The 72089-nt window shown below is 34.4% G+C and overlaps 1 long non-coding RNA gene across 1 annotated transcript; it reads left to right on the top strand.

The window, feature by feature from the left end:
- Positions 1–15876: 15876 nt before the first annotated feature.
- Positions 15877–41714, top strand: LOC149805596 (uncharacterized). Its single transcript, XR_016414925.1, has 3 exons — positions 15877–16252; positions 39729–39866; positions 40395–41714. It is a non-coding gene; the product is annotated as an uncharacterized LOC149805596 (long non-coding RNA).
- Positions 41715–72089: the final 30375 nt, after the last annotated feature.

Raw genomic sequence — 72089 nt, forward strand, 5'->3', positions numbered from 1 at the left:
GATATAAGAAAATATGCTGGTTTAACATGGAGGACTTATAACCAGATTGATAGTTACCTTCATAAAAGGTGCTTCTCCTTTGTTTTCCTGGATCTCTATTTTAAGGCGTCTTAAAGAAGACAAAAACAAAACAAGCATATCCCCCTTTCTGGAAAGGCATCATATGTTATATCATTAAATGTTGACATAAGCGCCATACTAAATATGACTGGACACCTGTTTATTAGTACAAATAACGGCATCGAATTTACCTCAGAACAACTAATGTGTTGTTTTATCGATTGCTTGAAACGTCATTTTCTTCTCACAAGGAACGCGTGGTTATCACGAAGAGAAAGACGTACGAGTTGGAAACACCAAAAGGTCACTTTTCTAATTGGATAAGCAAACTGAATCGGTTGTGGTCCTCCCATATATAAACTGGAAGATATGAATACGTGAAGTATACAAAAATATATTTACGTGCACATATGACCTTTTTTCATCATGGATTGTCACTTCGCATGCCATCGAATTTAAAAAGTAATTAACCATTAAGCCCTTAAAACTGTATTTACTTTTCTTTCCCTTTAATTAATAGGAAGGCATCCCCTGTGGATGTGGTGTCGAAAACGTGTCCCTGAAATTCAAATAGAATTTTCATCTGTTCCTCCACGTCCGCATACCACATCGAAGAGATTTTTCCCACTACATCAGAGCTGTAGGCATACACAGCCGTGCATTTGCCAGTCTGGCCACCCATCGTAGTTTTTTATGAACTAGTACATTTCGGATAAATAATGCAAACACGCACTGACTCACGCGCACCATACAATCGTGGAAAAGTATATTTGATTTGGCAGCAGTTTGAATTATCGGCGAACCTAAAATTCATTATGTATCTTATAATCCGTTTCTAACTCTTAATATAAACAAATCGTGTTATTTATGAATGATTTATTAATCAATACTTAAAAAAAAATACATGATGAACAAATTCAATCAAATGCTCATAACATGTTTAGAGGCAATGCTATATACGTGTAATACAAAACATTGGCATATGACCAAACATGTAATTATGTTTTTTATTACTACAGAGTCCTGATTAGGCATGATACAATAAAAAAAGACGTATTTGCTGTTATTCCTTTTTTCAACACGCTAATCACGAAAACGTATTGTACAAAACCGTTCATAACAAAATATAAATACGTATGTACTATGCAGAATATACTTAATGTTTGCTTTATATATTTACATACAAGATACGTCAAAATCATATATAAAACGAGTACGTGTTGCTATATGAGGCATATACACAATAGTTTCAGGTATTAGAGTTTCTACTACATATAACAGCGAAACAGATATCAAAGTGTTGTCCGTATTTTTTGTAGAGACAAATGCAACTGAAGCTGCACAGAGAGAAAGATAGAGTGATAGACAGACAGACAGACAGACAGACAGACAAAGGGAGAGAAAACATAAGATAGTTTATTTCAAATCCAATATGAAAAAGAAGAGACAGAAATACAGAGAGAAAAGCAAAAAATAGGATTTTCAATTAAAATAATTACGAGCTGACAGTTGGAAAGCAAATTAAAGCTTCTATATTTAAAAAAAATATATCAGGTTAGAGCCAATCTTTAAAGAAAAATAACTAGATAGTGTCCTCATTTTTATAAAGTAAAGAAAATTGGATTTAATCACGACAGCACAGGGGAGCAGATGACGTTGTTATTACAAAGGGCAACATTTGGCAAAGCTCTTCACATCCACACTTTCCTTTCAGTACAGCAACGTGGAGGTAATAATATGTTTGGAGAATGCATCTTGAAGGAATGTGAGTTGGTACATACGGACTAACGACAAAACAAAATGTGTTTGAGTTATATAAAAACAAACTGGACAGACCCATGTCGCATTTGCATGAGGAAAACAAATTAAGTATGTCTTGAGTTGTGCTTAGTGAAGAAAGTAAATCAATATTACGAATTGCCCAGAAAACCAACATTACTTGAAGAGTTCAATGTATGTGTCCATAGTGACGTTAAGACTTAGCTTTACTAAAACAAGTTCGAAGCTTTAGACAACGCTGCTAGTACAGATGACGAGCATTACTTAGCTCATAAAGTTTCATTTGTCAGCATGTTGTCAGTACGTTGTCTACTCAGCAGTCTTCTGATTAAAACCTAGTTTAGTCTAATACGAGCACTTCCAAATTTCAAACCGCTTTTAATGACCAAAAAAATTGAAATGATCTTTTGTAAACATTGTAAATCTTGTCATGCTTGTCAATCGAAAACAAATGCAAATAATCAGAAGATACCCGAGGCTCATCTACAACATATACCTGCATTTGACGAGACAATTTAACATAATAATTGTGCAAAGCAATAACTTGGTTTTGTCTTAAAACTATTCGACTATTTCTCGTTGTACATGCGTACAACGTTATTTAGGGTGAATGAGTTTTTCCAGGTAAGCGACTGTATTAACATGTACCTAGCCACGGAGATTACCTGTGACGAGGTAACATGACTAACATGATATGCACGGGTATTCTACCATGAATTGTACCCACTCTCCTATGGATTTAAGCAAGACCAATTTATAAAACCACACTGGTTGTTTTTGGATCACGTCAAGGAGTATACACTCTCCATTGTTCTATAGCCATAGGGGTAAGTGTTAAATTTATATTTTCATTTGATATGCGAAGTTTATTCGGTTTGTAATGTTATATCGCGTAATAATGCATTTAATGCAACGCAAATTTAAAGTATTGAATTACAAGTCACTGTTAGAGCATAAAGTATTATCATATATCTAGAGATTATACATGAACTATTATTATGACCAAGTTGGTGTTATTGTAGCTGACTGTGTTCGTAGCTGACTGTGCTTGCAGCTGATTCTGACTGTTATTGTAGCTGACTGGTATTGTAACTGATGGTAACTGTCGCTGTGATTGTGTCTATGAAGTGTGATTGTCAATGTGACTGAATATGACTAGAGCGGTCTGAAGCTGTCCGAAGCCGTATACAGTTGCTTAGACCTATCTGGAGTTTCCAGAACATTTAATGCTACGTGCTGTCGATACGTATGTATGTACGTATGGCTGTGCCATGGACGTCGACGTAGCAAAATTGAAAAAAAGTGCTGTATGCTGTCTGTACATGTAACGTATGACTGTATTCGTGGTGGATTCATACAGGGTGCAAGCGGTCGATAAGAGTGTGGACCAACCCTAGGAATCGTGCGACTGTACAAGGGGTCTAGAAGCATAAGTTTTGGATCAATTGTGGTTCCATTGCATTTTTTATATCCATAAGATTATTTTGAATCATCGTTATGTTCGTTAGAATATTTTGAATAATACAATTCATATTAGAGATTATGTGAATCTCTCTTATAGTGTAAAATACTGTTTGAAGCGTATCTGCAGTCCATGAGGTTTATTGGATCGTATTTCATATTGATGTAATATTTTTGGTTTATTTTCGATGTGTGAATATGTTGTAGAGTGATTTGAGTAAATCGTATGTTGAGAGCGTGAACATATCATCGTAATGTTACATCATATATTTATCTTTATTAATTCATTTATAAATTTCAATCTTTCCCACATTGTGTTCGTATTATTCATTTAGTCCAAAGACCCACTCGGTTTCTATTCTACGACATTGTGTTGGTCTCTGAATCAAGTTTCTCGTCCAGGTTATTCATAGCTTCTGAATTCCGATGATTCTTAGAAAAGTGTTTGTTATTTTTGCTGTATGTGATCGTTTTGGAAGTTGGTTTCGTTTTGATGTACGTATGGTGAGTGAGTAGTATGTGGTTGCTGCATTGCACGTGCCTAATATGCACCCGCAGATTTATATTAACAAGTTCCCTGTTCCTATGTTCCCTGCACAACGACATGGTGCTTATGTGCATTTGTTAGCCCACTTGCCACCAAAGGACACTGATGGATCCTCGGTCTTACCGACGTGAAAAAATAATCCAAGCAACAAAATAGATGTGAGATGAAATTTCCAAGAGAACCGCGTTTATCATAAAATACAGAAGTTCGTAGTTGGTTTATACTGCTATTTGTGGCTTGTTTTGGTGACAAATTTTAGTTTTGCTGTGTCTGGAAACACGAAAACATTCGCCATTGTATTTCACCCGTTGGACTTGTTGTTGGAGCTATGTCGTTAGTAGTCGATGTCACTGGTATTGCTACGAAATTTAGTTTGATGGGACTGCATTCACGAGAAGCCCCTCTTCCAGATAGTTGGAAGCCGCAATCTCAATAAATTCAGCAAACTGTATTCAGTGGCAATCGAACATAACTTAATAAATGCGGTTGAGCTTGAGATCATGATGGCTGAAATAAAAAATCCTGGACAATTACTACTAAGAAAAGGAACATATTTAGAAAAATGTAAGCGGCACATAAATATATAAAAGACACTTCACACTGGAGACTAGTCATCGATCGAAACAACATCTGGCATTCTGAGTTGCTTGTGCAGTATGAATCGTTACCGTGTGCAAACTGTAGTATACAATTGGTATTTAGCCCACTTTAGAAAAACTCAGTATTACTCGCATCCTAAATAATGGGTTAAATAAATCATGAGGAGAAGAACCTAGGACCGACAGGGACATAATATGCCAAACTTCCTCTTTTATTCAATTTTATTTGTTATGCATCAACATTTAATTGACTAGTACGTGAAAAGTAATCGTTGATCTATCATTTCAAACCTCTTTGTTTACGACAGCTAAATGTGAAATTACTATGTCTTAGACGATCTCTATTTGTTCTAGGTTTCCAAAGACATTTCGAATAACAACGGAATATAAAAATAAGTTGTATCTTTATTGCGGAGAAAAGAGTGCGCGTGTATTTTTGTAGCAATAGGAACGAGACAGGAGCTGATCCGTTTTCATCAATGAAAGTTGCATACTCTCTTGTTCTATAAACATATTAAGTCCAGAGATTTAAATTCCAGAAGCATCCTACTTTTTGGGAGAACCTTTCGTTGATATTGCTTAGGGTGATTCATATATTTATTATTATTATTATTATTATTATTATTATTATTATTATTATTATTATTATTATTATTGTTGTTGTTGGTGTTGTTGTTGTTGTTGTTTAAACTGCAATCAATCGATTTGGGCAAAGCTAATAATCATGCTAAATAAAGAGAAATTTATTTTAGCACATGTTATTCTTCATTAACAAAACTTAATTTTGACCATGTGCGAATAAAACATACCATAGATAAAGAGTATACTGCTTTCCTGACAAAACAGCAAAGCAAAACCGCACATATGTTATAGAGCATAAGATGTCAAAGATAATTTACCATACACACACACATACACACACACACACACACACACACACACACACACATATATATATATTATATATATATATATATATATATATATATATATATATATATATATATATATATATATATATATATATATATATATATATATATACCGCTGTGTTTGTTTTTATCAAGATTTGCTTCATTTGTCAATTCCCTATAATGTTGTAGTTGTATTGGATGGAAGTATCAGGGATTCATTTACGTGTTTGACGTTACTCTGTATGTGAGAATTTATGTTGAGATCACATGCTGAGCATATATGTTTTTTGCGTGATAAAACTAGCTACTTTTGAATTTATGTTCAGCTTGGGACATATGCTTATTGAGATGGAATTCAATAACTGTTGATTCAGATTCGTTGCATTAAATTCTTCAGTTAGATCAGATGCACGGCAAACAAGTACATCACCATTATCATTTGTGTGATTCCTTTTCAGAAAATAACCTTCGTCCTGCAATAAAACTGAGCTGGAAAGAAGTGTAAGTTATAATGAATGGTAATATAAACAAACAATATACTTGAAATCAGATCTCTGCTGTCCTATGTGAACGGCTGACGACGACCGCTACAAGGCCAACTTCTAGTTTGCGTTGAATTAACCAATGAATATTTCAGCTTTCAAAAATCTGGAAGTGAATCAAATCTTTCGTTCCACTGTCATTATCTTCATCCAGACTGGTAAGTCAACAAACACGAATATGTAATAGTTCATGTGACTGGTTGATAACATTAGGGATTTTGGTAATACCATAGGTTGCGATAATATCAGCCGTAAAAGGTTGTTGTTTGATCCTCATGTATAACATTAGAGATCTGATTATAATCAAATTGTGTGAACAAATCAACGATGTCATCATGTAAAACATGCAAACTGCCATCAAATATTTTTCTCTCTCGCTATTTGTGTATGTATGTATGTATCTATATATATATATATATATATATATATATATATATAAGCAGAGGTTCCGTTTTTAGTGCCGTTTTCATGATATTTGTGATTGTTGTCTGTTTTCATCTTCGTTATTGTGTTCATTATGTATTGGCTGTTAAATTCGTATATGTTTATTCATCTCCTTGTTTTGGAAACGAGAATAATTAGACTTTTTGCTCAGCTGTCTTGCTCCACTGCTTTGGAACAAACCGCCATCACGTGATACTCGCCTGTTAACCCGTTTATGCTACGATGGATCCTCTTTAATTACTTTGAATGATCACTCCTTGACTCTGAACACTACATTGTGCTCTAGACTAAACGAACTGGGACTAAGTTTATCATTACCTAAATGTAAACAGAAGCGATAAAAGAAACGTTGTTTCAAAGCTGGTTTGCGTAGAACAGGAATAAGAACTTCAGTTATCTGCCTTATTTCGGCACAACCATCAGAAATGATTCGACCGTTATTTAGATAACCTAATTCAAATCCCAATTAATTCGTCAACTTTTGTGTCAACTATCCAAGAAATACATATGCGTATTGCAATGTTCCATGCCCAGCCAGTAGGACCACCGGAAAAGCGCACATACATAGTTAATGTTATCAACGACCAGAATGTTGACATATTTTTCTTGACAGAAACATGGCTAAGAATATCAGGCGATGAGCCCACGTGTGCGGATCTAACACTCACTGGTTACTACATCAAGTCGATCCCCGTAATTCTCGTGGAGGTGGAATTGCTGTCATCACAAAGAACGACATGATAAAACGTCTTAACTACAACACCACATTCAATTTCGACCACACATCGTTTGAACTAGTCCAAACCACACTGACATTGGAGCAAAGGTCAGACCATTTTTTCTGCCTATACCACTCTCCTCCTAGTAGAAAAAAAAAAAAAAAAACTGGGAGACTCTCTTTTTTTGGAGCAGTTTCCGAATCTCCTGGTTTATGAACATTCGATAGGTGGCACCTGATTATGCTTGGAGATTTCAACTTTCACTTTGACTGTCCCGGAATCTCAAATACATGAAAACTCCTAGATTCGATTAATGTTTTCAACCTCAAACAGTCATTTCACCAACCCACCCGTAAACATGGTCACATTTTAGTCTGCATTCTTCATAAACCTGACGATAACATTCTACGGACCTCCCTGGTTTCCCATGACCTTGCTTCAGATCACCTTTGCATTATATGCCATCTTGACGTATCAGTCCCTAACCCTCCACCTGTATCTGCTACTAAGAGAAACCTCCGTATGATAAATAGAACCAAACTAATGCACGACAACCAAGCAAACCTAACAACTTACGTACCTCCTACCGCATAACAACTATATAACTGTCTGCGTTAATTACTTGACATACATGCCCCAACTACCAAGTGCAGAGTATCAATTCGATATGGATCAACTTAAAAGAGACCGCCGTAAAGCTGAGAGGCTCTGTCTTTCCACCAGACCCACTATTCATAAGCAAATGTATGAAGTCGCTAAGCAAAATATCACAAATATAGTCCATGCAGCGAAATCAGCCCACTACACTACTAAATTATATAAAGCTCCAGCTGCAAAGAGCTCTTTGCTACTACTAACAAGCTAATGTCAAGGAACAAATCAACACCACTTCCAAATACATTATCTCCAGTCGACTTTCCGGACATGTTTGCAAATTTCTTCCGTGACAAAGTAAAAACCGTTAGAGATAAGCGTGACACCACAGTTTCAATTGATTCGTCGTCACCATACAGTTGGGATACAAGATTTAAGCGGAAGCCATTATCAGCATTTTAACCTGTCTCTATGGATTTCGTACATACAGTTGTGATGAAGAGTGCACCAAAGTCATGTGAACTTGATCCAAGTCCAACATCACTGATGCTTGAGTGCTTATATCCAGTGTTGCCTTCTCCAACTGATGTTATTAATACCTCTCTCTCATCTGGGAAATTTCCATCATTTTTCAAATCAACACTAGACCATAACAATTTAAAGAACTACCGTCCGGTTTCTAATCTCCCATTCATATAAAAAATCTTAAAAAAATGATGTTCTATACCAGCTTGTATCTCATCTAAATTCAAACAGTCTATTTAGCAATGTACAATCTGCATATCAACCTTGCCACAGTACTGAAACTACTTTTTTTTAAAAGTAGTTAATGACATTCTCTCTTCGTTGGATAGCGGAACGAGTACAGTCATATCTCTCCATGACCTGTCTGCAGCATTTGACACAATATACCCTGATATATTACTTCACAGACTCCAGCATTCATGATACAGCCTTACCTTGATTCAAGTCCTACTTGGTCAACAGGACACAAATTATATCTGCAAATGGAATACACTCCAGCCCAGTTGATATATGTTGTAGTGTTCCACATGGGTCTGTTTTTGGGCCTGTTCTATTCATTCTGTACACTAAGTCGCTCTCAAGTGTCATAGATCATAATTCAGTGTCTCACCAACTGTACGCTGGTGACACCGAAATATATATCTAGCCAGCCAAATGATGTTGATGCTACCATCTAAGGTGCAGAGAGGTGCATTTCTGATGTGAAATCATAGATGACTTGTAACAAGCTGTAAATGAATGATGATAAAACTGAGGCCATTCTGATCACAACACAAAGACTTTCTCATTCACATCCTTTACCTCAAACAATGAATATCAGCAACGCCAGCATTAAATTCACAAAGTCAGTACGAAACCTAGGTGTTAGTCTGGACAGTACTCTCACATTGCACCAACATGTCATGAACATATGCAAGGCTGCATATCTTGAGCTGAGACGCATCGGTTCAATTCCCAAATATCTTTCAGTTGATGCCACTAAAACACTTGTGTGTTCATTAGTACTTTCAAGGCTGGATTACTGTAACTCAGTTATGTCTGGTTCATCTCAATATCTACTCCAGAATCTTCAAAAAGTTCAAAACACAGCTGCTCGGATCATACTTAGAGTACCACGACCAGAGCACACCTCCCCGCTGCCCTGTACCCTACACTGGCTATCCATTCTATCCAGAATCAAGCACATCATTTCTTCTCTGAGCTACGTTTCACTGTCGGACTCTAGTCCAACATACCTATCTGACCTCACCCAAGTGTACACACCATCATAGTACTTTCGCTCCCCTTCTGACAATCGTATACTCATTATTCCCACTATGAAAACACAGTCTTATGGACACCGTTCTATTGTATACCAGGGACCAACAACGTGGAATGAATTGTCCACTGAACATAGACACAAATAGACAGTGATCACATTCAGGAGGGCTCTCAAAACTCACTTATTTCGACTGCAAGAACAAACTTAAAGTCCTAATAACGTTTCCTACCTGAAATATTCTCAGCATTTTTAAACTTTTTTAACATTTTTATATTTCCATGGTGTTTGTCTCTGTAATAATATTAGTATATTTTTATCTTATAGGTGATGTCTAATGTTGTAAAGCTCTTACAGCTTCAAAAGAGTAGGCGCTATACAAAGTCCTCATTTTTATTTGTAGTATAATTATATACATGTTTGAATGGTTGTGTGTGTGTGTGTGTGTGTGTGTGTGTGTCTTGTGTCCGGGTATGTGCATGTGTGGACTAATGCTTTACAGATACGTATAAAAAACTGACAAATATTTGAACACTGAACTACTTCTATTACATCTTCAGACAACTTTCATTTGTATAAATCCATGATCTGAAAAACAATGTTGATAAGCCAATTGCTTGTATTATCATGTGCAACTGTCAAAATACTAGGATAATCCTGCACTACGGCTGTTCTGAGGGAAATCATATTATCCAAGAATGTGACATGGAATACGGATTGCGTTAATTTCAATATAGTCTAAAAATGACAAGAAACCAAGTGTCAAAATATCATATTTCTGGTCGTTTTACAAACAAGAGGCTCTCTCTCCCAATTTATCTACTATGTGAATGATCGGTTAAGAGCGGAGTGGTTAAGCTGGGGTAGGTTGAGAGGGGTTATGCATTACATGGAAGAAGTAAACACCCTTGCTAACTGTATGAGCAATTTGGTCCCTTTAACAAAATGGTATATTGCTAGTTCTTGCTCAGCCTGTGTATATTTCACCTGTACTGAATAAGCAGCATTCTTTAAAGTACATATCAACAAGATTTAAAACACATAATCCATGAAGTATTTTGAATTATGTTGTATACAAAATAAATCATCTTATAGTACTGTAACGATTTAAAGCACATTTGTAAGTCTTACTTGTTTTCAAGAAAAAGAAAGTCAACGTGATTGTATATGAACTAATTACGAAAACCCTGTTCAGTCAGCTCGTACCTTTTTAGAAGTCTCGAGTACACATCCAGCGCTTTAACTTTTAATAAAGCACTGAGATGCAGTGCCTAGTCATTTCGACTCCACTTCTGGTTCTCCGCATACCGCTCAAACCGATGAAGATAACTATCCATGTTACCTTTCTCATCGTCAAAGGGGGGTAGTTTGGGCCCCTTTAATATACTAGAGGCAGAATCGTGTTCTCGTTTTCTAGCTGTTGCTAACTCTACCTTACGTTCATGATCTCGTTGCTTTAATCTTTATTCTACCTCCATAGCTTCTAACCTTGCTTGTTTTTCTAACCCCATCTTCTCCCTCTCAGCTTCCTTTTCCCATTTCATCCTTTCCCTTTCGGCCTGTTTTTGTAGTTCTATATTTACCTTCTCTAATTCTGCCCGCCTTTCCTCTGTTTCCCTTTTTTCCCTTTCAAGCTGTTTTTCTGACTCCATCTGTTCCGTCTCTAATTCTCTCGCCCTTACCCTTTCATCCCTATCCCTGGCTTGTTCTTCCTTAATAAATTCCCTTATTCTTTCACCCTCATACTCAAGTTCTTTGCCTAAGGCGACCAAGCCCTTAAGGGATGACATTATTAATATTAACAAAAATTTAATTTAGCAAAATAAACTATTCCTCATGAAAGCAACCGAAAACAAAATGTATATATATATCTTTATCATAGACCCACAGACCTAGAACTACTAAACAAAATAAACACCTACTTGATTCTCTTTTCGAGAAGGTCACACACGAATATAAACAATAAGAGTTTACTTTCGCAAACAATGTGATGACGATTCGCTTAATCCAAATATCCCACTTCTGACACCATTTTCGCATAATTGCAACCGAGTGGGTTTTTGGGCCAAATGAACAAGACAAACAGAATGTGGGAAAGATGGAAATGTATGAATGAATTAATAATGATAAATATATGATGTATATATGATGTAACGATACAATCGAAAATAAACAAAACAAATATTAAATACAAATGAGGTGCAGATCCAATAACCCTCATGGACTGCACATAAACCTCAAACATTATTTTACTCAACAATAGATTTACATAATCTCGAACAAAAATATGTTAAGATTCAAAAATAATCTTAACACAATATTCAAAATACTCTTGACTCCACTAAGGTTCGACATAATCTTGACACCACTAAGGTTCAAAATAATCCTGACAAAACTTAAGATTCAAAATAATCTTGACACAACTTAAGATTCACGATAATCTTATCACAACTAAGATTCACAATAATCTTATCACAATTAAGATTCACGATAATCTTATCGCAACAGACAGCATTGTTCTGGAAGCTCCAGATGACCCCAAGAAACTTCAGACGGCTTCGTACAGCTTCGGATCGCTCTAGGCATATTCACAATCACATTTCATAGACAATCACGGCTCCAAACACGGTCAGGTACCAAAACAGTCTTCCACTATAACAGTCAGCTACACACAGTCAGCTACGAACAAAGTCAGAATCATCTCTGAACACAGTCAGAAACATCTTCAAACACAGTCAGAATCAGCTACAATAAAACGAAATTGGACATAATAGTTTTTGTATAATCTCTAGATATATAATAATACTTTAAATCTGCCTTGTAAAAAACACATTACGCGATAACACAGTACAAACCGAAGAAGCTTCGCTATCAAATAAAACTAATGCAAATTTAACACTTACCCCTATGGCTGGAGAACAAATGAGAGTGTATACTCCTTGACGTGATCCAAAAACGACCAGTGTGGTTTTTAGAGATTCGTCTTACTTAAATCCATCTGAGATTGAGTACAAGTCGGGGTAGAATACCCGTCCATATCATGTTAGTCATGTCACAAGAAATCTGTGGCTAGGTACATGTTAATACAGTCGCTTACCTGAAAAAACCACACTCACCCTAGATAACATTGTACGCATGTACAACGTGGAATAGTCTAATTGTCTTTAAGACAAAACCAAGTTAGTTCTTTACCTAATTATGTGACATCGATATATATATATATATATATATATATATATATATATATATATATATATATATATATATATATATATATATATATATATATATATATATATATATATATATATATATATATATATATATATATGCAATAAACTGACAAGGTTTAATGTGGCAAGAAAAAATAGCTCAGCACACGACAAATAGTTGCAAATTCAGAATTGTCTGTCTGCCTCGTAATGGTAAGACGCTAGAGCATAGTATTTTTTAGGAAGATGTGGGCAATAAATTTGGAACAAAACAATGCATGACTTATTTTGACTTATTGGCAGACCATAATTTCTACCGACATAGCTTTAAATCGGCTTCATTTGTTATTCACACGGTGAGAAGGTCAGACGTTTTTCTATGTACCTGATACCTATACTGCCTGCCTTGAATTAGTAACAAAATAATTCGTCCTTCGTTCGAACTGATGTCATTGGCGAACCAATAATTGTCAACGCTTTAGCTTAGTATCGGCTTCAGATTTTATTAAAACAGTGAGTAGATATGACGTGTTCATATGAACTCTTTCAGCTCTACATACCATAAAACTAATGAACGAACACTCGTACAATTTGTTATCAATGGAAAGGGTGTCGGTCGTATTGCAATGTGCAACACTGTATGTTTCAATTTAATATTTTGTGAGAACTTTACATCTGCGTTTCGAAAGAAGGACATTAGTAGACTACGTCTCTAGTAAACTCTTATGATATTTTATAACACTGGTGGATTTTTTTCCTCTCATAGAAATGTTTTTTATTTTTTTTTTTTTTTTTTTTTTTTTTTTTTTTTTATTTTTTTAAATGAAATGTTTGTATTTGAAATTCGTGGGAATATATACCATGCACGTTGAAGTGTCTTGACATTTTTTAAAAGAATGAACGTATTATTCCTCCCTCTCTCTCTCTCTGTCTCAATCACACAATGAAAAATTTAGTTTTTTGGAAAAAATATTTGGAAAGAAATAATATTGTTATATTTTCCCAATAGTTTAGCTATTTTGAGTTTAGTTATTTTGTGAATTTCAGAAAGCTTTGTGCATGGGTTATTAATTATATTGTATCGCATGGATAATATAAAATATATTGAGTTTTGATATGGTTATGAATGTCAGATATTTAAGGTTTTGGAATGAGCAGTCCTCTTTCGTCGCTGCAAAATGTCACGGGAAACAAAATCTAGCTTTAATTATACCCTTTGCCGAGTAAGAACCTATCAACACTCTTAAACACAGACCCTCTGCTTTAAAGTGTACGAATAACCTGATCATGCCTTGCACGAATATGGGCTCTCATTCAATAGCCAAAGCAGGAGTTTAGTGAAATATTTAAGATGATTGCCCCTAATTTCTGTCAGTGATTATACGACTGCATTAGAACAAGTCTTTTAGTGCTGTTTTTCCCTTCGTTGGTATAGGGAACTGTGCACAATTGTAGCCACAAAACGTTTCCTGCAAACATGACATCTTTTAAATTTGTGAGAGATATATATATATATAAGAGATGTTAATGAAGTTTTTCGACAACAAACAGCATACTGTCATTTTATGAAAGTGGTCAATAGAATATTTCTAACATACAATTTATAGTTGTTTTCAGACACTCGTAAAAAGGTAACGTCATTGTAATCTTCTTTTTTCTTATAATGACAAATAAATGAAAATAATACATCATAATATCCTGTATTGTACAAATATCTCCCTCTATGGCGTAATGTTTATTATTTTTTCTTCCCCTACCGTTTAATTTTTATTCTCTCTCTCTCTTTCGTTCTATAATTATCTCTCTCTGTCTCTCTATATCTGTCTGTTTGTCTCTCTGTCTCTCCCTCTCTCAAAACACTCGTCTCCAGACTTGTATTTTTATCATCTCTCAGTACACTTGCGACTTCATGTATGTGCATGGCAAAATACCATGTTAAACCAACAGTCGTCCAATACAGTAGCGTTTATGTAAGTCAAAATGTTCAAGTGCTAATAAATCGTTAATTTCAAAACGATAACGGATTTCTAGTATTTAGTACGTTGTGAAAATTCTTATATTATAATAAATCTTCATCTTGACAATATATATGGAACATAATATACTGTTTTCCCTGTCTAAGTCAAACGTACCAATGTATCAAGACCTACGTTTAGAAAATTGATTTCAAACTGCCGATCATATGTCACTTCAGTGTTTTGGAGGTTCCGTAAAATGTTGTTATATCTAAATCACAGCAAATTACTGACGAACGCACATATATATGTATGCCTCTCAAATATATTTGTACATCATTATTGTGCAGCATGTGAAACTAAGTGTTTCGATAATGGGTTAGTTTTTAAAAAGATATGACAGCATGTAAAGTATGTCTGTGCGTGAATTGAGATTTCAAAGTAGCTTTAACAGTGTTTGCGTCTTATCACTACGATGACTGCTTGTGGCAGTTTGTACTGTCTAGCACTTGGACGTCATGCCACAGTCTTATATCATCATGTCATACCAAGTCACATTATCTCGACGACACTCAGATCGGTCCTAACACTACCCAGTTAACGCTGAGAGCATGGCTAGGCAGCTTCTAGTACAATTTGCTTGTAACCTGTCATGCGGTATACCTCAGGAATTGTGTAACAGTGCATACCAGTTTAAGAACCATGCTGTGAGCCATAGCAAAACACTCTATGTGCCGCGAACTAAAAAGATTGGGGCCCTAAAACCGCAGTGTAGTAACGACCTTACCTTACGAAATGAAGTGATTTATTAAAGTAACGCTCGTCATTGTTGTGCAATACATGCATGTCATATATCACTACTTTGTTACCTTTGCAGTCACTGTTGCATTTAAACAAACACTCATACAATAACACAGGTTTGTCAATGTCACATAAAATCCCCCCCCCCCAAAAAAAAAGAAGCGGAAATATACCAGGAAAATATTTATTTATTCTTGCTACTGATTTTCCTTCTCAGAATATAACTGTTTCCTTAGGACTAAATATTTAATCGTGCTCAATCATCCTATGTTTTCTTAGAATGTTAAAGGCGATGTTTAAAATGAACTTGATTTCTGCTTCATTTTTCAAAAGCAAATATCCTATAAATAAACCCGATTCCATAATATATTGATGTTGCTCTGGGTGATATGATTTGTTACTTTACTTACCAAAATATTAGTGGTGTATAACCCCCTTTGTACCTCTCTAGAAGAATGACCCAGCACAGATTAAATGGGAAATTCAAGGTAAAATATCCAGGTCCGTGGTTATATGTGCTAGCCGCACTATTACCTTGATACATCTTGTTATTGTTTTGGATACGAGTAAACATTATAATTTGTCCAGCATAATTTGTTTAAGGTAAAACATCTAGACCATTTTAGAATTTACGTTCCTTTTTTTTTAAATTAATCTGAATTGGATATGTGAACGAATAGGACCAAGCAGCATTTTGTGTTTACCTTAATCACGTTTACTCAGCCGTTTTCTGACGCAATCTACAATATGAATGGGAAAAGTGCCAAATTGCCACTCCTCCCTATTCTCAGCGAGCTTCTCTGCACCTTCTATGAGGCTCTGACTACGTTGGAACTGAAATGGTAAGACAGTTATTTTATTTTTCAGTCTCGATCTCTCCTTCAGTACGTTTAGAGGTTAATGGACTGTGTCTATATAAACGAAGATTCTTCCTTTGTTCGTGTATTGGTCTTAATCAGGAATAATGCGCTATACGCCGTTTAAAAAAAAAAAAAACGAACACCTTAATACACTAATTAGAAGCATGGACTCCGAGAACAATATAGTCTAAATAGAGGTTTTATGAATAATGGGTACATAGTTCATGCGTGTGTGTGTGTTCAGGTGTGTGTGTGTGTGTGTGTGTGTGTGTTTGTGTGTGTGTGTGTGCGGTAAAACACTATGACAAGCATATGGTTCGCTTCAACATAACGAGTGGTACACTTTGAAATGAATCTCAAATTGAGCATGCATTTGAAATAATTAAGGAACGTCTCATATATTCCGAAAGTACAAAGTACAATTATCTGAATTTTTGACTTTAGGTTTTTCGTAACTGGATTTCCCACTGGCAATTGTCAAAATAATTTGTTTGCACAATCGTTAGGATCAACTTGCATGAGTCGTGTATGTATGTATGTGTGTATGTATGTATGTATGTATGTATGTATGTATGTATGTATGTATGTATGTATGTATAATAAAATCAATCAACTGTGTGGGTTAGAAATATTGTTTATTGAAATGATTCATAATCAGATCTATCTGTGAGCTACTAAATTCATCCAAAAATATTGGTATCTGTCCAATTGTCCCTGGAAACGAAATATGCTTTTTATGAACTTGCTTCCTTAATTTCAAAGTAAAACACACCCACGTGCATACTCACCTAATGCGCTTGCCTCTAAAACACTGTTTCATGTAAATGAAAGATGTTCGCTTCACAATTGCTTCCTTAATTTCCAGGCAACACATATTCACCCAGGAAATACAACCACTGACTCAACTAAACTATAAGCCTTAGTAAAATTTAAATGTGGCTTGAAACACGAGAATTTGTTTTGCTTTCCTTTCCCAAAACTTGAATGCACTTCTCAAATTTAAAAATGTTCACCTGAAAATACAGTTTGTTTTAGTTCAAAATATGTGTCTTCTCGTTCACGGAAGCAATGCTATCAACATGCAGTAATGCGGATTTATTCGCACGGCATATCATTTCTTACGTTATACCGGTGGTCGAAGAAGAAAAGGAAAAATGTATGCGCTGGCTTTGCCTGAAGGTTACATTGTTTGTATATATATATATATATATATATATATATATATATATATATATATATATATATATATATATATATATATATATATATATATATATATATATATATATATATATATATATATATATATATATATATATACATATAAATATATATATATATATATATATATATATATATATATATATATATATATATATATATATATATATAGTTACGAGTATATGCTCTTGCAAAACGTTACATTAAAGAGTGACGACAACACGCTGTAAAAACTTGTAAAGTCATTTATTTATGTCAAATATAAAATGAAAAATGAGAAATAAAAGAAAGTACGGTTTTACGATTCAAATCCAACATAATTCGAGAATTAAACATTACATGCACTAAGAGTAAAAGGTCCTGAATGAAACTGAGGCATTAAGGATAAGCAGAGTGATGCAGTGTCAAAAATATTATTCACGTTTTTATGTTCTCTATTTAATTATATAAAGGTCTGTGTCAAGGAAATAGCTTCGAGCACTATCATTTCCAGGGAAAACAATCACAAAAGAAACTCAATAAAGTGAAGAAATTAAATAATTGAATCCAATTGGATACAACGTAAAACAGCTCGACTTTTAAAGTGTTAAGACACGAATGACAATTCTTTCTCAATAAACATTAATAACTGTAACTAAGACACATGTCAGATTCCCGGGTAATGGTTAACCTTCTAAAAGTTTGTAACAATTGATAATGTATATTTGCCATATAATCCATGTATAGCCTTTAATTAACATAATAATTCTTACTCTGACAATGAATACACATATTAAATAGGTGTTTCCTAAAGATGTCACTGGTTCTGAATCAAGGTCAGAATCTATATACTGTATTTCCTTTAGTATGTGTGAACGGATAAAATTTAAAATAAAAAAAAGCATGTTAAGGAGATACCAACTTCATTCTAACAAACCCAAGTCTAATAAAATATATTACCTTCCTATAGCATTTAATGTACTAAAATTAAACAAAATAAAACTAACAAACAATTAAATTAAATAAGATCTACATAACACTTTCCCCATTAAAGGAAAATAAGGATTTATGTAATACATTTTTAGTTTTACCATATGTTAATTCTACCAAACAAATAGCTTAAACCCTTTTGATTGATACCAGGCATACAATAAATAATATGTACATACACGGGAGAGTGCATCAGCTATTAAACTGTGTTTTCTCTTATGCCTGACGTCAATACCATATTCTTGTAACAAAGATTTTCACCTTAACACTATCTGATTTTTCTTGTTTCATCTTGCCGATGAAAGTAAGTGGGACTTGATCGCTAAACACAATAAATGAAGGTGCTGAACTAATGTAAACTTCAAACTGTTTCAATTCCAGTAACAATGCCTAATATTCCTTCTTGATTGCTGAATAATTTATATGATGCTTATTTGTAAGCTCTTAGAACAGTAGCACAATGGATGATCAACACCATTTTTATCTTCTTGAATAACTACTGCTCCACCTACAACATCACTTGCAGCAACAGCCAGTTTGAAGGATTGACTTGAATTTAGGAGCTGTTAAAACTGGTGTGCTCTTAGGTATGGGGTTACTTGCTCAATATATTTGTCGAAGGTTCAGTAATTATGGAAAAATTGGAATGGAATTTCCGACAGTGTCTAGCCATACCTAACAATCGCATTAGTTGATTTTTACTAACAACAAGAGGGAATTCAGAGATATAATTAGCATATACAGGTTTAACTTATCAATTCATCACGATTTGTCCTAGAAATGTTATACAACACGGCATAACTCACATTTTAGAAAAGTTAATTGTCAAATTTTTATCAGTAAATTTGTCAAAGAATATCTTAAATGTTATTTACAGGTGTCGTTGTAGATGATGCCAACATATACGAATTACAGTCACAATTATGAAGATCAGAGGTAATTGTATTCATTAGACATTGAAAAGCACTTCGTGAACATTTGATTGCAAACGGCGTCACTTTATATTAATAAGGACCATGTGGAGTCATGAATGCAGACATTTCCTTTGCTCTTTACGTCAGTGGAATTTGCAAATATCCTTTCACAGGGTCAAACTTGGTGACATACTTGGTATTTCCAATTTGATAAATACAGTCATATTTTCTTGGTGATGAAACTGAATTTGGAAGAATAAAAAAGAGATACAGAACTATAGTACCAGACTCAAAGGTTATCTCTATTATAATTCTGTAAATGATCTACTTTCTAATCCAAAAAGGCATCTTAGTTTCAAGTGGATTAACCACAACAATGTCTGTAACTAGGCCGTTGCCTAGTAATAAATGAATGACCTCAATGGGTAAATCATGCACTGTTCCGACTGCAATGGGTTATGAGACTAAGTCTGATGACAAATTTGCACAATGGAAAGGGACATAAACAAAGCCGCACCCTAATCTCTGAACAGGAACTCTCTCATTATCAAAATGTTTCTCAGATACAGACAAAGTATCTCATAATAAAATGCATTGAGAAGCTCCTGTGTCAATTAAAATGTTAATAGGGACAGTATTGGGTGAATCACCTGAGAGTGATATAGAACCCTTCAACATTGACACTCCTCCATAATAAAGTCAGACTGTTCTTTATTAAACCTTACAAATGTATTGCTTTCAATACATGACCATGACCTTGACCTCTTACAAATAAGATCATTTCGAATAGGTCTGTCTTGTTTTGATGATTATTTTTTTAATGTATAGATATAATAAAGTAACGTGTATTTTCTTATACAATAGGTACACGTAAGAATAAGGAATTCTGATGATTCATATTAGAAACTTGATTTCTAAAATGTATACCAGATTTTAATTTAGATGGTCTTATATGAAGCTGAGTGGAAGGCTTTTCATTGCAAAGGAAAGTTTATGAGCAAAGTAATACAAATCAGCAGCAATTTCGAAGGTTTCGTGATGAGTCCTAATGTCATTATGTACAGTTATTGAACTATCCACGTAATACAAAATTATCTGATGTTTTCATTATTTTGATAAACTGTCTTGGCTAAGCACCACATATCAAACAACTGCTGTTTTACTCTTGCAAATTCGACATGAGTTTGTCCAGCTTCGTTTTTATAGTTCCTGAATTTTAGTCGATAAGTCTCTGTGACTAAATAATAGCACTTTATGATGCATCCCTTAAGCACATCATAGTCGGCACTCTGCTGTACTGTCAGAGATGCATATAGATCTCGGACTTTTTCCAAAACGACCACACTGTAATAATTGAGTCAACTGTTCCTTGACCATTTCAATTTTTTAGCAACGTTTTCAAAATAAGGAAACTATTTGTGCGGTACCTTTTCTCTGAAAAGAGGCACTAACCAAAAAATCTTAGTAACATCAAAACTTGAATTTGTATGCAAAGTGGGAACGTACATTTTGCTTGCCAGCTCTAATCATGCTATTCTAAATTGCTATTGTCTTTCTTCCTTCTCTTTTTGCATTTACATTAGTGTCCCCTCCTCTTTCCCCAGCATCTATCGTTTTTCGTTTTTCTGCAATTGAAAACGTTCTTTCCGCAAAAGCATTTGTTCTTTATCTAACTGCATTGGTATCTCACTCTCTATCATTGTTCTCCAAATATAAATTATTTGCATCTTATCTCTTCCCTTTGAAGCTCAAGCTTTCTTAACTCTATCTTGTATTTGAACTTTAATTCCTTTGCATTTTTGCAGGAGTCTGAAGCATACTTGTTAATCGAAACCAAAATACTTGTATCCAACACAACCACAATATTGAACCAAACTATTTTATATTTCTTGCTTCGTTTAAGAAGCCTTTGCCTCGGAAATATATTTTCTGGCAAGTTGAAGCAATTCACTGATTTTCTGAATAGGATTTTAAAGTATAATCTCAACGTTTGATGACACTGTAAAACAGCCTAATGATTTTACGCAAGATGTATTAAATGATAAAGAATATTTAAGGTATACAAAATCAGAAACTAGGGTAACTTACATTAGAGAGACAATGTGTTCTGATAAACTGAAGCCAACACTGGTATCCCGGACGAGCCACCAAATTTATGTTAAGAATGTGTGCCCTTAAACATGTAGCAGAAAAGTTTGAAAACAACAATGTTTGAGAAATTTCACAAGTACTTTATTTTCCTAGAATAACAAAATGAAAACATCCGATAAAAGGAATTTACAGTTTTAACAATTAAATCCAAAAGTAATCAATGAATTACAAATTAGAAGTACATATAATACAATGTCCTGAATGAAACTGAATTCGAGTCCCGATGAAATCCAAAATGGAAGGTTCTGCTGGAACGTGCAAAGTATAGATGTGTTAACAGTTTTTTGTTGAATCACCTAAAATATTAATCCAATTGTGTTAACAGTCTCTTGTTGGATCACCGAACATATTATTCCAGTTTTGAATTCATTATAACTTCAAAAAATTGTCTCAGAATTCTGATGGAGCACTTATATATTTCAATGGAAAATAATCACTTGAAACTCATTATTTTGAAGAAAATGAAAACTCAACCCAACCTGGAAATAACATAGAGCAACTTGACGTCTCAAACGGTGAGGCACAACTGATGGAAGTAATATCATAACATCAGTTATGCGACTAACTGAAACGCAAAACAGATTCCCTGATGATTTCCAGTCTTCTAGAAGATATACAGATTTGTATTAATAAACACTTGCTTTTTTTCACGTAGGCACGGTATGGCCTTTACTCAATAATTCTTAATCTGAGAAAGAAGAAAAATAATTAAAAACATACATTACGATGTTGTTTCTCCCGTAAACTTAGTACTTAGTGTTCCTTGTAATGTTCCGAGTGTTGTTTGTAACAAGATAACCGGGTGGGATTTTCAGATTCACAACAGAACACTGTTGATGGTGATATAAATTCGATGTTTAATAATGGATGACTTGAATTAGCAATTAATTATGAATATGTTCATGTATATATAATCAAAATATTGGATTTAATTAACATAAGAACGCACAGACGTAATGATGAAAACTTGATATAAATTAATTGAGCAAATACAAAGCCAAGGTGTGAATGGTTCACAACGATTTGACAATGAAACGATATATATTGTTTATTCAGGTAGTAAGCAATGTTCAGTTCACTCATGTAATGACATTATGGTGATAATAAAAGGGACAGATATAAAACTTATCTTAAAAGTCCGAAAGATGCAAAGGTTTTTTTTTTACGAACCCCAAAATTAGCCCACGGCAAACAAATAGCATATAAGGAGATACACTCTGTCATCAGTAAACTTTATTTCAGCATCACAGCTGTAAATCTCTGTTGTTGGCTTTACAGCTTGTACCACGTCGACTCACACTATCCTAGCTTGGCGCTTGGCATTAAAAGGTTAGCGTTAGGACTGGTCGGCCCGGTGTCAGGATAATGTGACTGGGTGGAACATCATGCTACATGTCTGCAGCATGAGGCCCCAGTGCTAGACATCACTATAAACTGCCACACGGCAAACATCGTAGCGATATGACTGCAACGTTGTTAAAGCTACGCTAAAATCAAAATCACATCACATCACACTTAACGCGCTTTAGCATACTGTGTATTAAGATAGGGTTGACATTCTCCATCACGCGGACGTGACCGAAACATTCAGATACAATTTTATTATATGTTATATTGGTATTAGCGTTATTTGCAATTAACTTAAGTCTTGTTATTTATCAGTTAAATTGCTTTAATCTAAAATGATTATTTATTAATTGATAGCATTTCCAGTAGCTCTTATAAATATATTGTTTTTTTTTTTTTAATTAGATTATCTTGTAATGGTTGTTTTGATCTTATGGTTTTGTTGTTGTTGTTGTTGTTGTCGTAGGGTTTAACCATTTTTTAGCACACGAAAGGCTATACATGGCGGCCAGTATTAATGGTGGTGGAAGAACCCGGGAAAACCCCAGAAAGAACCACCAACCCACGAGAAGCTACTGGCAAGCTTTCTCACATACCCACATTAGCCGAATCCTAGACTCGAACTCACGCAGACAGAGGTGAGATGGCAGTAATCCGTTACGGAGAGCGCTTTAGACCATTATGTTTTTGTATCTGCAGTTCCTTATCACTTCTTATGTAAAAGGATTGAAATTCACCATCACGCTGACGTGATGGAAACCATCCTTTTCGTAATCTTAATATGTTGTGTTTAGTATTGCTTCAAGCATCATGGTGCTTCATTTGAAAGTGGATTGAAATTTGTCATCACACGGACGTGAAGGAAACCATTATGTCGGATTGAATGTATAGCTATACGAATACATGTTGTTGGATTACATCATTTATCTGCGTACGTTTCAAGTATGTATTTAAACAGTATCGGACACAGTTTTGTTGTTCAGCTCAGTGGGATGCGGTGGTTGATACGTCTATGTGTTCCTGAGGACATGACAATTAGTTTTAAGGGGTCATCGTTTGCCCATGTTAACTGTTTCTTGTTAAATTAGCCAGAATTATTTCTTCAGTACGACACATGAAAGCGGCAACAGAAGATTGTCAATTTGTTTGTATGCGTCCTTATTAAAGTTTTGTTTAATTTGAAATATATTCAAAGAGAAAATGTTAAAATATAAAATAGTTATTTAAACGTTCGGTATGGTACCTTATTATCCATATTTGTTAAAAAGGGGCTTTATTGTTTCAGCGTGTTTCTTTTTGTACATTATGTTTTTTGGTGTTTTAGTCACAAGGCCGTCCTTGGACCTACTCTTTATAGTGCCTACATATTGTGGCCTGAATCCTCGATTGCCTGTGACTATATATGTTTAAACAAGGATCATACTGCAAACATAATTCGTGAGGCGGCGTCCAAAGTAATACTAGTTTATAAAAAAATTAGACCCTCTCAATGAATTCTCTTACAAGTGCTCACTGTGTGGCCTTTCCCATGATATGGTCTTTACGTGATGTTGCTATTAATCTATATTGCTTCTGGTTTGCGCCGGATTGACATTTACAATCACGCGGAAATCGCGTGTAATATAAAATGAATTATTGTATTATATAGTATTTTATATGTTATCATCTTTGTGTAAAATAAGTCAGGTTCTTCATAATATGGTATATAAGTATGTATAATGTGCATTTTATTTGTGTACATTCTTCCTTTAAATATTTCAGGGGTTTTACAGTTTTCGCAATCAGTTTAATGAGTTGTGTTCGTTATTATTCCAACCCCCGCTTTTTGAATTAGTATAGTATTTTTGTATTATGAATATAACATTTAAGTTTATTTTCAATATAGTTTAATTTCTGGGATTGAATATCGTGTACTTCCTGTAAACATATAATATCATAATTCCTTGTATGTTTGATAAGTTTTGTTTTACTTTTGTGATATCTAGACCGTTTACCTGACTATTTTCAAACTTTCCTTTCGCATAATCCAAACAAGTGTTTCTTTGTTTTCCATTTTAGTTCGATTTTTGGGGGTTATACTTTAAAAGGGCATTGGCCTAAATCTTAATTTGTGCTGTTTTACATGTTGTTGCCACTGTTTTTGTTGATGTTGTTGTTGTTGTTGTTGTTAGTGTCGTTTTGGGTTGTGTTCTGTGCATTTTGTTTTGTGTGTTTGTGTGTGTTTGTGTTTGGGATCGATTCCTTGGGTCCGTCCCTAATGTTTTGTTTCTTCGGACTTGTAGGTGTTGTTCTGTAAAATTCGGATGTGCAGTTGTGCTCATTCCATAGTGATGTTCTTGTTGCCGTTGTTGCAGTTGGTTGTTGTGATTTATTGTTTATGTCATTGTTTTTTTCTTGAATTGATTTGATTATTGTTGTATTTGGTGTCGTCTCTCTCAGCATGGTCATACTTTTCTTTGTTCCTCTTGTGTGTGGTGTTTTTGTTATTTATATTGTCGTGATTGGTGTTGATGTATCTTATTCTGTGGTGTGTCGTTTGTTGTTTTCATTTTGTTTAGTGAGCTGACTTTCCTTTCGTTCTTCATTTTCTTTGTCAATGTATGTTGCGTTTGTGTGCTTGTGGCAGTCTCCATGTCAATAATGGTTGGTATTTGTTCTTGTGGTTCTTTGTCTCCCTGTGTGTTTATTGTTTCCTGTTCTTGTTCTGCTTCTTTGTCTTTTGGGAGTGTTGTGGGAGATTATGTATGTCTTGTGCCAGCTGTTGCTTGTGCATCAGTTGTATTTACGTTGTTTTATGTTTCTTCATTTAGATCTAGATCTAATTCTAATCATTGTATTGCTGTTTTTTTTTTTTTTTTTTTTTTTTGTTTTTTTTTGTTTTTTTTTTGTCATTAATGTAACGCCATCTATCGTTGCCTGCTTTCCCATAAACGTCACATGGAGTTATCATGTGGCAGTTGCATAACCATTGTATAGGGAGGCCAAAAACGTTTCAAATTTCTGTGATTTTGGGTGCATATGGCATTTATATTTTGACAATTATTTCTCCTGTGCAAAGTCCTGGCATCGTTGTATAGGTGTCATATTTTACGTTATGTACTTTGACGCCTGTGAGCTTTCAAAACCTTCTTGGGAAATGTTTAAGCTATTTCCTTGGGGAACATGTACACATATGTCCGTAATTATTTTCTGAATTAATCTGATGATTGGGGGAAGGTGTTACCTTGACGGCCCTCTCACATAGGTCAATATTACCCTGTGGGAGTAAAAACTCCTTTTTGGAGGTATTATAATGAATACCCCTATTCCTACGTTGGAGAGAGTGTCCATATTGTGGGCATTAATGCCCCTAGCAGCCAGTGCTGCTATTATTTCTATCGTACATGGTCTCTCTTGTGCGGGGAGTTCTGAAAAGTCTATGGCATGTGATCTTCATTCACGGTAGGCCTTGAGCAAACGTCCCTGCTCTATTTCTTCCTCTCCAGTTTGGAAGTATTGTTTTAAAAAGTCTTCACTGTTAATGTTGGACGAAGAGTTAGTTGCCATGTTTCTATTCAGGTTTTTGGCTCTTATAAGGGCTTTTATAATATAAAACTTTGGCTAAATTACGGTTGCAGTTGATACTATTTGTATGCTTCGTCAGGTGTGAAATACTAATTGTTGTTTGCGTGATTGTTAGTATAGAAGGTAAATACTTCTCCTTGGGTGTATAGTAATCTTGCGATCTTCAAATCTGTAAAACGTGCTCCCTGAAGCCTTCCTGGGTGACATTTTCTACTGTATGCGCAAAAAATGAATCAAGTCCTGTAAGCAGACTGCTGGCTGACAAGACCTTTCCGCATTGTAAAGATATTTACGTACGGTGAGATATTTATACACAGAAATAGTCTATGCATTGTATGCATTCGGTTCGTCCCATCAAGAGCACTTCGCATGTGAGGCATGGGATGAACCGAACTCACTATTTCGAAATAGGAACCGAACTCACTATTGCGAAATAAGACACAATATGCATACTTCACCATCAAAGGCTCACACAAAATTATATTTTTCTTATGCTGCATTTCACACACTTACCTGCATGTGCCCGCGTGTTATTTTTCAACGCGGTTTCACCTAGCCAATTTGTACCTGACGGTTCTGCAGTGAACAAAATATAATCTCATGATAATCAATACTACCAACATTGTACAATTTTTGCGTGATCGACTTTTACGCGACACGCAAATATTCACTGTCACTGTTCTATCATCATCCGGTATTATCTAAATTGTGCAGTCCTGCTGCTCAACATGATAATGATATGGTTTAAATGGGACAAACTCTATTTATTAGTGCTAAATGTGGATGACCAACCATACTATCCTATTCTTAAGGAATGCAGCGAATCGGCAGCTTGTTTGTTGAAACACATACTTCGCTACATATTCATCAGAATCAGTGTTTCGGTAACATGGACATACACTAGTTTAACAACTTATGTACACATGCTCAAAAACCCTTAATGGATACGTGCACTGATTGTACACGATACAGTAACACGTTATCGAACTGTTATCCATACAATTATGTAATAAAGATATACATTTTACTGTATAATGAACCAACACAATATTAAAGAGAGTATCTATGAGATCGAATAATTATGCAAGATGGTCTTGTGGTTCAACTCGATATTTAAAAAAGCAATGATGATTTTGAGATGGATACATCAGCGAGGTCATACACTAGCAGCATAATCAAGATTTATCAAATTACTACTGTGTGGAATGGAACTGTCATTGGATGATTTGCACGAACAACATCTGATAGCTAAATGTGTTCCACTGGTAATCGCCATTGATAAAATGAGAAAGAGTTGTCTCCGGAATATATAAATCGTGCTGCTTGAAATGCACGTGCGAGAAAGCTAACAACACTTGTGCTCGAATCCGTCAATTTGGAATATCAATGTCATCTGTACCAAAACGTAACCCAATAATTAACGACGAAAAAGTTATATTTTTATTGATATCAACTATATTATGTGTCTTAGTTTCACGTTGCGCTGTCTATGGCGGGGTATTTCACGGCCTGTCACGCACATACAAACTAACCGTTAATTCTGCCGCACGCATGTCCAATAAAATGGCATATTTTTCGGTTAGACGGAGATGTATTCGTGACAACGACTGATTATGACATCGTACATAAACACGCAAAGACACAACCGAATGACGTGGTGGGACCTCCGGAGAAAAGCTGTAAAGATCATATCAATGTTGCGTTTGCCCTCGGACTATGTGCCAGGACGAAGTATTGCTACCGCCGACTGCTTCACAGACTATATATACATACATCATAGGCGTGATATTAACAATATCAGGCAATAAATGACGAACACCACCCCGTGTATCGTTGTTATGTCGAATAATACATTTAACGCTCCTTAATTTTTAACATATCGCATAAATTGTTGGAACATGTTCGTCTGTCATGTAAAATATATCATGTTTCTTTTCGTTTCTATCCAATCCGTGTGTTTCGAACGTGCGCAATTGGTGTTCCGTAAACTTAAAATAATCAAGAAAAAAACTTTAAATTATCGGGATCTTCAATAGCTCATTCAACAAATCTAACTGCAAGATGTGAAACATTAGATGTAAGACGCATCGGTTGTCATTTGTGTGAACGATTTTATTTCCAAGATCATCATTCGGATACTCAATTACCTACTGCTGTAGTAGAGTCCATCCTAGCTCGGTTCTGATGGACGAATTTATTATGTTAACGGCGCAATTGTATTCCATGGAATACACTACTGCTATTTCAATGGCGGCGTTGTTGGAATGGTAGCTACTTCCAAGACATCTGCCATTCCAAAAGCGGCGGCTTTATGCGAAAACACCAATGCATTGTTACCGTCTAATCCATCAAACGATTTTTCTCTGATATTTGGGAAAGTATAATACAATCATAATTGTGTCATTGCCAACTCAAGTGACAGACCGTCGGGGTCTTTTTTTAAAGCTGGAAAAAAATATCGAATTCCGGCTGCGTTGCCGTTCCTGATTTCATTGTGGTCGTAAACGGGTTGTCTTAGCGATAATATGTTCCAGTCGTATGGTAATTTATGCGGCCATTATTATTTATACGGCAGATTTTAAACTGGTGCTGGCAACATCGGCAATGGTATATTTGCGTTATTGTGATGTCGATAATAAATAAATTCAATATATGAAAGTATATAGTTGTTTAACCCCGTTGACTTTATCGATGATATATTTATATCCGCATACTTTGCCCAGCACGTTATTTATGGGTGCTTCTACAACATTTTACTGGCACTTATAGAAACTATTAAGGACAGCAGCAACGCCGACAAAAGCACCGACAACGATTTCAACCACGGTCGATATAACGTGCGTAGCTGATAACGTACCAATTAACATCATTGTTGCAGCAACCAGAGAAGAGCCAGCATATTCATTATTGTCCATGATAATGATTCATCTGCGATAATGTTTGTGTTTTGTCATGTGCTAGTCGTTGATTTCTTGCAGCACCGCATTCCACGTACACGCTTGATTATGTGCAAGACTGAGTGGGATTGATTGATCGTCGCCATAAATATGGTGTTAAGTCATTAATTACAGTGTTTGTGCGACGAACTCCAAACTCCAATAATCTCTTGCTTCGCTTAATTTTGTATCTTCTGCTTCCAGTAGAACATGTCAACAGCACTTTGTTTTAAGCGAACTGACACGGGTCTGGAAAATCAGGAGAATAACGCCTTGGATATGTCGTAAATGTATTAAATTTTGCAGGTCAAAGCACTGTCAGTGTTCACCCACGGTGACCTCAGCGACATATTTGATGGAGCTGTTTTGTTGTAACCATGTTGCATAAGAAGACATTACTCTGTATATCGCATTGATTCGTTCGGTCGTATGAAATACACATGCGTTAATCTTTTTTTTTTTTTTTTTTTTTGTCTTTGTTGTCATTGAGTCCTGTGCATATTTCAGAAAACCTAATTTCGATCACTTTTGTAACTCTAAACAAATCATTAACTGTTCATTTTATGAATCTGCGACAATTCGTAAACGCGATTACATTATTATTATATTCAGATCTGAATATGGTCAATCTATCAATGATTGTCATTAAGTAGGTCCTTCTCGTGGCATCGTTGATGTCCACTTATTTCTTCGTTACAGCGTCATCGTCGGATTCCTGTTCTTTCAAATTAGCAATTGTTTGTCCGCACATGCTGAGTTCACCAGTCATTTGATCACTGGCTTTAGCAACACGTTTAATGATCTCTCCGACTGGTACGATTGACTGTTTTTTGTTTGTTTTTTTTTTTTTTTTTTTTTTTTTTTCCGCCATCAATTATTACCACGATCTTATCGTTGTTCACAGCTGATACTTGCAGGAGTGTCTACCCACCTGCTATTGTTTGGCTTTAGCCGTCAATATTCATCCAGAAAAACAACATACGTATCCGCATCAACCGCGATGAGACGCATACAATTAGCAAGTTCATCTCGTGTCGGACACACTGACAGATCGATGTCAACAGGGAACATGGTTTTAGCAGCTCTTCCGTAAATATATACCGTTATAAATTATCCACCTGTTTGAAAGATACTAGTTTACGCGGCGTCGCTGATGACATAAACACAGAGTTAAGTACGGCAAGTACGTCTGGTCTACATATTAGTGGAGCCGTTATTGCATGTCCTGCTAATGATGTTGTTAATGATGAATACAAGATCGGAGCGCAATACCACTGACATGTTTAAAAAATTTTCTCGGCGTAGCAGATAATTATGTACAACTAGTTTCCCATTTAATGCATCCTTCTTCAGGCATACAATCTTATTAAAGTAACGGATGATGTCTTCAATTTTAAAATGACAATTACTTCTGTACGTATATATGACAGGATCTCAAAGATAAACGAGTCTCTAATAAATCCTGAATCAATGCAATACTATAAAAAAGAGATAAACAGTCATACATATGCTTATATTGTTATAAAAATTATACAATTTATCAATTTAAACAACAACAAAAAAAACAAGAAAAAGGTAAACAATTCTATATGGTTAATTGGTATTAAGGTCATTAGGATAAAAAAGTATATAAGTTATTAACCAAATACGTTTCTTAATTCAAGTATCCATGCACAATAAACATTGGTATGAAAGAAAACTAGAGTAGAGAATGATAATTGGTATTAAATTGTGTTGAAATATTTGAAGAAAACGGATGATCTCTAAAAAAGTGTATGAAAGGAATGATTATTCAATCTCTTATAAACTTGTTGAAGTGTGTGCCCAACATATTGCGTGTTACATTTTTGCAGGTTATCATATACATTAATACGCAGTTAGAGTTATAATGTAGAGAAAATACCTTTTATATTAGGTCTAGTGATTTAAGTACTTTCTGTTATGTTTACACATTGAGATCACCGGTGTCTATTACATTTAAGTGACGACTATGGTCTTTGCATTTTCTGCCTGTTTAGTTCTAATTAGAAAATCTTGCAAATTATTGGGTCTTCTATAAGCAAGAATTGATTTATTGTTGTAAAGATATGTTACACTGCTTTTATTTGATAAATTTAGGAGACTCCAATATTTATTAATTATAAGGCCAATATTAGGTAAAAAAAGAATATACTGTATTGTGAAAGGAATTATATTATACATTTTGCTGTGTTTAAAGCATCATGTTAGGTAAAATTATGGTCTTTGTTCAAAGCAGAATCAATTATATGCGTAGGATAATTTCTGTTTTAGAAGTTAGTTTTGAATTAATTCAATGAATTATGCAACTGACAATCGTTTCAAATAATGCGTCCGTATATGTTGGCGTGACTATATGGTATACCGTTTGTACATGACATGGGATGATATGAAGAATATGTCACATATTGGTGGATATTAGTTTCCGTGACATGAATATGTTTAGAGATCGTGTTATCAATATTTGTATTACTTTAACATCTAAACATGAAGCATGCGTACTAGATGCAGTATAATACATAAAAACGTCAATTGAAAGTTTAGCCGATCAATTAACCTTTTCAATTCTTCAGTTGAATGGTTCCAGATCATACATATATCATCTGACAATCTAAACCGATCAGATTGATTAAACGTTTCGTTTTGAAGTAAATCTTTTATATATTTTACCCATGAAAAGGGAAGCGAATGAAGGAGCCATTGGACTACCCATTGTTATACACCTTATTCGTATGTAATTTCTTTTATCAAATTGAAAGTAATTATTTTCCAAGATCAGCATTATTATTTTTACAAATATCGTCACTAGATAGTATGCTAATATTAGGATTGTTTCAAGACATTATTTATACGTTTCAATACCATCTATATGCGGAATGTTTTTATATAGGGATGTTACATCTAATTATGCCAGGATTGAGCTATCATATAACTGTGGAATAGACTTTAATTGTTTAATCAAATCAGTAGCATCTTTAATGTACGAAGGAAGTGGTCTCATTACAAGGTTGTAAAACACTATCAACAAATTTGGATAGGTTTTCAGCATGTGAATTCCAACCTGATATAATGGGTCATCCTGGATATATTAAAGATAAATTACGGTCAGGATTTTAATGAGTTTTGGGTAATATGTGGAATTGAAGTGTACGTGCTTTAAAAGGGAGCGTAACCAATTCCTCATACACGGAATTATTATTTTTAGCGATCTCATTACTGCATGTTGAAATCTTTTAGTTAATTTCTATTGACGGATCTTCAATAATATGTTTGTAGTAATTTGCTATCTACGTATTCTTTGACAATATATTTACCTGCCATCACACGATGGGTCACGATCAAACACTAGTTTGAACTACGATAATCTCTGACACAGTCGTATTCATTAATATTAGATGAAATGCAAATTGTTTTACGAGGAACTTGTTATATGTATAACAATAAAACAGTATACAGGCCTGATCGGCGCTCAAGGAAAAAAAATATCCTCAAGGCAGATTGGTTTATACTCCGTAAAGCATTATCATGTACGTAGCCCGTGATATATACTGTGCAGTTGCCTTATCGGTCGGTCTGTTGCATTTATGATAAACTTGTTGCATCGAACATATGGACGAATTTAATCTGCACTAGCAGGCAAGTGAAATTTGCTCTTTACTTCTCAAATGGAACAAAGGTTGTTGGTCAGTGTGTGGTCACAGGTTATATTATATTCCTACTGAATAAACTATACTTCCAAGCAAATTTCAGGGCAAATTACACAAAGTTATTCAATACATTCAGTTTTATAAATAAAGCTAATTAATTTACCATATATTCAAACGCTTTATATTTATATATTAATTGAATTTAAAATACATGAATTGATCAAAAAAGTGATACTTTCATTTTGCAAAAATTAGAATTTTAGATGATTTACCTTGTAGAATATATATTGTGGACTAAACATAGGGTACATTTGTTTCCATGTATGGATCATTTCTAAGCATGCCTTGAGTTTTGATATGACTCCTTGAATCTTTCTTACTTTTTCTGATTTTTACACTTTTAATTCAAGAGTTTTAAGCATCAAAGTACGTGCTCTCTCTCTCTCTCTCTCTCTCTCTCTCTCTCTCTCTCTCTCTCTCGCTCATGCTTGATGTCACTTTGCAATTTGAAGTTATGGTGGTGCCACTACTGGTGACGATGTTCGGAAATCAACATTGTGGATACTTGGTCGAATCCATCAAAATGACCAAATAATCCGCCGTTATCATGTTTGGAAACTCATCAAAACTGTTGTTTCTTATGCACTGCGAAAGCGAAACACTGCTCATGGAAATTTCTCCTCGCAAATAAGTATCTCGGGCTGAAGATCAAACCACTGGTGTTATGATTTTCAACTGGCCATAAAGTTTATCTGAGATAAAACAGCCATCAAGAATAAGTCTAAGACGTTTACCTAACTTAAGAAGCACACAATTCGCGCGTGCGTATATCACAAGCCGTGCTCGTACATAGGCAGGCATCACGTTGACCCAGGTCGGCCGCTTTCCCGGCACAGCACTCGTCCGTTGGACCCATTTGTTATTTTTCGTTGGAACACCTGAAGTTGATGAGAGATTCCGTTGTCGATAAGTATTCATGCACTTAATACGGATCTAGCTGGTCCCTACCGACACTTCAATCTACAGGCGCGTTGCTGTGATCTTTGGCTATACGTTTGTTTTGTTGCAGTGGTCGCATGAGTGTCTTTGACGCGCCTATAGAAAACCAATGGTAATTATCCACGCTAAGATTTCAAATAAATGTGTCTTATCACTTGCTAAGGTTGACATGAGCACAGTTAACTAGATAATAGTGTCTGCTTTGCTTACAATGCAAATATTGATGCTGTACTTTACCGCCTCGTGATTGCGGCGTACTCACGTTATATCAGCGTTGCGTCAATGCATGTAATGTGTATACCACTCATGGACCAGGACAGTGGAATTTGGTGTCATGTATGTGCTTGTTTGTTGTACTTGCGTTTGTAGTTGTATGTCCATTTGTAGCTGTATTTATCACAGCGATGGAAATTATCAGAGTGGTATGATGATAACGGTTCTATTGCTTGGTGATCTAGGTTGAAGTCTTCTACCGAATGTGCCTTTCCTCTTGCATAAACTCATAGTGGTAACTTTCATGCGCGGGCGAGCATGTACGATGTGACAGCAAAGTCATGGGTGTTTACATATTGTTACTTAGGTCGATAACAAATGTACAAAACTGATATGATTTACTACTTGTGTGCTTTTGACTTACCTAATGCAAGCTAAATGGTCCATACATATGCTCACTCGGCATCGATTTTTAATAATGAAACAACTGTTTCTTAATTTTGTATTAACTGTTTCAGATACCCGAAGCTAATTTAAACTTAAATGAAGTAATCGTTTGTATAATAATATAGCCATTGGGAACATAAAAACACAAGCTTATACACATATACATAGTATGTAGAGTGTGAGCGGGTTTCAATAAGGATCGATTGAGTTTTCACACTAGACTATATTCCATTTGTTATTTGTATACAAGTTCAAAACTTAGGCAGTATATTTAGAACATTCACATTGTGGAAAATGTTCAATAATTTAGTGAAATGATCGGTAAACACCATATATCTTGTAAGTTTTGATGGGATTAATTTAGTCTGAAACTTATTTCAAATTTATTGTTAGCAGACATTGTCTTCATCTAAATTAATAAAAGATAATATGCTGTAAATTTGTCCACTAAATTTCAAATTTAGCGTAGCAAGTATAATACCTTTGCATACACGACATACACGAAACAAAATAAGCAGGTCAATATTGTGTCGCATACTATATATGTACTTTCTAACTATACAAAGAGATGACATTAATTATATTGAAAGACACGGTAGCCAGTTGGAGCATGAGAGAGAAGTAGGTTTGAGGAGAAATCTGAGCTTATTTAATATTTTATCTAAGAGCACGTGCGACATACGTTGTGATTAGTCCATGTACTCAGGTTAACTTGACTGTATATATATCTCGTATTCAACAGTAATAGCTGGATTACACTAGAAAAAATAATAGAACCTGGATGGTATGTTTCAGATAGCTGTACTAATGGCAGATCCTACCAAATAAGGTAGTATTGTCTTAACTCGAATTGACACTTAAAAGAAGAATGACTCATTTAATGTTCACTTGTCTTTATGTTATGAATGGAAAACATGTAAAGTACGAAACTGGATGATTACGTGATTTATATGGAATGCTTGTTGCGTATAAATTAGTCCAACACTTAACAGCGCATAAAATACCCGTTATGTGGTAATATTTACCAGGACACAATATAAGACAGAAAATTATGTCATTGTCAAACATATTAATAAATATCCCTATCAAAATCGACCCCTCCTAAAACTGACATGACTCATGAATCATGCCGTTTTCATATTTGATAGATAAGGAATACTGGCAAATGGTAAATGTTCTTCAAATGTATTGTCGTTGTCGATGTCTCCTATTCAAATGGTTTCACTTTAACTTTGTGACATAAAATCCTTAATTTTGGAATCAATATGTGTTGTTGTAAACCAATACGTTTGACACTGTTCGTTAGAAAAGGTGGACTATGTTGGCTCGTTTATTTTGGGTATGCTATTTTTTAATTTAGGATCTGCTGCTCTTTAACTAAGTTTGTCTTTAAACGCCATATCGCAATATGGTTGATATATCCATGCAATAAGAATTGAAAATTCTCACACAATAAATAGATTCCGACTCTGCCTAAAGTTTGTACTGATCATGTATTTCTTTGAATTATCGCGATTCTGTTGTGGTCGTTTATTATTTGTGGAGACATTTATATGGATAATTTGCACACGAGTGGTAACACTTATTGATGGCAATTTTTTGGTTCAATGAAACTTCCCTGAAAAGGTCAATAGTTCATTTAGGCAGTTGGTGATTGGAGGCCTTTCGTTTATTAGATGTGCCATTCCATCTAAGGATTGTGCAATCATGAACAAAGATTAAACAAAACATATAGATTTTGAAAACTATGTATACCATGATATCACGGACAAACTCAACAAAACACCTCCCCCAATAATAACCCCCCAAATAACACTCATTGTCACCATGGACGTATCTGATATATAACTCAACAACACACACGAAGAAGGTATCATAGATCGTAAGGAAACATGGGATATTCAACCCTGCAATGTTATATGTGGTCAAATATGTAACATAGATTCTAATTTTTAACAACTTTGTCATCATCAACAACGAACTCTTCCAATAATTCATTGACAATCTGCTGGACACAACAATGGCACCTTAATATTCCAGTATTTTCATGGAAAGATTAGAGCAAAAACTTCTCAACGAAGCACCTTAGCTGGTGTAGATTCACAGAGAATCAAACTGGATCGAAACATGCGACCATTTCAAAATATTTTTAATTCGCTAATACATTTTACCCTACGAGCAAATTTACGTCTCAGTCATCGAACAGTTCCAGTATAATTGTGGATACACAATCTACCCGTCTGGAGGGAGATATAAAAACTGACTTATACTCAAAACATACTGACTCTTACCATACAATGTTACAAGTATATGCTTTTAAAAATAAGTAACAGAAAAGAGTGTAAAGCAACAAAGTTTTTTTACAATTCATGAACTAATTTATTGCCGAGGAATAAATAAGTAAACATTTAATCAAAAGAAACTTACGGTGTTACGAATTATATCCCAGACAATCCTAACATTACCGAAATATATCATAATAATTTAAACTCCAGAATACAATTAAGTAAAGTCCAATATAAAATCAAAGTTGAAGGTCTTGATATGTCCGTTTTGTTGAATCACATACACATACTTTCAAGTTACAATTTACTATAAATTTCATTGAATATTTCTATCCAATAGTTTCATCAGAGCACTTTTGTACTTCCAAAGAAAACTATCACTTCTGTTTCATAATTTGAATACAATATATTCTAGCCAGAAATGACACTGGATGCAAGATATAATACAACTCGATTGTGCTAGAACTTAAAGATCAAACGAATTTTCCTTTCAGATACAAGATTATATAGTTATCTACTTGACCTCAAAATACAATTATCATTTTTTATAACAAATATTATAACAATAATAATGATAATAATAATAATAATAATAATAATAATAATAATAATAATAATAATAATAATAATAATGATGATAATAATAATAATAATAATAATAATAATAATAATAATAATAATAGTGAGGACTTAGTATAGTGCCTAATCTTTAGAAGCTCTATGCGATTTACAACATTAGACAATACCTATAAGATATAAAACATATCATGATATGATTACAAAAACAAACACCATTACATTAGAAAACATTAAAACATATCCTGAGAATAGTTAAGGGTAGGAAACATTTTTATGTCTTTACGTTTGTTCTTGCAGTCGAAATAAGTGAGTTTTGAGAGCCCTCTCGAATGTGATCACTGTGCTATTGTGTCTAAGTTCACTGAGCAATTCATTTCACGTAGCTGAGCCCTGGTATGCAAAAGAACGTTGTCCATATGACTTTGTTTTCATAGTGGGAATAATGAGTATACGATTGTCAGAAGAGGAGTGTAAGTATCTTGCTGGTATATACACATGGATGAGGTCGGATAGGTATGTTGGACTAGAGTCCGACAGTTAAACGTAGCACAGATAACACATCTTGTGTTTGATTCTGGTTCGAATGGATAGCCAGTGTTGGATACAGAGCAGCTGGGAGGGGTGCTCTGATCGTGGTACTCTAAGTATGATCCGAACAGCTGTGTTTTGAACTTTTTTGAAGTTTCTGGAGCAGATATTGAGATGAACCAGACAACATAGAGTTACAATAATACAGTCTTGAAAGTACTAATGAACACACAAGCGTTTTAATGGCATGAACTGAAAGATATTTGCGAATTGAGCTGATGCGTCTCAGCTCAAGACATGTAGGCTTGCATATGTTCATGACATGTTGGTGCAATGTGAGAGTACTGTCCAGAGTAACACCTAGGTTTCGTACTGATTGTGTGAATTTAATGTTGGTGTTGCTGATGTTTATTGTTTGAGGTAAAGGATGTGAATGAGAAAGTCTTTGTGCTGTGATCAGAATGGCCTCAGTTTTATCAGCATTCATCTGCAGCTTGTTACATGTCATCCATGATTTCAAATATATTAACTAATGGAAAATAACGTCATTTACTACAACACTACCACATTATTACTGCTACCTGATAATACCTATATTGTTTCTTCTTCTACTACTGCCGAATATTACGATTTTAGGGAACTGTACAAGATGACAGAATGATATAACCTGTGATTCAGTTTGAATAGGACAATGGTACCGCTATAGGTGCACAATTTATTTTTATCTGAACCGATATTGTCAATTAAGTGATTTGAAATTAACGAAACTCCTGCCATCACAGTTTCAATAGGAGAGGGTGAGTAAGTATGTGTATATGTATATTTGTAGGTATGTGTACATGTATATATTAATATCTATAATACAATTAAGAATGACTTGCAGTTTGTGTCCTAGAGAAGCATGATATTCAAATAATTATTTTCTGCATACATATGCATTTCCCAGCCCCTTTGATGGATCATTTTTTGAAGTGGTTAATGGATAAAAACATCATTATGATGTCTTAGGAACTTAAAATTTACATTTAGTTTTAAAGAATAAATGGGCCATTATAACAATCACTTGATATGATTATCCATAATTAAGGGAATGACTTTTATATTTATGTTAAAATATCTAGGTCCCAAAAAGATTAATTATGAAATATTGACATACATGTGGTCAAGTGTTTGATTCTTACTGCTGATGTTGTAGTACCATTTGATGAGTTCGAGTAATTAGTTTCCAAGATTAAATCGAAAAACTGAAATTTAATAATTCGCAATCCATAATTTATATTAGCCATGACTTCACTAAATTGGGCAAGACGAAGTTGACAGTGGGTACGAACAAAAACAACACATAGATACGAGTTATTTAAATAGAACACTAGATCGCCGTCAAATAACATCACGCTACCTTAGCAATCTTTATCCTTCATTGTATGTTTGCAAAAGAATAAAATGCTTTCATAGGTAGTGTATTGAAAGGTTGACACCGTGGATATATATGACAAAATTGCACCTGTACTATATGATATTTGACGGCGACCCATATAATCGGGGTAATAAAAATCGCAATCGATTTCAGGTCATCCACTCTAATGTCATACATAATAGACCCTTTCCAGTGTATTTTATCATTTTTTTTTCAATTGCAGTATAGTTTGAAGAGTACTCTTTAAGCTGTGAAAAGGAATTCATATGAATCTGCGGGAGCTGCTTTCGTTGAACCGAAATACAGGATGTTCTGTTACCGAATCTGGACATCTGCAAGGAGATGAAAATAGAAATATCGAGTAAGAAATATACAAGTAAAATTTTGCGATAAACAAGTGTGTACAGTTAGAATCTGAATGATGGAATGGTCTTCAGTTTTGACTGCGATGTCATATTCGCAAATTATTTCAATTTGATCAGTCTTATATAAAAATATTAAAACTATCGAAATAAGATTTATTAAGAAAACTCCTGCTTCGAATGGACTATAATAAAATAGAATCTAGGAAACTCATTGTTAATTTGACTCTTTGATCAATCGAGGATGAAGAAAACCTAACATACTTTTCCAAATGTAAACGAAACTTGTAATGAGTTGATAAAACCGGATTGAACAGAGAGTACGAAATATAAGAGTAACTTTGTGGACAATAAGATTGTTAGGAGGTTGTGTATAATTAGAAACTGAATGATCCGATCATTCAGTTGCTGACTAAAATGTTTTTATATCGATATGTTTTTAAATTATTTTACTGGACATCACTTCAATATTATAGTTTCTTCTTCTTTGTGTTCATTACACCAATTTTGCTTCTCTTCTAATTCAGATTGTTCAGAGTGCTCCGGAAAACGTCTCTGATTTGTTTGAGCAGAGTTACAATTACCTGCAGGCCAGGACGCAAGCTGTGAAAATAATACCGACATTAAAAAATAGCTCATGTTTCAACAGCTCAAGCGGTGGCATGCAAAGGTTAGAAAAGTCTTAGGCTATCCAAAACCTGTGGTATATTTTATTTTCCGCCATTATCCAAATAGTCCTCGCGGGTGGCTTGACCAGTATCCTATATTGTTTTTTCTTTTTTTTCTGCATGTTCTCTGTTGCAATGCCGCTAGTTGAGATTGTGAGGACGTTTTTTATTCGCTTGCGTTATATTGTGTAGGAAGTCCGCTTTGAGTCTGATGAAGGGCTTCAAGACAGATTTAATTGTATTACTCCACTACTCCCAATGTAGCGTTTTAGTCCAAGAGTCCATGAGCTCTTTGAAAATCTAATGAATAATTTAGATAGATACGTGATTGCAATACTGAACATAAGTGTAAACTCTGATCATAGATTCCCAAAAGACTGATATCAAACAGCAAGTAAAACCTTGCTTTGACGCTTCTGAGGAAGGTTATTAGAAGACAATACGACTTATCAAAAGATTTTGAAATAAATTTATTGAACCAAATTAAAACGCAATTCAGTAAATATTGTAAAGCTTCACACACTTTTCAAATGGCGTGAAACTACAATACGGAGAAATATAAGGTTCATTTGCAGCCTATTCCAACATTTTTCACGCACCATTTAGCAAAGGTAATTGCTTTGCGGAATAATAAAACTAATTACTTTGCGGAATAATAAAACTAAAATAATTGCATAAGATGTGATAAATATTTTCATACTTATTAGCTTTTCCATATATGTCCAGTCTAATCAACGGTCAAATGGTATGCCTGGAATTATCCACCAAGTTATAGATAGCATTTCAGATGTTCTGCCTATGACCATGACGATCAAGTGGTTACATAACACTGTCATCAAACTTTGAAGAATATGGTTCCGTCATAGTGCTTTCACACAGTAAAGACTGGAATGAGGAAGATCATATGCTGGTGTTTGTTACTAGGGAATCCGTTCAAGAGGAATTTCGTTTGAGTATTTTGACTAGTTTTTGGACATACTGTCCGAAAACCATAACAACTATTACATTTATTATAAGAGAAATGTGTGTAAAGTAAAGACATCACGATTAATGTTCTTGACTATTTTTCTGATTTCAAATATTATCTGTCAAAAGCGTATGAAATAGTGACACAAAGTAAAAGACGATTTCCAAAATAATACATTCTTGTACAGCATCATTAAACTATGTTCGCTTGAATTGTTTTTTTTTGTTTTTTTTATAACGTTAAACTTATGTTCCATATTGAACTGATCTATACTTGAAATGTTTTAATTGAATTGTGTAATAGATTCCAGTTTTGTATAGCGCTAATGAAAAGATCGTCGATGCTACACTACTAATACGGAGTGTAACATTACTTTTACTGTTCAATGTTGCACGATGCGATCATTCATTTCAACAAATCTAAGGTTTAAAAATGCGTGACTTGTCATACACAAGGTTTCATGAGCACGATTTAGTCTTATGGGTTTTGCTATATCGTCCAATTTTAAGCTTCCGGCTTATTGCAAGTTCTTTGTGTACGTTGCTCGGTTTTGGATAAAGTCTACTTATAAATCTTACAGTTTTATTCTGATTGATGAGGTTGTGTTTATAATTCTTTAAATTGTTACCGATTCCGGCAAACAAGGAAAAAATAGACTCATATAAATAACACGGTGTTAAAGTCGATCATGATATATTTATGGATTTCATTTAAAAAATTGACTTAGTCTGAACAGAAACTGTATGCAAACATGTACGTTTTGAATAATATTGCTGGTTATGGATTCACCCGAACATAATTTGTTCTAAGTATTCAATATATTTATCTGAAATAATTGTGGCCATTGCAGGTTGTATCGAATTCCCCGATATTTGCTTTTTGTATTCGCTATGGGGGCAATATTACGCATTATGTCTTCCACATATATACTATCAGTTTGTTTTCCGTGGGCTAAATTTTGCATGATTCTAGTATTGTCCAACTATATAATCAGATCCTGTTCTTGTTACCCAATCATTCACCTAGCATAAAATACAATAGGTTAGAAAACACTACCAGCAGCAGCACACCATCATATTGTTGATGGTCTGCAATCTGTATTGTTAACATTGATAATTATGTTGTCCATTTCTTAGATATGTCTCAAACCAATCAACGAATTTAACTCCTAATCCGAACAATTTATTACACAATATTTCATGATTTGCTCTGTCAAAAGCCTTTTACAAGTCAAGTGGTTTCATTTCAGTATAGAAACCATTGAATATTTGGATCTTACCTTGATCAAAAATTGTCAAGCATGTATCGGTAGAGTATATTCGACATGTACACATTCCCTTGCGGTAGAGAAGCTTACCAGTAACTTATCATGAGTCAATGGTTCTTTCCGGTGTTCTCCAGGGTTATTTGTCCACCATTAATACTGGCCGCCATATATGTCCTATCGTGTGCTCAAATTGGCGTTAAACCCAACAACAACAAAACAACAATAGAGAAACTACCTGTGTTGCTAACTTTAATTTCCTTATCTCAGTCTGGTTATATCCGACCTGTCATCTCAGTCATAGTTTCCACGTTTCAGGAACTGCTTTTGCGAAGAAGTCGTTGATGTCTTCTGCTCTGCCTGATGGAGTTGCTATAAGATACAGCAACAACAATAACAACAAAATAAATCGAACAAAAAGAACGTCACTCATAAAAGCAACTTAAAGTCTCTCCAATTTTGATAACACCATTTAAAACATTCTCTCTCTCACTCTCTCTCTCGCACACACACACACACACACATGTCGAGCGGCTAAAGTCCCATACACACAGGCAATACAATAACACGGAAGCCAAACGAAAATCTCTCAAGTGCTGCTGCAACAATGGATATGTGTTATGTTAAATTGGTTTCTTCTAACTTTATCGACCATTCTGCCCCAGTCGAATGAAACGTATTAATGCGATTGCAAATGGAAGCTACTGCACTCACCAACCAAAAACGTTAATTCATCAGACCACATGTTATTCAACAAAAATATGTATATGTCGTTCATCATTGCATTAGTGATATTAACACTTGCCATTTTTACAGGATAGATAATGTCAATGCACACAGTTGGCACATCGTACTGCACTTAATCTTACAAATGCCTACCATTGAACGTTTTCCAAATTAAAAGTAAATAAAGTTGAAACTGAACCGTATACACTTTTTTATTGTCCGTTTCATATGACATCCGTGGATTATATGTGATAATATCGTAATTCTATCAAACAATGTTATATCTGTATTTCCTATTCGTAGAACTTCTATACTTAAGGGCCCTAATTAACCCACTGATCTCATTAACATATTTATCTTAATATGCAGTTTACACTAGAGTATGTGGCTGAAGACGCTCACTGCGCAATACTTCCAACACAAACAAATTTAACCTTATTCTTGATTGTTTTCCTTTTCTAAGAGCGGCATTTATAGCTAGATGCTACTAACATACGTATTCTGACTTTCACAAAATATTGCACAACCTAATTACCTTTATAAATAATGACATGCAATACAAATACCTGATGATTACTGTGTTTTGAATACGCTCACTAAATTCGAGCGTATATGGCTATTTAATTTAGTTGGAAAGAATTAGGTGAGAAAAATAATCGATATCGGGGTTTGTATCATGACAAGGAAATCCTAGTCAAATAGTTATAATATATGTCTCCTTACGAGGCTATGCTCAATCAAACTAGGTAATAATTTAAAGTTTCTGACTAAAAATAAATTTATTTCAGTCAGGATACCTTTAGCATAATGAAGGGTAAAAATACCTGGTAGGTAAATACATTAAAGCGGCCCCAGCCCAACCATTGCGTATTGATTACGCGTTTTTTCTTTGTTTTTCCACTTATATAATGGATTATTAATGTTCGTTAGTTTACAATATATCTGTCGCGGGAACCGTTTTACAAATTCAAAGATAAAATAAAAGTTGGCTATGCTGCACAGAAGACAACATTACTGGTCTTTTTCAGCGTGTTTAATTTTATTTTCCAGCAATTTTTTTGACAAATTGAATACATTCTGATGTTGCGAAACAGCAACCTAATTTGAAAGTGACACCATCAGTCGTAAATATTTGGTGATATACAATAACAAGCACACCTACAGTTCGAACGTATTATTGACATTAATCGTCGCTGTTTAGAACAATGGTTAGTTACAAAATGTACACAATACGAACAAAGAACAACATCAGCATATCGTTTGAAGCCCATATAGTTTGTTCAAATGTTGATATATATTTATATTTTAAACATTTCAAAGCTGGGTACCAAAGCTACTTGCTTATTCCACCTAAACAATAGGTAGAGTATCTATAGAGAGTAGAAAAATCCAGTATTCGTATATTTAGGATACTTCTGAGTTCTGACGTTCAAAACCGACTGTACATCAATAAATGTTGCAATCATCATCAGATACGAACATGTCTACATTTTATTTATTCAAAATCGCTAATGATTTTGCTGTTCGAAGAGATGGCTTAGTATGTAGAAATTTAACCACATTTCAATAGCTGATACTTTGCATGTGGAAGCATTGTTATGGTCGATAAGGTAATATCCGGATAGAACTCGTTTGCTAATTGTATTTGTGTATTTCACTGAATCTAGTAATGACGCCAAACGGCTCATTTGTAACAGTTTGGTTGTCACCATTAACTGTTCCAGCATTAGTAAAACATTTGCCTGGTAAATGGCATTCGTGTGTACAAATCGTGTTGGTTTTTCAATATGAAGGTTCGTTGACGTGCCTACTATTTCTTCTGTTCACGGTTACTGGTAATTTCATGCTATCACTCCTCTTTTTCAACAAACAACTGACTATGAGCTGAAGGCTGTTAAAGTTAAAGTACTTTTAAATTATAATACATCAGCCTGAGGGTCATCCCTAACGAAGACTTCGGGAGGTACCCCTATTCATGTGTTGACTGACTATGAAATGTGATGCAAACTGATTACGGTAAACATTATATATCGAGAGGAAACAAAACTATTCAAATGTAAATTCCAGCGACTTAGCTCTTGCACCTGCTAGACCGAGAACAAATAGGGAAGCGCCTCTGTCTCAGCGTTGACCATACTTCATTGTATTTAATTTAATTATGTATTTTAATCACCAACGCGCATTCATTTGCTAATTTATATGATTTGTTCGTTTGAAATTTGTACTCTCTTTATTCGTAAAGTATATGTGTTCTTTTGGCATAGAAACTGTGATTTTAATGGTCATCGTCATAGGTTACACACCTTGATTTCTTCTAACTAGCAAAATGGCAAGTAGTTTATTTTAGTTTCATTCACCGTATTGTATGTTACAACGAAATATGTACGATATTATGTGCTATTGTGAAATTATTTTAATTCAGTGCTGTAAGCAGGTGCAAATGTGCGTGTATGTGCATATGTTTGTGTTGGAGTGTGTGTGTGTGTGTTTGTGAGATAACGACAGGCAGCGAGGAGAAAAGACGATATAACAAAGAAAATTGGTCACATATAGTAGTATTTAGCAACTGTCCTGCATTTTAGGTAATTAGTTTCATGCCCCGAACATGCTTTATGTGCACAACACTCTAAACAATAAAGCAGCTAGAGTGTATTCACGTGATTGATAACTGAACCCATTTGACACCTCAACAATATAGTGTTTTTCACCAAGAAAACTAAAAATCTTTTCATAAATGCAAATTCCACCTTGATCGTAATAGAGAGTTGACAAATGACAGCGGACGAATCACAGCCGACGACTGACGTAAGGCCTTACCACAAAGTTCCTTAGCCTTCCTAACGTGGGCTGAAACGAACTAGGCTATATCCGCATGTAATGTTTAATTTCTCAATCTTGTCATGTTTTACCAGTAGCTGGCATTGCACTGATTTAATAATATATTAGCTGAATGATAATTTAACATTAGTAATGCTACTTTAATGATCTTGTCTTGACCAAGGGCAAATTAATAAAGAGTCTATGTGTATAGTTTTAGTTACAAACAGTTAATTCGTATTTGTAGGAACTTAATGGAACACGTTTAAATACATTCTTGTTTTTTTTTCTCACAAACAACAAAAACTTTGAAACCGAATAACAGTTATGTACATGACATGGATGTTGGCTAGAAATTTGATCTCTATTATTTCAGCCATGTCCTTGCGTAATACTCTGTTAGGTCAACACTGTATTCTCTTTGAACATCATCACTCATACAGAAAACCTATCTACAACAAACAAAAACGATGTAGTTTGCAATCTTAACCAAGCTGGCGCTCTGGAACAAGTAAACGGTATGTGATAGATAAGTCTTATACAACAAGACGTAACTCTTGAAATGAAATAAAGTATCTGATAGAAAGGTGAAATAAAGTATCTGATAGAAAGGTGACATGTAACAAACTGAAACTCTGGAACTGAAAGAAGGTACTTTATAGCTCAGTCATATAGCTGAAGATAATTGCTGTGGTGTTTCACAACGTACTAAACTGAACATGACAAATTATATACCATCGTCAATATTTCAATGCGTTTGAATCTAGATCACATAGTTAATCCTGTTTCACTACTTAGGGTTTATAAATGTATGAAGCATAATTCAGCCCTTCAGCTACTTTTCATTAGCATTATTGCATTTGGACATTACCATGTAAACAATGGAAAGGGAAGGCCGACAGCAAAGGACGTTTGTAACATTTGTTTGTTTTCTACAGACTCTAATTAAAAAAAAGATAACGACATTACTTATATTTGTTATTGTGTAATATAATTCATTCAAAACATCGTACAAATGGTTCCAAGTAGTGTAATAAAGCAATAAATATGTTTAAACTTATATGTATATTTACCTGTCAGAAGTGGTTTCTTACTACATGAATGAATTAAACCTCATCCAAGGAGGAGAACGATTCATTACCGCTAAAACTTAATTTGAGACTAATGTTTTTTTGCAATTTAAATGACGATTGCTCTGCCAATATTCTTTATACCTAAATTCCCTTGGGAGTTTAGGTGAGTGCTAAAATATACACCAATTAAACTGCGTTTCCTCTGTCGTCAATGTCGTTTCAATTTTAATCAGTCCTTACCCAATATAGTACGAAGAACATAAATTATGCATGGAGAAATTACAATATACCAAACTATTTTTTGCTTGAGTTTGCAATGTACAACCTCCAGCTGGCAAATGGTGGCTTGATTATCTGCAGGCACTTTCAGACAGATCTTGTTATAATCCATCTTTTTTTTTTTGGTCAGCTGTCCAATCCCTGTTCTCCATTATCATAAAGTGTTCAATGTGTTTCAGATCTTTCATTTTTTTTTAAACCTATACTTACACCATCTCTGCAATCTTCGTCACGTCGCTCAATCCATATGCACATGATAATACATGAGTGCTTATTTGAATTGTTTCGTAGATTCCATTTCCAGTGATCACAAGTGTACGAATCTATATTTCACCTAAAGAAAAAATATATATTTTATTTGACGAAATTGCACAATAGTTTATGATGGCAATGACTTCACATTACATTGTAACGCCTGGTTGGCTAAGCCAGATTATTTCAACTTATTAAAATGAGGCCAATATACACATGGGATATGGTATATGTATTTCATGATACAGTATAAGTAGTATATGGGGGCGCTTTAGCGTCAAAGGGACTTTAATGCTAAAATAAGGTCCCGGCACTTTGGTGTCAAGGGGAATTTAACATGGGAATTTGGACATGCGAAATGCAGGACCGGTACTTTAGCGTCAGTTAAAATATGGGGGTTTTCACTTTGGCGTCAATGGGAATTGAACATAGGAATGGGAATTACACATTGGTGACGTCATGGGTTTATCGGCTTAAAACCTTTAATGGGGTGAAATGTATTTGTAGGGACAAAGGGTTGATAGGGACACACATAAAGAAGGACTCACATATAGAATTGAGACTCTTAAAAGAAAAGTCTGTTACATGGTTTCAAAACATTTATTCAAATATATACATTGGCTCTCTGCCCTGTGCTTTGGTCTAAGCACTATCCATTTAATATATAAACATTTGGACATAAACAAACTTATTTACGAGTTGTTTAGTTATTAGCTCTAGTAAACTAATGTTTAAAATTAACGTTCACTCCATTCTAAAATCACTTCATATGCAAAGAATTTACATTAAATGCAATTGCTAACGGAACACATCGACCTGAACCACATTCGACAATACGAAGGCTTGATCAAATGTAAAGTCTTACCTCCCACTGACTTGTACCATTCCGTGTTACCTTACCATTGTCAAGGCAAACTGATGTTTCCCTTGTGCCGAATTTGTGCCGAAACGTGCAAGCAAGATCAGCCTTGTCAGTACATCCAGGAAGAACGTGCCTTGACGGGGACGTGGGTTTGCGCGGAATTGTTCAAAGCTCTGGACATGGGATACCAACTGTCAGAAGTGTGCGAAATTTACCACTTTCCCAAGACACAACAATACCACAAGGGTGACGCAAGTCAGAAAGGCATTTTCGCAGACAACGTGGATGACTTTTTGAAACTGAAACAAGAAGCCAGTGGCTATCCTTCCTGGTGTCACACTCCCGAAGACCAAAAGACATTCAAAGAGAAATACTGGGAACAAGAATTGTATCACTTTCGACCACATCGAGATAAACGAAGGCAGGCGATCGTTTGCCAAAGTGATGTCAAATTGTTTGTGAGGCAAAATGGCACAACGACCGTGTTTACCCAATTCGGACTATTTGACAGAACATTCCCACTACTTCCAGATCATTTACGACAAAAACCAAATACATGAAACACGAGGACGTCGTTCGTGAGTTTTAAATCTTATGTAATTTGAAAAGAATATCTGGAATTTGTACAAGCAGACGAATTTGGAAATGTAATCATTGCGGCTTACGTGACAGCCCATGTTCGCTTAAAATTGTACGAAGATTTAGAACTGTTAGGGAATCGCGTCCTGTACTTTGACACGGACAGTTGCATCAACATCGATCACCCGGGTCAAGATCACCCTAACATGGAAGGAGACCATTTACGTGCCTGGACAGACGAACAGCCCAACGACAAGATTCTATGTTTCACTAGTGGCGCCCCTAAAAATTACGGCTACGAATACCCGGGCCCACAAGGAGAAGTGCACACCGAGTGTAAAGTGAAAGGATTGACTCTGAATTATCGCACCATTCGAGTGGTCAACTTTGGAGTATTGAAAGAAGCCTTACACTCTGGAGAGGATGATATAGTATGTCATGTACTATGCTTGTTAAATGATCTCATCTCAGTTCTGACTTTACCATTGAAGGCTATAATTTAGTCTTGGTTATTAAAATTATATATATATATATATATATATATATATATATATATATATATATATATATATATATATATATATATATATATATATATATATATAACTGAGGGTGAGTTCTCATTATTCTCTAACAATTGTAATTAATGTGGCTGTATCAATTGATGGCCTGAGAATTAATGTTAACTGGTTCAAAACTTGGGCAAACAACAAACTTTTTTCTTCCTTTGACAGGCATCATACAGTTTTGCATCTTTGTCTCTCCGATGACTGTGGTACACAATTTACAAACTTTGCTTTTGAATGATCCCGATTTTTTATACTTGTTACTGAATGGGGCTGAAGTAACAAAATTATCAAGGGTGGAATGCATGCAAACCGTGCTGGAAATACATATGTGTCAGCAACTGCAACATATAAGCTTAAATCATTTTGGGTACTATAAGCTTTATGCCGTCAATATTATCAGTTCACACCCTGTATAAAAGATGATTTTGTGATTGATTAACTGGAACTGTTAATGTATTATGTTACGGAATTTATTGTGTTAACCCTATTAAATGTAATATAATTAAGTCAAAAGTTCCAGTTTGTTTATTGTTTCCAAAGTTGATTATTGTAACTGGAAGAACCTGTTTCTAAGTGTTAAATGAACCGAAAGCGATACTGTTTACTCAAGTGATATAAAGTAAAAGTTTAAAATGAACTGAAAGAAATATTGTTTATTCAAGTAATACAAAATAAATGGAAAAGTTTATATTCATTAAGAAGTGTATTATTAATTGCAAATACATGAAGAGTTATCTTATTTTGTTCTTTACTTGTATACAAAATTATGCCTGGATTGGGCAATAATTACTTAAAATCCATTTGGAAAAGAGAGATCTATATGTTCTAAATACATAATGTTCATATCATATCATAATGCTCTTTTTATGGACGATTATGCTTTTCAGCTGACGTTACCATATTGCCAAGTGAACTAACAGCATGGCCTTCGGTGTGGCCCACTCATCATGTATGTAAATTAATTATGCATATAATAGAGAAATAACTCTTACAAAATCTTATGAGTTGAACAATGTGTGCACACAAATAAACATGAAGCAAATCTTTGAACTTGTATGCCACACATGCAAGCGAATTGGCGCTTTTCATATGTAACTTGTGTACACTTATGGTTTTTGCCTGTATTACTTTTAGCCGTTTCTATTCTCACACCAGAACCCAACCCTTTTTGTCTGATTCAGGTGAAAATGCAAAACTTATTTCAGCTGTAACTTAAGTATACAGAATTTTTCCTGACGCTGAGGCCTACTGTGTAGACAGTATAAATGTTAATCATCAAATCAAATGGAAGACAACATTGTACAGTTGAAGAAAATGATACATACCCATTATCATTTAGAGTTGTTTTAAAGAAAAGTCACAACGCACGCTGATACAAGTGTTGAATATGCACAATATTCTTTTCAAAGCCAAGCCCAGGACAAGTGGTTTTAGAAAATGCATTTGTTCCAGCTACATTTTAACTAAACCCAAAAGTTCAGTCTCTTGCCTACAATCAGATGTATGCATTTATTCCATAAAACACAAAGAAATAATGTACCAAATCATTTTCATTAATGCGTTATGTAGTAGGCTGTGTTAAAGAGTGTAATCATTTATTTATTTATTTTTCCATTACATTAGTATTTATTATAAAATGACATTTCTTAGTGGAGTGCTAGCTACTGTAACTTGATGAATATTTTGTACATGCTGGCCTAAGTTTCATGAATATACTGTGCTACATTTTGCTTTATTAGTTATACAACTATCATGAAACTTGCTTGATTAAATCCTGAATGTGTCAGTTACACTTACAAGTGCACTGGTATAATTCAAAATCTGTGACAGTTTGGGATCTTTTTTGCAATAACTGCAAATCACTTTGCCTTCATAATCAATGCATTCAAGCAATTGATAATTGTCAAACCATTGTGGCTGAAAATGTGATTGTCTCTTAGTTGTGTCCTATATGATAATTTTGTTGCCGCAGAGTCTGGATTATGTCTCTGAATAAATAGTTCATCTAGACTATATTGCAGTCTTACATTATATATGTTCAATTTAATTAATTTTCTTTATTTGAATCATTCTTATGTCATAACTTGCGAAAATAGTTTAGTTAACAATATTTATTCAAACAGAAAAGATCACCTCACTTGACAACTCCTCCTACTAAAATGATCATGGCATACATTTTATCTTTGAAATTCAAATAGTGCCTGCTCCTTAATTAGTATGACTTATTCATATTGCACATTGAAGTTGATCCTATGTATAATCAGTTTTGAAAAATAAAGACATAATACTATCATTTAATCACTGCATACAATAAACAGACACAAATATCATATTTAAAGATAACATGAATTCATACAAGATCTTGTCGGTTTATTTCATAACCGATTTTCCCCCATATTAACAATTTTTTTTTGAGGACATTATACATTATAGTTCTAGAAATTGTTCATATTGCCAGAAACTATTAAAATCACAACACAAAGTGTTCTGTTGTTGTAGTAGGGTTTAACGCCATTTTTCCGCACACGATAGACTATGCATGGCGGCCAGTATTAATGGTGGATGAAGAACCCGGGAAAAGCCCGGGAAGAACCACCGACCCACGATAAGCTACAGGCAATCTTTCTCACCTACCCACTTTGGCTGAATCCGAGAATCAAACCTACGCAGACAGAGGTGGGATGGCAATGATCCGTAGGGGAGAGCGCTTTAAGCCACTCTGCCACTCGGGGCCCCCAAAGTATTCTGTTATATCTTTATTCAGCACTGAACAATATTTATGAACTCTTCAAGATTTTCCCCAATATTAACTTAATTAAATGAAAATGTTCAGACTATAACCTTTCCATTGGATTTACTTTTTCTAACATGGCGTAAAAAGTATGTTATAGCAACCAATTTTTACAGTGCCTTCACCATCGCAGAAATCTCTATTATCAATTTCCTAGTAAAGAAAAAGCAAGAAAATAAATGGAATGTTAACATTCACTTCAGGGTCACAGACCTGAGGCAAATATGTCATTGTTAACTCAAACATTTTTATTGTGTTTCCTTTGACCTATATATATATATATATATACTTGCTGTTACTCTAAACGAAGGATGGTGACCCAGTTGATAACATAAGGATTTCAAAACAAGTGTGAGGAAATGGCCAAATAAAATGCATAATAAGGTTCTACTTTGTAATTATGATGTACTTAAAAATGAGGACTGAATAATGTTGAGATCTTATATTACAAATGACAATTTGAGCCTTGCAGATTCATGTCCACATATGCCCAAATAAAAAAGGGGGTGCACAGGTCAATGTTGTCGATGTGTTATAAAATAACTGACTTATCATTGGTGTGCTGACAGGTGATGTGTAATTAAATCACTATTGTAATATTAATAATGATTGAATGATTGAGTCTGCACTATGGAATTTCATACAACTAAGCTAGGTCAACAACTAGAGGCAATTAAGAAATATATCCACGTTCGTGATTCTGTCAAATGGCAGCTACAACAGCATGAGGAAGCTCAAGTGGCATTTAAATAAGGTAAAGAGCAGTTATACATGTTATCTTTTTAGGGATGTGTTTGGATTTTGCCCTCAAGCTGGAGCGGTCAATTGATATATAATAAATCGCCATGGTCGGAATTTACCCTCAAGCTGGGGTAATCGATGGGTAAAGTCTTATCCAAAGTCTGGGTTTTATTCAAGCTTCAGGTGCATTTTTTTGTGCATGTCCATGCCCTTGAATAAAACACAGTTACGCGTTTTTTATATAGATCTCTTTTTCAGTTGTAGACAGGAATAATAAGTATTTGCGAGTGTCTGAATAGAATGGGTTCATTATGAATCGAGTGGTACTACTTTTCAAAAGCAAAATTTGATTGAAATGCAAGAACTGTAGTACGGAATTAGTGTCAGTTCTAGGTCGTAGAATGGAATTGTGCGTGTGATTGGATTTTTAACGTAGCTTGAATAATTGTTCAGTCATATTGCTACGATGTCTGCAGTGTGACAGTTTATAGTGATGTCTAGCAACGGGGCATCATGCTGCAGACATGTAGTATGATGTCGCTGCCAGTCACATTATCCTGACACCAGGCCAACCAGTGATAAAACTAACCTCTTAATGCTGAGCGTCTAGCGAGGCAGCTGTGAATACCATTTTTGTAAGTCTTTGGTATGACTTGGCCGGGGTATGAACCCATGACCTCCCGCTTCTGAGGCGGACGCTCTAACCACTAAGACACCGGAGTGGTCAGAATGGAATTGCAAGAATTGCAATGGCAGCAATATGTATTATGCTTGTTGGAGCATTCCTCACTGATGGCTGTCAGTGACATCATCATGGGAATGTGTAACAGCTACATTTTGTAAGAACAAGGTGTAGTTGGTGAGCAGAACAGCCACTTTTCTGCAATTTCCACTTGCATCATATCATATGATCTTCCCTCATTTTCCTCCATTTCCATGTATTTGTCCATAAAAGCAATGAAGACCTAGAGAGATTTAATACAAAATTTGATTGAACTCGCTTTCATGATAGTCTGTGGGAGGGGTCCTCTTCCAGGGTGTCAGTGTCATCGTCGTGCAGAGGTGTAACAGAGCTAACAGTTACATGTTAAAATAACATATCCATAAGATTGTGGCAACGTTGTTATATAACGTTGGCAATGTGATGTGGTGAACTTACTGGAATGCTGTATAATTTTATAAAAAATACCTTCCTACAACACACTCGCAACATATACAACCTATATGCAAATCCGATGAAAGCTGCTTGTGTTTCTGAAACACATATTCCCTACTGGTGGCAAGAATGTCCAAATCTACATTACAAAAATATAAAAATGAAAACATTACCATCCATCTAGGAGATGCAAATGTACGAAATCCTCTTGCTGGTTAGTTTTATTAACAATCTTTACAGCAGGGCCTTCCATTAGATTTAAATGTGGCAGGTAAGTTGACAAAGTGGGATGGGGGTTGGGGGGACCTACCCTAATGGGGATAATTCATTTTTTTAAAGTAGCATGTGTCAGGAATCCACTGAATTTACTGGCTGAAGGTTCAGACATTTGTTTTTAAGAGAAAAATGAAAGAAGGAAACAATACAACATATATTTTAATATCACTTTAATGTTTATTTTCTAGATTTAATTAAGGATTATGATTATAATCAGTCTCCAACTCCACTGTAAAGTTTATCTTTTACTTCTTCTGCTCAGGCACCTGTAAATTAAAACAAAATTGTAATGCTTAAATAAAGTCATATCATCTCAGCACTACTTACACATATGCAGATGTCATGTTAATCGGCATCATGAAAATGTATGACATTTTCTTGACTGCACTTGTGCTTCCCTTAATATCATTAAGCCAAGATACAAGATAACCTTGCACTTACTTGTCATTTCTGGCAAGTTAATGGTGCAATCAATTTGCGCAAAGATTAATTTATTTCGTCCAAATATGTCATGTGATTAAAAAATCCAAATGGAGGCACTTGTCTGATCAGACAAGATGTATGTATACTGTAGTTAGCTCTACTCAAGCTCTAATAGTCCTGGGCAATAGGATTAGCTTACCTTTTTATCAGTTTATAAATGCATCCGCTTTGCAAATACCATGCTTTAAAAGACGAAATGGAATGCAATGTTGATGAAATAAGAGTCATTTGGATTACCTTGTTTTTGATCCTTCTGTATTGGTTGGGTGCATATTTAAGGGTATCTGATATGGCCTCTTCCATTCCATTTGCCTTTGCTTTGCCATTATTTTTTAAAGCAGGCTTCTGAAGAGTAATACAATGTTTTAATATAAGTTTCACAACAAAGGATGCATTGCATTTTTCTAAATACCAGCAATAATCAATGGAATATTTTTAAAACATGTACTTTGAAATGTGGTATCAAGTTACTTTATCAATTCATTTACAAATCTATGGCAAATCACATGAAACACAAACAATTTAAATCAAGCCAGACTTACTTATCAAAACCTGACATATCACAAGCTCTTGAAATGCTTTTCTCCCTTCACGTACCTTTAGATTATACTCTGGCCAGTCTTTTGTTCCAAGCTTTTTCATCATCCTGCAGACACTATCCCCAATTGTAAAGCTGCCAAGGGAGCTGAAGTAGCATATCTGAAAATAATAATAATAATAATAATAATAATAATAATAATAATAATGATACTTTTTTGTTAAATTTTGATATTAATATTAGTAGTAGTATTTCATGATCGCTGTGACAAAATATGCTTGTATAACAACAGCAGTAAATACAAGTTATGATTTTTTTTTTTTTTTATTTATTTATTTTTTTTAAATAGAAAATAAGGCCCCAATTTACCATCTTTTTGGAGAGTTTGAGATTCACCTCGAACCTCTGGCAAAGGCCCTCTAGTTCCTTCACTGAATCACATGGCATTGCGCGAATTTCTTCTCTATATTCTATGTCTGGGCCTTGTTTATGAACTAGGAGGGCCACCTGCTCCAACAAATTCTCAATATTTGTGTCCAGTTTCATAAGTACACTGAACTGGGAATCTGTAAGAGATTTGTGATGAAATTAGTTTTGAAAGATCAAGATCGTTATTTTTAACTGATTATAACGATCTGTACATTGAACATGGGTTTAACAATGAAAAATATTTATGGAATGAAATACATGGATTTGTACAGTTTATTTGAAAATAAATACAACTTTTCCCTATATTCCTTTAATCTTTTGTTCCCTGGATATGTTGTTTAACTGCTGGTGTCTGTAAAGTCTCCCTTCAATGTAGATGGTTTAGGCGTCTGACTCACATAATACGTTGGTATACATAAGAAAGGAAAATAATAAAAAAATGGAATGCTGAACAGTGTAGACACATCAATGAAAAACAATGCATTGTTTATTTGCACAAATACGTCTTGAACAGTATGTTATATGGCCTATAATTTAATTAATTAACATCTCACAATGTTCAGAAATAACAGTATCTAAGCTACAAGAGCTTGTGCTTTCATGTTATAATCTTCCATTTTCCAAACGAATTCTGATGTTGACTCAATGTATATGACCTTAGCATTGAACAACAACATTCCAAATGTCTACAAGAATTCAAGCCTAGTATCAACTGAAGTGACAACAAACCAATGAGTTTTACGTGCACTGAACACAAGCATTATTCAGTGCTACAAAATGTGTTTTTAGTGTACTGCCACAAACTATACCCTACATTTTGTCAAACATTATAGAGTTTTACTACCTTAGATGAGAATTAAATTCATCAATACAGTGTATAATTGTCTTACTCGTATTTAGAGAGCTGTAAATGAAATCAGAGATTATAAAAAAGGCAACACCTGTATCATTTGTTTTATTATTCTATAATGTACATTTTTTTCCATCCTCAATACTTACTACTTGAGGAACTGGCAGAGATATATCTTTATATTCTCCACTCCAGAGTGGATGGGTATAGGGATGGTGTTGGCCTTCTGGATGCAGCTAAATGAATAAAAATAATCACTAGTCCTTAATTGCAGTAGAAAAAGAAACAAAGAAATCAGACTGGATTTATTGGCATATAAACAAATTGCATACCGGTCGCAATGGCCACTGTATATAAGGCAGTGATACAATATATCACAAAATGCATTCTTTTTTTAACACAACATCTAATCTCTTATATACAGCATCATGAGTAAGTACTCTTAAACACATCTTATTAAACAGACAGAAAAATGATGAAATTTATACATACTTTTGATAAGGAATTTCCAATTGTGGCATGGTATACAAGCAATTGATAACAAGAGACCAGATAAACTACATGGAACATACCAGCTGGATAAGAGGAAATCGTGGAGTCTGCAATATACTCTCCATTTCAGGATGTATGGATGAGATGGCTGACCAGAAAGGTTTCCACTTGAGATTTTCATCTTTTTTTCAGTTCTTCATTTCATCTGAAATATCAATGAGAACTTTTAGATACTGTATGAGTCCTTGAATACACTTATTCCTTGTGACATACAGGGTTTTCAAATTAATCGCTAGCTATATTCACCACTTTTAATTCAAGCTGGTGAATCTTCACCATGAAATGCATCCGAATGCAGTCAATAATCCTGGATTAAAGACAAAATATTGTACAGAAATGTGCAATAACTTAGTCAAGCTCCATAGAAAACAAGGATATGATTTATATCTGATTCACAATGACTTTTCTTGTGCTACACATTTTACCAATACAAATTTCATTGAATTTAGTAAATTAAATGGTACAATTAAGATATGTATGTCAAAAGATTACTAATCTTCAGCTTCCCAATTAATGCTAAACACAAGTATCAAGTCATGTATTTAGTCTCTCACCACCAATAAATGCATTCTTAAGCAATCATCCTATATTTACCATCCTGATGAAGAGTACACCAAAGTCATATGAACTTGACCCAATTCCAACATTACTGCTGCTTGAGTGCTTAGGTCCAGTATTGCCTTTACTAACTGATGTTATTAATACCTCTCTCTCATCAGCATAATTCCCATCATTTTTCAAAACTGCCATTGTAACACCTCTGCCCAAGAAACTAACACTAGACCATAACGATTTAAAGAACCACTGCCCGGTTTCTAATCTCCAATTCATATAAAAAAATCTTAGAAAAGGTTGTTCGATCCCAGCTTGTATCTCGTCTGAATTCAAACAGTCTTTTTAGCAATGTACAATCTGCATATTATCCTTTCCACAGGACACACATTGTGTCTGCAAATAGATTACACTCCAGCCCAGCTGATCTATGTTGTGGTGTTCGACAGGGGTCTGGTCTTGGACCTGTTCTCTACATTATATATACTCAGCTGCTCTCAAGTGTCATAGATCATCATGCAGTGTTTCACCAATTGTACACTGATGAAACCCAAATATACAAATCTAGCCACCCAACTGAAGTTGATGCTACCATTCAAGGTGTAGAGAGGTGCATTTATGATGTGAACTCATGGATGACTTGTAACAAGCTGTAGATAAATGATGATAAAACTGAGGCCATTCTGATCACAATACAAATATTTTCTCATTCACATCCTTTACCTCACACGATAAATATCAGCAACACCAACCTTACATTCACACAATCAGTACAAAACCTAGGTGTTACTCTGGACAGTACTCTCTCATTGCACCAACATGTCATGAACATATGCAATTATGAAAATCTTGAGCTGAGACGCATCAGTTCCATTCGCAGATAACTTTTAGTTGATGCCACTAAAACACTTGTCTGTTCATTAGTACTTTCAAGACTAGACTATGGTAACTCAGTTATGTCTGGTTCATCTCCAGAAACTTAAAATGTTCAAAACATAACTGCTAGGATCATACTTAGAGTACCACAATCAGAGCACACCTCCCGCTGCTCTGTACCCAGCACTGGCTATCCATTCGATCCAGAATCAAACACTAAATTTGTTTGCTGTGCAACGTTTCACTGACAGACTCTAGTGCAGCATACCTATCCGACCCCACCTCTGTGTACGCACCAGCAAGATACTTACGCTCCTCTTCCGACAATCGTATACTCATTATTCCCACTATAAAAAAACAAAGTCATATGGACAGCGTTCTTTTGCATACCAGGGTCCGGCAACGTGAAATGAATTGCCCACTGAATTTACACACAAAGACGCAGTGATGTCATTCAAGAGTCCTCTCAAAACTACTTATTCCGACTGCAGAAACAAACTTAAAGACCATACAATGTTAACTACCTTAAATATTCTCAGCATCTGTTTTATGTTTTCTGATTTCATGATGTTAGTTGTTGCAATCATATCATTGTATATGTTTTTATGTTATAGCTGTTGTCTAATGTTGTAAAGCGCTTAGAGCTTATATAGATTAGGCACTATACAAAGTCCTCATTATTATTATTATTATTATTATTATTATTATTATTATTATTATTATTATTATTATTATATTTAGCTTGGATAAATACTTTTAAAATCAGTGGCCATAACTAAAACAATGGTATTTTGTTTTCTGATCATGAAAGTATGTTCGACACCATCCATGATGTACAATGCTGTCTGACATCTAATGTTTCCATCTCAAATATTGAAGCAAAATGCATACCGAATTCGACAGATTGAAGAAAATAAAATAAAGCAATGCTTGTCATTTGAAAAGAGGCAATTGTCACTTGAATATTCTATTAAAAATACTATTGATTTCGCACACTGCGGATACCACCCCCAAGTTTTCCTGACTCGCGATATGTCGGTCTATTATGTGCACAGCTTTGAAAAGACTGAATGTTTATCCATAGAGCAATATAAATGAAATACATTTACTGTAGACTGTTTCTGTCAGCCATTAAATTGAGTAATTAGGTCAGATTTATAGCTAGTTTTACAAAATTCAATGTATAATGCCAATAAATGGCAAGATATATTTTTGCAAGCTAAATTAATCTTGTGGAAAGATTAGTAATGTTTAAATTTTACAAAAAATAAGCTATTCAGTGGAAGAGAAACAACAATGAAGAGGATGCGATGTGTTTACGTCTTGTTGATGGGGGAAAATTACTAAAGAGTTTAGAAAGTGACTATAAGCAAAGGAATCTTTTGAGAATTTATGTTCTAGCGACAAGTTCACACATTGGGTAGCAGACGATTTTGTATGTGCGGGACAACTTCTTGCAAAATTGGAAACTTAAATGCAGTATTGTTTTAAGGTATGCAATATCATATGTTATATAACGTATTGTATGATTCTAAAAGATGCTTAGTTAATCGGAATTTCTGGGTTACAGATGCAAGAAGGTAATGGAGTGGGACTACATGTTAACTAATACAGTACTATTTGATCCTCTAGTTGATGTTTCAATTCTAAATTAAAACCAATAACACTTAATGTATAACCAAAAATGCGACAACCTGGTGAAGAGGCCAAAGTGGAGATAAAAAACTTCCATATAGCCTCAGCAAATTTAAACTGAATAAATAGGGAAAAATAATTAAACTAAACAACAAGACAAATTATGATATGATTTTCAAACAAGAAACACATAATAAGTTGACTAAAGAACTAATAACTTTATGTGAGGAAAAATTAAATGGGGTTATAACTGTGAATGATTATAATGAGATGTAAGAATAAAATGGGAGTAACTTGGGAGCAAAAAAACAAGGGAAACTTTTTTGCAGGAAGATTGATACATATTGTGATAGAGGACACTCATTTCATAAATGTATAAATACCTGCTAATAAAAAAGGAACAATTCATTGAAAACCTGTTTAAATATTTAGAAACAATTCCGATGGCCCCCCACCCGAATCTGTGTTGATATTGATGGAAATATTGTGGATCTGATGTGCAATCTGACTACATGCAAATCTTTCCGGAAAGCATCTATACTGTTTAGACACCGTTATTTGGTAATAGCAATATCTAGCGCAAAATTCAAAATGGTCGTAGGACCGAAGGTTGAGTAGCTACAATGTCATAGCCTCAATGCCTACATGAAGTAAGGGTAGTAAGATTTGTGCTAGGGTTGTGATATTCCACTTCGATTTGCAAGTCACCAAACAGGATTTGATCTGGAAATAGTTTTCGCAAAAAGATCTCCTCTGCCAATGGTAGCTCAATATCTGGGAGAATTACTAGCAAATCAGATGTGTATAAAATGTGCTGCAATGTGAGCAGATACAATTGTCATTATTTTATTTTTGTTGCAGGTTTTAATTAAAGGGCTATATCAGCCTTGAAAGTGCCAGAAATTATCATTACAGAAGTGGCTTAAGTCCCCATGTTTTCAGTTAACAAAAATGGAGTATTAAAGCTGCTAACTGGCATCCTTGCAAATTTGACTAATAACTATTTGTAATTAACCATTTCAGAATGTACAATATATACTCAATGTGTTTATACCAATATTAAGTTTCTGTATGTCACTGTGTTTAAGTTTTAACATGCTGACTTATCTTGTGATGTGGTCTATCTCGATGATATTGTAAACGCGCATAGCTTAACATAGCTTCTGAACCCTTGCTATGAGCAGCAGCAGTAAACATGGCATGTACCACGAGAAATCAACTTGTTTTCTTCTTGGCTATATAATCATTAGGTACTAATGTGTAAACTATTAAGTTGTTATTTTTTTTAAATATAATTATTTTACAGATTTACTAAATGTACTTTTGCGATACTAAGTCCCATATTTGTTTAAAGGCTCTAACAAGCTGTATTTTATTCAATTTGTCATAAGTATATAAGGTGGTGTGGGCAGCATGTATGAAGAGAGCTCAGCAGCTTTCTAACTAATACTGCAATTACTATGAGCTATTCATAAAATTATTTATTTTTCTTTAAGTTGTTTGTTACTGTTCTGTATATAGTTTAGTTACTTTAAGCAATATTTTGGACTAGTCCGATAACATAAGACACATCACCCAATATTTGTGTTGGGGGGCTGGTGGGTCTTACTTCCTAACGAAGGGTGCTGTGTGGCGCGTTTTGATGTCGTCTAACCGTGTAATAAAAGTCAAATTTTCAGAAATATCACACACAACTGGTAACCAATAACAATGCGTTTCTACAAAGTAAAGTTATAATGTTTTTGTCAGACTTTACTTACCTTGATGTCTTTTCTCTAATAAATTAAAATTCTAACAAACGAACCGGACCTGCTTTCAAGTTTTGTTGCGCTACATTTCAGTTGGCTGGAAAGCGATTACAGTCATGAATGCCAAAATCGGGTTAAGTTGAAACATTATTTTTTTAAAGAAAGAAATACAAAATGTATTTTGCCTATTGGAACTGTAAGGAATGTTTCGTTTCATTCAAGAAACATATCCCCCACATGAACCTACTTAAACATACTTTGGCATACCTCGACTACCGTTGCACTGCAACAAATTCAAATGTATGACAACGAAACATGAAAATGTGTCCATTTGCTAGTGTCATATTTTCACTTCACCAGGATAAAGATAGCACTGTACGTATATGAATTACACATAAATTAGTGGAAGAGTGTCGATATAGGGTGTCAAGTGTTTGAGATATTCCTGAAATTTGGACTACTCATTCCGATGTCAATCGACATTGGAACACATATACATGGCCGTTATTTGGGTAGTAAGACATATCACTAAAACACAAACAACATGTGCTATGTCTTACATTGTAGAATTATATTTTGGACTCGTACATTTTTGTTTAAGATTTTATTTAAGCACAAATATGTATTGATGGGATTTAATGTGCTTTTCTCTATTCTAAATTATATAATATTCATTCCTAAGTTATTTTACAAGCAAACTAAATATAGTTATATCATGTTTATAAGAACTTGGCGATATTGTCAAGTGAGTGTTGTCTTCGCATACCGACACGTTAATTTTGTATGTACTGATTTTCTGTATTTAAGACTCTAATTCCATGTCTGATACATTTTTCTTATGCTGCAATACATGATTCAATTTCTTATACAGTATAGTTCAAAAAATGTTCTTAGGGATATAGAATACCCAAGTCATTGTGAGTGTTATCCTTGCTGATTTGATCTTTGCAATCTAATTAAACATCACTTAATCCATGATATGATTGTGTTTTTTTAAACTAGTATTTTTTTTTTAATTACACTACATTTTTTTTAACTAGTAACTTTTTAAATTTACACTGCATTTTTTTTGTAATTAACAAATCCAAATCACACACACACACACACACACACACACACACACACACACACACACATATACGCACACACACTTAATCTAGCACTTCATACACATAATTCCAATGTCTTCACAAAGAGCTCAAAATGTCAAAGTCACAGTGAGTGTTATATTCACTGACATAATATTCTAACCTCAAGTCAAAATAATGTATTAATCTAGCAATCCAGAAAAGCATAATTTAATGACATTTTTCTTTCATAATTTACTAGTAGTCTAAGTCTGTGGTGGGCAAACTATTTTTCAATATAGCCACAGGTGTGGTAAATGAGAAGTGAAAAACATCATACCATTCCAAAACGGACCAAAACGTACATAGCCAATTTGCCACTTGTGGCAATTGGTGACATGGTTGTGCCCCCCCCCCCCCCGGTCTAAGTCAGTGTGATCGTTGTCATTACCAGCCTGAAACCCAATTGAATGCCATTTGTATAAATTCTTTTCAAACAAGTATTATGATATAGTTGAAGTGTAAAGTCAAGCAAGCGTTCTGATTGCAGATTTTACATTTTAGATATTACAGTAAAGTCATATGTTCTCTTGTGTAGTAAACTGTATTGCAACTGGTTTCAAAATAGTAAATCTTATTTAATTTTTATTCACCAGAATAGGTATTAATACAATCCTGAATTAACTGTATTGTACTAAAATATACCCTGATTTTGTGTGAGATTGTAATATACAGAACTATACCTCAAGACAACAATAATATATTTAATTTATATTATATCAAGTCTGTCATGATTATGAACTCCAACTTTATTTAGTTGTATTCATCATAAATGAACATCTTATGTTATGGTTGAAACGAAATCAAAGTTCAGTTTAACTCCATTCTCTCCACATTAGTCTGTTGTTTAGCGGCATACTCATCCTCAGTGTTCTAGAAAAATGTAATCTTATTTGGATCAATCTTGGTGGTGTAATATATTAACGGAGAAAGGATATTATCATCCAGATTAAATTATTTTGTATTCAGACTCTACTGAAAATTTTAGCTGAATATGGGTTACGGAGCCTGATGTGTTCAAACAAAGCTATGTGTATCATGACCTTTTTAATTTCACGGTTTAAACTCCTGCAGATAAAAAGAGATTTTAGATCCATTAAACTGTATTAACAAAAACATTTCTTCAGTATGATTTTCCTTTACTTAGTAGTGACAAAACTCACATTTTAAAGTGATTATGTTGTGTTTGGTTTGGCCTTTTTTCTGGTAAAGCAACACAAGTAAGTTATTTAGTGCCATGGCACTTGAGGTATAGTGCCTTACCCAAAGAGACACCATGGTGGGCTAACCCAGGTTGGACTGATGCTAGAATTTGAACCTACATTATTTAACAGGTCCAGAAAGCAATCCATATAGCCACTACAGCTCCCCATCTTATAGTGGAATGCTGGTATATTTTATGATAAAGAAGGATGGGTGGGGGTATGCATGTTGCATCTGAAAAAGTGATGGAATTTTTGGTTACATGGTATTGTATTCATACAATATGAATCATTTTATATATAGTTAAGATGTATCAGATCAAGTTAAGACAAATCTTATATTCTGTTTCCTGGAAATGTACTAAAATTGACAGCTAATGTAAGATTTTTTGGTAGGAAACTTACTTGATATTTTTTTTTTTTTTAACCTGAATACCTAATGTGTTAACATCCTGTCCTAAATCGTCATGGTTCTGTCTATAAAGTGACAATTGTTGATACAAGTAGGGAAGATTTTGTTTATAGCTTTTGATTTTTGTGGTTCTGGACGTTGCAGTATTTGTTGTTGTATTATTAACCATTTCAGTAATTTAATGAATGCAGAGTATGCTGCTCTATAAATGAAATTTAAGGGAAGATAATGTAAAAGTATGTTTTACTGCTAATATAAATTGTTTAAAATAATAACATATGTCTTTTCATACAGCTGGTGATCATTTAGACACAAGTCCAACTGAACATAATCACATTATCAATGCAGGTGTTTTTATTAATATTAGTATTGGAAGTATAAGTGTTAGTATTAAGATTTCATATACAGGTATGATAAGTGTATCATCATGGTTAAATGATGCTCCTTGTTACAACATAAAATAGGGTCATTGAAACAAATGGTTCCCTGGTAAATTGGCAGTAAAGGTCCTCACTGAATTATGTTGCATAAACTATTTTACAATAAAACATATATGATGCATCTCAATTATAATGATGCGGAGGAGGAGGATTAATAATAATGCAGTTAAATTTATCTTCATCACATAAGTTCTAGCAGATGTGTCATTTTTTTGTGGCTCATTATCAGTTTTGAAACTGGTCTATGATTACTGGATCTGGACATATCTGGTTCCCTGCTGTAGTGCTGCTATGGTCGTTACAGTTCATTAGGATATCAGTTACACTTGGTTTACATTTTGAACCCCATGGGATGGAATGCCCAGTTTCAATCTGATAGAATGGTTAATTATCCATAATATAACTCCTGCAGTTATTAGTAGGTTTCATATCAAGGTCTTTCATTTAAAGCTTTTCAGCTCAGGTTCTGTTATGCCATACAGATAAATAGAGTCAAATTCAAGGTTTTCAGAATTGTCCAATTTGTGTCATATGTTGTCAGTTTAATGGGAAGGTAACTAACTGTGCAGCAGACAGACTGTATATTGCCACAGTACCGTATAAATATCACTGCTTAGTCTGTTCTCAGTGGCTGTGGTTTGATTAGTTACAAGTATCATCACATGTGACTAATTATTGACCAATGTAATGAAACTTGTATAGTTAGAAGGCTGTATTTAAAAACTCTAACGATCTTAAATGCATGCTAGAGGGTGGGGTTAGCAGTTATACTCCCAATTATGTATGTGATGAGCAAAAGCAGCTGCACAAATTTGAGCTTTTAATTTGGTTCTGGTAGGTTCAAAGCATGCAGGTACATTTGGTCTTTAAAAATTAAAATAATTCCCATGCGATACATTCCAAACCTAAGGATGCAATTGATTTGATAAAACATTTGGAGATTATTGTTTAGGTTGTGTTCTTACAATACTAGATATACCTGACTACTCCATAATGAAATCTCCAACTGTTAAGTTGTATAAGCCAGATGAGTAATGTTAGCCATTTGATTAAGTGTTTTCTCATTAATTTCCTTTGTGCCACAGAGTTGCATGCAATATTTATTTCTAGAATACATTTATTTTATTTTCTAACTGTGTATATTATGGTCTCACTGGACAGCGTATCTGGTGAATTTTCATCTGACAATGGCCAATTACAGAAAAATGAGAATAATTTTACACTGAATATACAAATACAAACAACGTAATGATTTTTGTAGAAAGCATACATGTGAGATTTTGACTGCAGTAATCAGGTTAATTCCTGATGCAACTGGTGGTTTCTATACTAAACCATCACTGCCACCATCTCCTAAATGTTACATTCACTTTTGACTAGATATAGCCATTTTAATACTTTTCTGTGACAAGGCAGCTAAAAGAATCAGTATATGCCTTATGCATGAATAAAGTTCACTAGTGCTATAACAAATTATCATACTTTTCATCACCCCTCTACCATCTATATTTTTTTATATTTACCTCTGTAGCAGACACACATAAAAGTCGGCAGCTCATTGGCAGACCAAGTTACGCAGTCGATCCCCAATGCTCATCTAACCGTGACAGGCAGTCACCAAAAAGGCAACCTATTTCCATGCCTAACTCAAATCTAAACCACAATATAGATTTAGCTTATGTGTGAATTTAGAAATGCTAGGCTTGTGAAAATTAGGTTCATACCTTCTACCTTAAAAATTAGGGGGATGTCAAAACACGAAACTATCTAGTGAGACATATTCTATTAATTTTAATCTCTATGGGATTTGTGGCATAAAAAAACACATTATTTATGTATTAAAAGGTAACTAATTGGGGCAGGATCTGCAGTGAATCAATGGTTAGTATGCTAGACTCCTGATAAAAATGTTTGTGTTAAAATCATGTTATCAAGTCAACCAGGTTACCTACTGCAATGTACCCTTGCCTTACACCAATTCCACCAGTACTCAGTAAACAACTAGTGTTGCTGTACATAACAAAACCAGTCCATATTGATTTTACCTATTTTACCAAATCCTGACAAAAATAATTCTCTAAATAAAGCATGATTAATATGTGATGGTCTCGCATGTAATCAAACTCTCCCTAGCTTTTAATGATATGAACCGATTTATCATTTTTTATCAAATTATACGAAAAACTATTTCTTATTTGTTATCAAATATGTTCAATGTTTTGATCATATAAGCATTTCTGCTACATTAGATCAAAATAATCTTTTTTTGTCAGAAATAGAGCCCTTATAGTAGTTGCAAGGTCAACGAATCCGATGCAGAATTTTAGTTTAATGTCAATTAACATTTTTTTTTTACAAAATTGCTCTTTTGCTATATCTTGATGAGATAAATCTATTTACCAAGTCTGATAAAATGAATGAGAAATAGTTTTAAGAGCAGTAGCAAGAATGGCTAGTGAGATGTAGAAACACCACATTATATGCATATATTTTGCTTACAGTCTCAGACATACAAGCAAATCATTACTCAAACTTGAATCAGCAGTAGTTTCATGTGCTTAGAACCTCATGTATTTGTGTGCATGTTCACTTCTTCAACCTAGATCTAATTTATATAAACATATGTTCTAAGTTAGTGAAAACTGTATTATATGTATACATATTGCATGCGGTGGTAACATGCTCAGTTAGATGAAATATCACCTTATTATTATTAATGGTTAACACTCATCAAACTTCTAGGACAACTTAATGAGTTTAGTCTATATAGTGGAAGTATGGCTTTTAGGCTGGTTAAAAAACTCAACTAATCTTATGCATGATCACCTCATGTATATACTTGGATTTTGTTCATTATTAGATTCATCCAAGATGTTGATTTAAGCCCAAAACCAAGTTTTACATAAACAAATTGATCAGAACAATGAACATCAAAGTAGCAAATTTCTTACTATTGAAAGAGAGAAGGGGATGTGAAATAAATAGCACACTCTGGACCATTACATAAACCCACTTAGCCTTTTGACCAGCTGAGATTAAATAGCAACAATAATGTTAAATCAGATAGATACATTATGTTTTCTCACATTACTTCTAGCCCTTTTCAACATGGATGGTATTTTTCTTCACATATGTCAGCTCTTAATTAGTGGCCCTTTCCTATCATGAATGTCTAAGGTGAAACTCTCAGAATTACGCTTTTTAATTTATATCTGCAGAAGAAGAAAAAACTATTGGTCTGCATATATCAATGTCACCTTTTCTGTATTAGATTAAAATATCATATGTATATATGTGTGTGTGTGTGTGTGTGCGTGTGTGTGTGTTCATTTTATAATTTAAGCATCATTGTCTCCATGTGTTTATTTTACAATTGATCATGATAAGACATAACTGGTTCAATGGATAAAATGTTATTTCTCACTTCTTACAACTGCTCATTATATCTGAATTTACATTCAATGTTTGTTTAAATTAACATATTTGGTATAATGGGCAAATTATTTATTTTATAGTTTATCATTATATCATTTACCAGTCTTTTATCGTTCAAATATGTAAAATATAGTACCATTATACTGACTTCATATTCTATATGATATCCCAGCAATACATATTAAGCAGATAAGTGCAAATACAAATGTTCAGAATGTAACAGTTACTCCAAGCTCAAAGAAGATCAGCAAAAGATAATCTCCAACATATTGCCAAATAAAAAGCGAAGGTAACTTTATAATGATGTCTCAAACACCAACGGTACTGTACAGCTACGGCTTTTGAGTTTTACCGTCATCTTGTCTTTCAAACCAGAATTAATTCCTTGAGCTCATACAAAATGAAAACAATTTTAAATACTATAATTTAAGCAGCTCCTTTACATAAGATACATTATGGCACAGTGTTATGTCTTTCAGCACGACGCAACTTCACATTTGGACGGCGTTCAGTGTGGGCATCGCCGACAAAGTAACTTATATGAATTCTCTATTAGCAGACAATGATTCGGAATAAATCCTCCACAAATCTAACATTCTCGATTTTTCATAGTTCCACTTTTCATTGTTGCATGTGTTTAATTGTACAACTGCTAATGATGTTCAATGAATCAAGTTTAATTCATCTGCTGTCTGAAATCCCGGTTCAATTGGTATTTTCTTCCGCGCATGATGCTGTGTAAATAAAAGACACGGTCGACATTCAAAGTGGTTTAGGTTAATTTATTATTTTCCTTTATTAAAGTCATTTGCAGAAAGCGTTTCGCAAGGGTGAGATAAAAACAAAAATATAACAAAATTAAAACTTTCTTTTCCAACGCTAATATTGTATATATTTCAATTTATGATTGATACTGTAAATATATAAAATAAAACATTGTAGTCCGTGGCTTCGGCACGGCACTCGCTTTGTGGGTTTTTAAAATGTTGTTGGTGTTGTTTTGGGGATTTTTTTGTGTGTGTACCACACTAAGAAACATACCAGGTATTAGGCCTAACGTAGGAAAAGAAAGTATTCTCTATTTATTACTATTCTTACTGTCAAATTGCGCAAAAGTGATCAAATTGCTAGTAAGATTGTGTTTTATATAACACTTACCGCTCGTTTTCCTCTAGATAAGGCAGCCACTTCAAAATGATTATAAAATCTGTGACAGATGAAGAATGTGGTTTAAATAGTTCGTAATCCCCTGCCTTAAATACTGTAGGGATTTGCTAATGTATTTAATGGCCCTCGTTTGAATAGATACCAACGACCATGTATATCGACTACAATTCTTATATTCCTGCCCACGATCATGTGTTTTGTATTAAACCGTATATTACACGAGCGCTCTGTGGCAATCTCGGGAAGGGGGGTGGGGTTGGGCTCTATTATACCAGTTGAGAAATATATCGAACAGATCAGGCCCCAATACTCTCGCTCTGAAAAACATTAATTATATGCAGAATATCGTTATGTCTCTCTCTTGCCGAAAATGTCAGCACAATATATATTTTGCAAGTAATGTAATGGGTTTAATAACGCACACACACACACACACTTTTTTTTTTTTTTTTTGGTAGGAGTACCGGGCAGATACCTCCGTTTCCAAAAAAAAAGTATTTTATGTTTGTTTGTTTCCCACTCAAATGTGTTATACGTTTTATTTGAAACAAAATTTGATATAACAAATTAGTTTTTAGAATTTTTGATCTGGTATTTATGTTTCCATAGTGTTATCTAAAGGGTTGTTCATCCGAGTTTGGTTTCCCTCACCTTGCTCGAAGTTCTTTCCCTTGAAATAGTTTGTGACCTTTGCTATATGTCGCCTAGGTCTCGGTGTTTGCTATACGTAATGGTGCTATATTGTGTGTATGCTATATTGTCTTTATGTTTGAGACAGCAAATATAGATCAAATATCTTTCCCAGTTGTATTTCTTCCTTTATGATGTTATATTGTATATTTTAATTTGTTTTCTGGTTTTCTAATTTTGACGATGGAATGGTGTACTATTTAGATTTTGTTCAAATAATACAATTTTCCATTTTATTATTCTAGTGATAATATTTGTCGTTCCTCATAATAGTTTTTAAAGATGTTGATAGGTAGGATACGCTCGAGCCAAGGTTCACGCTTCTTTATTCTCTATGTGTTTCTCCTGAGTTGTGTTAGGCCTCCTTTATTTAGTTTATTTGATTATGCTTTATTGAAAGATCCAAACGTGTTTATGAGACCTCATTATTGTGCAGTGGTGAACCATACAGTGCGGGAGCTCTGTGGATTTTAAGATATAGAAGAAGTTAGTAGGGTTTTAAACTAATTGTTATACAGTATGTATTTGTGTCTCTGTTTTGTCTGTTTATGTTCTACACTGGGTGTTTTCAAAGACTCTTGATGGGCCTGTCCACTTCGCTTAGTGCCATGTGACTTAGCCCCATAATGACATCGCCATTTACTCCCCCTTATAGTTTCCCTGTATCCCTTACTATATATGTCTTTATACTTTTCTTTCACAGAAAGAAATTAAAATAAATTATAAAATTATTTTATTTTTATTTCTTCCTTTCTTCCCTTTTCTCTTTTTAAAGAAAAAGTTATACGGGTTTCTTTGAAATATTTGAAGTATAATTTGAAATTTTCTTTGAAATATGGCTTTTGTTGGGTGCGAGGAGGGGGTATGGGTAAGGCATCAGCTCGCAATTGCGCGACGCGACCCTTCGGTCTGTAATACCTATTCCTCCCTCCCCATCTCTCCCCCAGTTCCCACATAAATTGCGTTATATCAGCCTGACGGTAAGCATGTGTTCGTCGTAAGACGTATTGAGTTCGAATTGTGGTTAATAAATCTTATTTTTACCACGCATCGTATTTAAAAATCT

This window comes from Sinohyriopsis cumingii, chromosome 2, assembly GCF_028554795.1.
Source record: "Sinohyriopsis cumingii isolate HCF-2022 chromosome 2, ASM2855479v2, whole genome shotgun sequence".
NCBI lineage: Eukaryota > Metazoa > Mollusca > Bivalvia > Unionida > Unionidae > Sinohyriopsis > Sinohyriopsis cumingii.